Source organism: Callospermophilus lateralis, chromosome 10, assembly GCF_048772815.1.
Source record: "Callospermophilus lateralis isolate mCalLat2 chromosome 10, mCalLat2.hap1, whole genome shotgun sequence".
Classification (NCBI taxonomy): Eukaryota; Metazoa; Chordata; class Mammalia; order Rodentia; family Sciuridae; genus Callospermophilus; species Callospermophilus lateralis.
In genome coordinates, this window is record NC_135314.1 from 3602713 (window position 1) to 3668132 (window position 65420).

Sequence of the window (65420 nt, forward strand, 5' to 3'; positions counted from 1 at the left end):
GGTCACCCTCCTGGGATCTGAGCAGCCTACTCCACTAGTCCCGACCCTACACCCTCTACTTCAGGGTGTGGGTCATGGGCTTCTAGGGACTTTCAAGGACTTGTACTTAGACACGGTCTTGCCGGTGGGAAACAATCCTTGAAATCCCTCTTCTACAGTGCATCGTTCACACACGTGCTCACGCACGCGCGCACACTTGCACGCATAGGGGACAATCCAGGACGCCCCACGGTAGCCTCTGGGTCCGCTGATTAATCACAGAGTCCACTGTAGCCAGCTGGGCCTGTCTGGGTGGAGGGAGGCGCGCGCAGCGGGGTCACCTCGCCGCCGCGGCTGGGGGAGTCGCTGGAGGGGCGGGGACGCGCGCGCGTGGCGGGGCCCCTGCGGGGTGGGGCCGCTGGGGCGCGGGCCCGCGGGGCCTTTAAGGGGGCGTAGGGACGGCCCCTGCCCGCGCCGGTCCCGCCCCCGGCCCGCCTCCGGCCCGGCCTCCTCCCGCCACTGCCGGGCCGCGGGCGGGACGCCCGGGGCGGTGCGCTGGGAGGAAGCCCGCCCGGCCGCGGCCCGGGAACTTCCCAGACGCGAGTCGGGCGCACCGGCCGCCGGGTCTGCTCCGCGTTCCCTTTTCCCAGGTGTGCGGGCTGGGGGCGCAATCCCGGGCCGTGGCCGCCGGGCGCCAGCCCGGCATTGCCTTCCTGCTCGCCCCGCCCGGCTTCGGGCCTCCGGGCTCCCCGCCTAGCCCAGCTCCGGCCCGCCGCGCCCCCTCCAGCCCCCGGCCGGCCGCCAGCGGATGTCCTGAGCTCGCCGCCCGCGGGCTCTGCGTCCCGGCCCGGGGGCTGCTCGGGGAAGTTGGGCGAGGCGGGCCGGGTATGCGCCATCACCATGGCCCGGCTGGGCTGGTGGCTCGGTGAGGTCCAGTGGTTCGTGTTGGTGTCGCTCTTCGTCGCGGCCCTGGTCACGGTGGGCCTGTACCTGACGCAGTGGGCGCTGGCCAGGGCGCGACCCCCGCCGCGGCGGCGGGCGGAGCCCGAAGCAGAGCAGCGCCCTGAGTCGGACGCGCTTCTTTCTTGGATCCTGACGCTGAACAGCTGGAGGAGCCAGTGGCAGACAGCCTGGGTGATCGCCCTGAACCAGGAGGCCAAAAAGAGAGGGGTGAGTGTCCAGGAGAGCCAGTTGGGGTCGGGGGACAGCGGTTGACTGGTGCAGGCGGTGAGGGGAGAGCCCTCCTTCCTGGAGGCGTTGCCACAGCCTCTGGCTGACCCTAAGTGAGCCTTCCCCACCCCCAGCCTGGCAGACCTCCGGGAAAGTTAGGAGAAGGGCCAGGAGAATCGAGGACCCTCGGTGGAGGGTCCATTAAATACCCCAAACCCCAGGAGCGCTGGGCCTGGGCTGTGCAGGGATAGAGGCTGCTGGAGGAACGCACCAGAGGGCCCGTCCCTTTCCAGCTGAACCTCCCTGTCTGGATTCCCTGGTGGATTCCAGCGTCCCATGGGACATGCACTGATCTTGCACCTGATAAAGGAGTATCTGTGATCTAAATGTGCTTCCCTGTCTAATTGCACTGAACTCCACCTAGAATTTCTTTGTTTTTTAAAAGGCTTTCATTTCTGGGTATATGAAACTAGTGTTTAGTTTGGGCCAGGTGTTATACTGGGGGCTTCAGGTACACACATCATCTCCAAGTCAGCACACACCTAGGGCACAGGTGCCCTCACCATTTTACAGGTGTGGAAACTGAGGCCGGGAGAGGATCAGGTCATGCACCCTGTGGTGGCACAGGCAGGACATGAACCGAGTTTATTCCGAGCTCAGGCTGTGGGCTTGCTACTTAACTGCCACCTCACACTCCTGTTGTTGTTTCTTTCTTGTTAATTATTTGGTGACTTATTTTACTTTTAAGACATCTTAGTTTGCTGACACTCTGGGGCATGGCGTCAGCTATTTGGAGGCCTTCCCCAGCTGGCGAGGCCCCTGGGGTGGGGAAGCACTTCTGGCAGACCTGGCTGCTTCTTGCCTTCAGGGGTGTGTGCCTCTGCTCGTGCAACCTCATTGTGCACACAGTGGCCGCTGGCCTTGGAAAAAGGGAATGCTGGTTTCTGGACCATCAACCTTCAAGATGCTCCACAACCACCCTGAGCCTAGTGTCTGTGTCATGTCTTGGCACATGTGGCCATGGAATTACAAAGCAAAAAGGGTCAGAGCATAAATTAGCCTGAACCCAACAACTCAAGAGACTTTGTTCTGAATGCTTGAATAAAATAACCTACCTTTTGGATGATAAATAAAAGGTTCACAGGTCAGTTGACAGAGGTCTGTCTTGGTGACTAGCATTGGTGCCCCAGCTGTCCAGAACTGGACATCTACCTGCTTCAGCCCACGAGACCTGTGTCCTCACGCCTGGAAGTAAACATGGGTCACAGAACTTTGACTGACCCGGTCACAGGCCTCTTCTGGTGCTGAGTCCTCCTCAGGTTGGTGGCCTGGGCCTGTGCACATCATGTTCCTGTTCTCTGGAGCACAGGGGTTGTTGGGTGAGTGATCTGTAGGATCCAGACCCTGGGACTCCTGGCGGAGTTTCAGGCCCAGAGCCAGTGGCCCTGCCTTCTGCAAGTTGGGGATGTTTGCTTTATTTCCTGTCATTTCTTGATTGGCTTCCAGAAATATGCTCCCTTAGGTGCAAAGCTTCCAGGTTGCCCTGTGCTATCGTGTCAACAGAGACAGGAGGAAGTCCCTGACTGGCCTTGGTCTTGGGTTGGTCAAACAAGTCTGAGACTCCCCAGGGAAGGACTTGAGGGGGTTGGATGAAAACCTTTCACCTGAATCACCGGAGTCTTCCTGTGGGAGCCGGGCGTTGTGTTCAGGGAGGAAGGAGGTGGGGCTGTTGGCGTTTCTCTGTTCTCTCTGCTGTTGGCCACACACTGCAGCCTTACCCACCAGCAATCATGCACTTACTGGGTTTGAGCTCAAAGCAGCCCAGAGTCTCCTGTAGCATTTTGCATGGACCAATCTGTAGTGTCACTGCCTGAGCCGGTGCCTGGGAGTGTGGCTTGATTTGAATTCAAATACAGGGTTTATAGGCAGATAGGATCCTAGCAACTGTCTCCCTGCTACTGATGTGTCACCCTCCCAATGTCCTGGGCATACTGTTGTGACAGTAATGACAGTGTGGGCGAGCAGGTGCTGGTGTCAGTGCTGATGGGTGCCCTGACCCCAATGGCCGTGCCTGCAGGAGTTCCCTCCCCCACCTGGACTCCCACTAATCCCCGATTAGGGCTGGCACTCCCAGCCTGCTGGCCAGAGGGCCACAGCTTAGCTCCCCCTCCCAGTCCTGCTATCACTCTGTCCTAGCCAGGGGAGAGACCAACTCTTGGTCTGTCACTTGCAGGATGGGGAGATGCTGGTAATAACTTGGTGATATCCAGCGTGTTCCGTGAACAGTAGAATTTTCTATTCAAGGGCAACAGTAACCCTCCCATTCCAGGTTTCACCCCAGCTTTGTATCTCAAGATGGAAAGGAACCAAGCTTTTCTGGTTGAGCCTCTTTCTTCCTCCTGTGGAATCTATGCCGACCTTGTTAGCTGGAGGGAGCCGCCGAGGGCCGCCTGGAGCCTGGGCTGGCCTCTCCACTGTATTTTCCACTGCAGTCATGTTCCCCCGTGGGAACCAAATTCAACTTGAGACCCTAATGTTTTCTTTGAATGAGGTCCAGTAAGAAGGGCTAAAGGGTATGGTTGTTTAATGTCTCATCCTGAAACATGGGGCCAGTGTCTCCTGGGATCCAAGGATTGAGCAATGGCTTGTGGAGTCTGCTTTGTGTTCTTATGACCAGTGGCCAAAGTAGGGCAGGTGCCCTGTATCAGAGGGGACCCCAGATTTTGACCCTTATTCCAGAAGTAGTTGTCATTATATGTGGTAGAGAGTTGGACACACAGGAGAGGAAACGACCCCTGGTTCGCCAGCTCGTCATTGTTGTGTGTGGACACAGGAGAGTCACCCAGAGAACTTAGAAATACCTACAACAGTGCACTCCATGCCCGGCCCCCGTGAACCCTGGCATCGCTGTGTCCAGCCTCCCTGGCTCTGGAAGACAGCCTGCTTGTCACAGGTGGCCCCATGGTGTCTGCTAGAGCTTCCTCCTGTAGGCGGATGCTCCTGGGTCCAGGTGTCAGTGGCAGCACAGTCCCAGAGCAAGAGTCGTGTTCTGCTGCTGGTGCCGTGGGCCTGCCTCGTTGTACTGCCTGTCCTTAACTGGCAGTGCCCTGGATCAGGACAGACCCGAAGCTCGTGGCTTCTTTAGTCCTTCAGCTCAGGATTTCTTCAGAGAAATGCTCCGAATGAAGACGAACAAGAAGATGGGTGGTTTGCGGTCTCTGTGAGAAACAGATGCTGTGTGAACTCAGAACATGCTATGAATAGTGCTCATGTCCATGTGAGCTTCTGAAGCTTAGTAAACAAAGTGGCCACAGCCCGCAGAGCCTTCCCATCACACAATGACCTTCCAGTTGTGCTTACAAAAACCCAAACTCCTTGACCAACAATGGCGGCCACAGTGCGGAAGTCCTTTGGGAAGAGGGTGCTGGCCACTCAGGGTGAGGGCCCTGGGCCTGCCCTTCCCTCAGCCAATAGCCGACTGTGCCCTCCCCCGTGACTCCTGCCCCACCCTCCTCCCTGGCTCAGACGTCCAGGTTCTTCCCTGTGCAGACCTTCCAGCAGGCGTTCCATAATTCCTCGGAATGCTCATCTCCTTCCCTCACTGGCCTTTTCTAAATCTTTCAGATCTCAGCTCAGAGGTGCTGGAATCCGATTCTGCAAAGATGCCACCCCATCCCCGTCTGGGCAACCTGTGACTGCCCCCTGGTTGTACCTGGTGGCACTTGTGCCCTCTTCAGCTCCCTGCATGGTGAGCTGGGGTAGAGACGGGTCTGTCCTGGCAGAGCTGGGCCTGGTGCCCTGCTCAACTCTGGCTCTGAGCAGACCCTCGTCAGCAGTGGGCTGAACGGCAAGCGTGGCAGAGGGGAGACACAGTGGCCATGCACACCGTGCACGTCTGGACATGGGCCTCTGGCTTGGGAGCTGGCCAGCCCCGTCAGAATATGCTGTTTAATGGACTTTGTTTTCCACTTCTGAAGAATCAACATTAAAGGAAGCTGCGGTGACTTTGCAGATCATGGGGGCCAGGAACAGGCGCCAGTTCTGTGGCTCTACATGTCCTCACCCATTTTCCCAACAAGGCAGGAGGCCAGGAGAGCAGGCGTAGTGCCAGCGACAACCCAGTCCAGCCAAAGCTGACTTGCACTGCCATGGGCAGAGCCCACCACTGGCTACCTGGAGGACCTGTGTGGCAGTGCTGGGCTGGGCCACCAATTCTGAGCTGCAGCTCTGCATGCAGCAGCTGGTTGATCCTGGGCAAGCCCTGACCTCTCTGTGCATCATCCTTACAAGGGAATGATTTATTCAGAAAACAGTCCACTCTGTAGAGATGAGGTGGGCTCTGGGAGGCACTTAGCAAAATGCCTGATATGTAATGAGCTGATGAAGGTGGACTGCTGTTTTGTAAAGCCTCCTTTTTTTAGTCTTTATTTTTAAATGCTTTTAGATTTGCAGAAAAGTTGAAAAAAAATTATTCAGAGAGAGTCCATCTATTCCTTCCCCAGCCTTCCATAATAGCAACACAATGTTCCCAGCCAAGAATTAAGTTTGGTACAAAGTTGCCGTAGTTTGTAACAGAGAAGTTAACATTGTAGTAGTACCACAAGTTAGCCTCCTCAATGAACTTACGTAACAGCACCCAAGTGAACATCCCCAGCATGTCTAATACCTGGAACTGAAAACTGTATTTGAATTTCACAGATTTTCTTTCCTCTTACTGTTCCAAGGTCCCTCAGGCCCAAGTGACATTCAGTTGCTGCTCCTGAATCTCCTGCAGCCTGTAAGGGTGCTTCCGGCTTTCCCTGTTTTTCTCGACCTTGGTGACACTGAAGGACATGGATCATTACTTTGCTGAACATGCCTCCCTTGGTCTGGTGTTTTCCCATATGCACCAGGGTCACCCAGACTCAGAACAGTGTCCCCCTTAGTCACTGTATCAGGGGGCCCTGATGCTGGTGTGACCTGTCACTGGGAATATCAGACTGGGTCTCTCTGGTTAGGTGGCTTCTGGCAGGGTTCTCCTCCAGCAGCTGATGACGCCTCTGTCTCCCCTGTGTTGACACTTCTTGGGGAGATACTTTGAGACTATACGAATCCCACTGCTCCTCCCACGTCTCCCCTCTGGGTTTAGCCTCGCTCGGTGCACCTTCTCTGCCACAGATGCTTAGCTGGAGTTCACCTAGGGAGATTTTCTGCTTCCCTCTTTCCTCCTGCCCTTGCGACTGGCCCAGAACCACAGGGGAGCCCTGCCTTTCCCTCTGCACTGAGCTGGCTCTGCACATCACTTGTGGTGTTTATCTGTCCTGCAGGTTGTGACCCAATACTGGGCTATGGGTGGTGCCACTGAAATCGCTCTCGTCTGGGCTGTTGGGAGTTTCTTGCGCTCCTATGTTCTTCCTTCCCCATTTCCTCGCTTTGTGGTTCCACAGGGTTTTTTCTTTTCTGAAGGCTCCCCTTGTGTTGTCCTCTCCTCGGGTCCTGGACCCACGCCCTTCTTCAGCGCCTCGAGGTCCCATTTGTTGGATAGTGTTTAGAATCTACGTTCTGGCGTTGGGTGTGCTGGCCACTGTGTGGCTCCCACTGCTTCCAGACCTTTCCAGTGGGCAGAGCGGGGCACAGCACGGGTGTGCCACACACATGCACACACGTCACATTCTTGTGTCTTTCTACCTGTATTTCTTCCAAGCCTGAATGTATACTGATCCATTGGCCTCAGTTCCTCTTTCCTTCTCCTTTTCTCATCTTTAATTCCTTCCCCAGAAATAAGGCACCTGTGCTTACAGCCTCTGACGTGTTTTCCTACTTACCCCGGTGCACACATGAGGCAGTCTCTGAATTGCTACCCCACATCCAGATTTTTTAAAAATCCACCTTTACCCCATGGTGTGGGATGCCACTTTTTCCATTTACAGGTAAATATGCCTTATTTGACATGCTTGGGACCAGAAGTATTTTGGATTTTGGATATTTTCAGATTTTGAAACATTTGCATAAACATGCGGTATCTTGGGGATGGGACCTAAGTCTTCAAAGTTGCTATCTTGGGGATGGGTCCTGAGTCTTCAAAGTTCATTTGTTTCATGTACACCTTATATACATAGAGGACTAAAGGTAACTTATACAGCATTTTGAATAATTTCTTGCAACAAAGTTTCATGGAATGGAATTTTCTACCTGTGGCATCAGGTCAGCATTAAATGTTTCAAATTTTGGAGAGTTTCAGATTTGGGGACTTTAGGATGAGGAAGGCTGTGCCTGTACTAAGTTTCCACATGCACTTGGCCTACGCTGGGGTTCTCTTCCAGTCTCCTGGTCCATTTGTTTGCTCTCTGTCCCAGAAGTATGGTTTTAATTCAGGGGTTCTGCGGTGTGTTTTAATGTCTGTGGGGTGAGGGGAAAGCCCTGCTCATCTCCCTCAGTGTTTCCCTGGCTGCTCTTGGGTGCGTCTTATCCCATGGGGATGTGAAGCCCTCCTTCAGTGCAGGCAGAGTGGAGGAGTGTGCAGAGGACGCATCTCCACCTGGGCGGGACAGCAGAGGGGTGCAGGCTGACTCTGCTCCTGCCCTGCCGTGGGTAGGCCGACTAGAAAAGAAAAGGCAAAGGCAATCTCCCTGTCCTGAGTGTAGGTTAATAATTTATTTCCTTTGTGAGAATGTCACTTGATATCAAGTTTCCCAGAAAAATCTCAAGGTTTTAACCCCTGAAGGTACCACAGGTAGAAGGGCACTACCTGCCCTGTGTGCCAGATCCTGAGTCTGCACTGGGCAGTGGGTGGGGCTATGTCTTCAGACTGCTGCAGAAGGTGCACTGTATTGCTTGCTGAGTCCAGCAGCTGGACGTCTCCTGCTAACTGCCCTGGCCAGCATGGGCCTCTGGGCCAGGTGCTGCTCGCTCAGCCGGGCAGGGAGCTCACAGAGCAGTTTCATGATCAAGTTCATGGTGCCCCTGGCCAGCAGCTGCCACCCAAACAAGCCCCAGCCAACAGAGCAGCCTAAAAGCATGATTTCATCCTTCTTGAGAAGTAGATTTAATTATCCCCTGGCGATTTTGGGGGGTGAGGTAGATGTGGAACAGGGTGAGGTTAGAAATTAAATTGAATGTAAATTGAAATGATCTGTGCCTGTAGGTTTGTTCTTGATCACTGGGAATTCTTAAGAAATAACAACAGGCTCACTTCGTGCTGGCTTATCTGCACTGCACTTGCCCGGGTGGCTTGGACTCGCCCTTGGCTGAGCCTCGCAGCTGGAGCTGATTCAGCGTGATGGAGTCTCTGAAGTGGATGCAGGAGGAAGCTGTGGGCTGGGCTCTTTAACCTCCCAGTCTGGACTTAGTTAAGTGCGATGTGCTTTCTGCAGCATGTCAGAAAGAGTTAAAGAAGACTCGTTCCCTGTCCTACTGCTGGCATGCAAGGCCTCTCAAGAGCCCGTTTTTAAAGGGACAAGACTTGGTTGGCTATCCGAGTCGTGAACTACTCCTAGGTAAAGCATCAATCTTGTTGCTTTGCGATCATATTAATTTAATTGTACAACTCTCATTTGGGGCATTTTGTATTGCAAAAACCAAAGTGGACGTGAGCTCACTTAAGTAAGCTCTGGACGAGTTTACTGCGAGGATATGGGAAAACGCATGGAGCCAAAGGCAGAGTGGAATTGTGAGGCCAGAGGGACAGGAGCCTGGCAGCTCTGGAGGGCTGTGAAGCAGGGACTGAGGACAGCCACTGGGCTGGCTCCTTCTAGTGCAGAGGTCTTGTGTGCCCTCCCTGATTCCACAGGGAGATTGGCCCTGGTATGCCTCCCACCCGGATGCCCAGCAGTGGGAAAGGAGCATGGGATGGCACCTGTGCAGCAGGATCTGTGACTCTCTCAGCCTGTGGCCAGGCCAGCGGCCTGTCAAGCCTGCGGGGCGCTCAAGGAGCCCTGTGGAGCCTGTGGTCCTTCCCTTCCACCACGAGCCTTCGCATCCACAGACCTGTGCTGTCTCCATTGCACCAGCCTCTGGTGTGTTCTGTGTGTTCTGTGCTGTCCTTCCCTCCCCAGAATCCTGCCTGCAGAGGGCTGAGTGCTGCGCCGCGGCAGACCCGTGGGGTGCGAGCCACTGAACCATCGCTGTTATGTCTGGGTGTATTTCCCTAAATTTGTAGAACTTCACAGCAAACATAATTTCTAAGAGGCCAGGCCCTCCTGCACGTGCTCCTCCTCACGCTGCTTCTGTCTTGCAGGGCCCTCTGCAGCTCTCCTTCCAGCAGGACGCGCGGCCACAGCTCCAGGAGCTGGCCGTCGGAGAAGTCTCCAGCATGGTCCAGTCGGCCCAGGAGAAGGTGAGCTGGGTGCAGTCACTGCCGGCCTTTCCCTACAGGAGGAGGGAAAGTGAAAGTGGGGGCCGGGAGGGTGCACATTTTGTTTGAGAATCATTGAAAATGCAGAACTCCTGTGCTGGGCGGAGGCTGGGCAGAGGCTGCGGTCTGGGCCATCCGTGAATGAACGGATAAGCACATGTGGTCTGTCTGTTTAAGGGAATATGTTTTAGCCTTAAAAGGGAAGGACTTACTGACAGGCTGTGGATGAACCCTGGAAATAGGAGTACAAGAAGCCACACGATATGTGGCAGTGAATCCCACCATTATGTGTGATCATAAACACCAATAAAAAAGCAAACAACAAAATGTATTTATTGAAAAAATAAGCCAAACACAAAAGGCCACGCGTTGTATGATTCTGTCTGTGCGAAATGTCCAGAATAGATGAATCCACTGAGACAGAAAGGGAGGTGCTGGGGGCTGGGGGGGGTCCTCCGGTGGGGAGTGACCACCAGAAGGTGCAGGGCTTCTTGTTGGGGTGATGATGCTCTCGGAGTGGTGGCAGTGGTAGCTGCTCCGCTGCGGGCACATTGGAAGCCATGCACCCTGCGGCTTAGACAGGTAGGTTGTGTTTTATCTCAATAAAGCCAATATACATACTTACTACAGTGATTAAACCGATCAGATAACACAGATTCCAAGAACGCCTCTGGAAGAAGTCCTGGAAACTTTCTGTTAACTATAGGACATAGCCTGTGTCTGTTCTATTATCACTACGATTATTAATTATACCAGTGTATATATATTTCTTACCCCTGGGCTCAGAATTATTCCCCCCAGAGGGAGAAAGGTGGTGTCCCCATTGCTACTGTTGCAGATTCTGGTGTCACTGCACCTAGACAGGAGGGCCTAGTCTCACTCTGGGAGGGCAGGGAATCGCTCTGTGCTTCTCACCGTGACCCTCACCTGCATTTCCCGTCTGTGTGCAGAGAGAATGTGCCTTATTCTTCCTCTTATTATTATTAGTTAACATGACAGTAGAATGTATTTTGGCAGAATATACATACATAAAGTGTGACTTATTAGTTCCCATCTTGCTGTGCGTGATGTGGAGCTACCCTGGTGGGTATACAATATGGGGAGGGGAAAATAGAAACAGGTGGACTAGACAAAGGGAAACAGAGGGAAGGGGAGGGGGATAGCAAAGACAGTAGAATCGATTGGTCATAACTTTCCTAGCCTCGTATTTGTATGGGAGCGAGTTGTGTTTTTAAGTGATTAACTAGCGCACAGTCCCCCCTCTGTCCCTGTCCTTGCTGCCCAGCCATGCCTGTTCCTCTGAGGCCGGCTGCTCTTCTCCTCGGCCTTGGTCTGTGCCTTGCCTGTGTGTGCTCTTCAGATGCTGAGGAATGTCTTTGGATGTGTCTGCATTTTGCTGTCTTGTTACACACATGAGCCACTTAGCAGTAGGAAAGAAGGGACCCCTGGGTAACCCCAGGTGGAGGAGAGCACTGCTGGCCTCGAACCCCACCTGCCATGTCCCCATCACAGTGGAGGATTGTTCACTTCATGTCTATCAGTTTATATGCCCCAAGCTTGTTCTTTAGGTAACACTGTAGTTCTGCGGCTCATCCAGCTGATTTATGTAGCTCTGGTTTGGCTTCAACTACAGCTTAGGGTTCTGGTGACTTCAGCTTGCTTACCTACTGTAGGCTGTCTTCCCTGCCATGCGCACAAGTAAGGGATGCTATAGTGAGTGCTCCTGTTTACTCCCGGCTCAAGGTGCCCCAGGACTGTGCATAGCCCTGCTGGGCCAGGGTGAGTGTGCTGAAGCTTGACCAAACACTCCTGAATTGATGGCAAGGTGCAGTCCCAGCTCCCTCCACTCCAACCATGTAGAGAGTTCTCTTTCCTGCAGATTTGCCAATACTGAAGTCATGCAGCTATGAATCCTCTCAATGAGTGTTGGAAGTTTCTGGAACATGGAGGAGAAAGCCCATGGCAGTAATGCAGGATGCGGAGGCTGGCATAGCCCATAGGGCTAGCAGGGACCTGACAGCAGATGGCCCCGGGTCCATTTTATAGAGGGGGAAGCTGAGACCAAGGAGCTGGGGCCCTGACCAAGAAGCAGCCTCTCTGTGTGGCAGGTGCCCACTGAATAGCTGTAGTGAGGCGGTTTCTATTTGGTAAGAGAGGAACAGCATGCAGGGTTGGCCTGGGGGGTGGAGGAGGACAGAGGTGTGAACATCTCCATACACTGGTTTTAAAGGTCTTCATATTGCCAGAAAAACAGCCTTAGAGAGTGATACACTGTGTTCCTTTTAACACAGCCGCAGACATGTACATGCAAATTTAAAGCTAAACACATGCAGTATTGATACACCTGTGTTCAGAAGAGTGTTATTCACAATAGCTAAAAGCAGAGGCAGCCCAAGTTGGATGAATGTGGATAAAATGTCGTGTGTGGACAATGAAATGTTCAACCTTGGAAAGGAAGGGCCTTCTGGCACATGCCACAGCACGGATGTGCTTCAAAGACATCACGCTGGCGAAGCCCGCCGGACATCCAGGGACCAATGCCGTGGTTTGGCTCAGAGTCCCAGGGTCAAGGGTGTAGAGACAGAGAAGGGAGGGCCCTGTGCTGGCTGGGCAGGGCCAGCAGGTTCCTGTCTGATAATGGGGACAGTTTCGGTTGGGGAAGATGGAAAGTTCTGGGGGTGGATGGTGAGGATGGTTGGGCAACCAGGTGACTGTATTTAACACAGTTGAACTGGGTACTTCGAAAAAGAGGGCACATTTTTGTTATATGTCATTTACCACATTAAAAAAAATCTAACATAGAAGTGCATACACTTTTTTTTCAAGGTTTAAAGCTTTCATATGAGCTTTTTCGAAAGTTGTTGACCTTTCCTTAACTGAGCTGTGGTTTACGGAGCCTGTCCAGTGGTGGAGATGGCCAGGCTTGGACAGGCATGCATAGGGTGCAGGCACCCGTGGGCTCTGGCATGTGTTGGTGTACATTTCTCATCTTTTTGTTTTATGCTTATTCATTTTTCCTACAATTTGCTGCATTTGTTCTGTTTTCTCGTGTTTTAAAGTTCTTCCCAGTCTTCTTAGCGAAGGCAGCTACATGCTCCTCCAACCCGGCCTGTTAAGCAGGGGCTGTGCTGTAAGGGGTGGGAGCAGGGCCCCGAGGACCTGGTCTGGTGCTGAGCTGTGTTCTCCTGCTGTCCTCTCCATAGCCCCCGTCTATAGACAGCCTTCCCATAGAGGTGGGGAAGAAGGGAATTAATCCGAATCGAGCACTTGGAACAGTGCGGAGCGTGGGAGTGCTCGGCCAATCCGGGTGTCTTCACCTACCCGCAGGATGTTACTCATGTGTTCGTTTCCTCCCCATTCCTAGAAGCACCTGGGAAACACTGTAAGCATTTTTCAGGGTCTTGATACCTTGCCAGGATTGCTGCCTTAGAGAGTGGATGGTTGAACTGTGTTTTAGATAATTAAGGAAATCGCACATGCTCACGGAAAGGTCAAAAGCAGCATCAAAGTGTGGGGACTTGGGCTCTCCCGCCCCTCCCCTGTGCTTGCTCACCCTTGTTCTGCCCCCGCCCAAAGCATGGCGCCATCCACAGGGTTCCTGGAAGCCCATCACCTGCCAGAGACACATGGAAAAGGCACATCCGTGAAAAATGGAAACATTATTTTAAAACGATTTTCTCCAAAGTTCTTGACTTAAGTTTTCTCAGCCAAATGAGGAAATGACCCTTGTTTGTCTCTTCATGGCTGTGGCCAGGCTGCCCTCCAAGGTGCAGTGGCCAGCCAGCCAGCTCGCCGACCCTCCCGTCCCCTGCCCACATTGGGTGTGGGAGGGGCCAGTCAGCTGGTCTCAGAGCCCCACAGAAAGGCCCGGCAGCCTGCAGCCTGCGCTCACCTGCCAGTGGTCTATGGATCTGCCCGGCTCCTGGGAGGGTGGGTTGGAAGCAGGATCCCTTTGGGGGCTTCGGTTCCTCCAGGCATCTTCTCCTTTCCTGGACAAGCTAGCCAAACATGATACTCCCATTTTTGGAAATTGAACAGCTTAGGACTTCTCTTGCAATGTGACCCAGGTGGGCATGACTCAGGAAGATGGTAAGATGCTGAGCCCTCTTTCTGATATTGTTCCGAGACTGGTGGTCTATCAGGCGAGCCTGCGGTGGGCAGCAGGGGGTGTCCTGCTGTTGTAGCATCTGAACTGCACCCATGGGCTCCAAGTTTACATGGAAGTCAGTGTTATCATGTCACACGTTTCCCCTGCCGTGCATGATTCTTGAGAAGGAAAAAAAGTGTTCAGAACTCAAGGACCACAAACAGAAGGTCTGAAAGAGCGCAGACTTCATTCCAAGGGCACTTGTTACTCCTGCCCTCTCCTCTGCCTCCCACCATAGCCAGAGCTCCTCTCACCCAGCCTTAGTGGGGCACTAGGGCTAGCATTGATCCAGGAGTCTGTGATGATATCTTTGATCGGTTGGATAAGAATGAGGACTGGCCGCCTGAGCTGCTGGTCCAGTGTAGCCCGGGCCTGACTGTGACTCTCAGAAGTCCCTACTAGCCTCAGAGACCAGTCCTGGCCCTGGACAGAGTTCTCCTGAAGTCCTTGAAGACCACAGTGTGTCAGAGTAATCCCCTTTGCAGATATCTGGCTCATCCCCCACAGAGTTGGGTCTGCCCGTCGTGGAGCAGGCCAGGCCTTCCCAGAGGACCTGTCACGAGGTGCAATTTAGGCCCTGCCTCACCTGTACTTTTGACTTCAAATGTGATTTTTTTTTTTCTCACACCAACCGATTCTCCAAACCTCTAGCACCACCTGGAAGTCCTGCAATGACGGGTATCCTGACTCACAGGTGGTAGGCTCAGGCCCTGGTCTCAAGTTCTGGGTTGCCAGCTGCACTTCTGACTGACCCACAGCAAACCTGGGGTTTCTGCACCCGCTCCGCTCCTCAGCTTGCCACCTGTTACAATGGCCCAGAGCTCACAGCTTGCTTTCTGCTCTCAGTTATGCTAAGTGCAGCAGAGGAGCATCCCGTCCCCTGGCTCCCCCCCAGCACCTCCATGTTCGCACCTTGGCCGCACTGTTAGATCATTTAGGTGACTTTACAGAGGCTTCCTAGCACTGGCATGATCAATCATGGTCACTTGGCCATCAACCTAAATCTCCAGCCCTCTCCCCTCCAGGATGTGGGGACCAGGCCTTTGTCTCTGTGTCCACCAGTTCTCACCCTGAAGTGGCCCGGGGGTCTCAGCTACCACTTGCTCATTAGCATACAGTAGACACTCTTATTACTCCTGAGATTCCAAAGGCTTCAAGCGCTTTAGGGGCTCTGTGCCAGGGCCCAGGGACAAAGATCGAGCCCTGTTTCACTGTAGCAGGTCCTACAAGGTTGTGGCGCCTTGCTCACAGGATGAGGCCTGTCCTCCTGTGTGCAGGCATGAGCCAAGGTAGGCCGCAGGAGGCCTCTAGCAGGAGACCTTCCTGGGCAGCCCACAGGAGGCCTGCTAGCAGGAGACCTTCCTGGTGGGGCAAGTCCACCCCGGGCAGGCTCTGTGCTTCTTCCCAGGGTGCTCACCTCTCGCTGCCTCTGCCTGTCTTAACACGTGCTGAGTGCATTTCTCCCAGATTTTAATTAAGCGCTTGCTCAAGAACAAGTTCCTCCCTACAGTCTCTTTCCTCACATCCTGGGAAAGACCTGCTCTAGAATGTTCCACCCAGAAGATGGAAGCCTCCATTTCCTTATCTCTAGTGGCCTAGAGCCACCTCTTCCTCCGCAGGGTGTGCCTCAGCCCTTGCCATGTGGGTTCGAAGCTTCCTGCTGGGTTCTGTGAGGAAGCCCACTGTGACGGTGACAGGGAACATGGCCCAGGGGGTGGAGGCTGTGCTGGTGTGGCTGCTCACCACAGTCGCTCTTCCTTAGAAGACCGGCGAGGGTGTCGGAATGCCCTGTGTTTGGGAAACTTGCCAGTACGAGTCGGGGTTGTGCCGTGACCCTCTCAGGAGGTTGCAGGTGCTGTTGCCTTTTTCCATGAGAAGCTTTAATTGTCTCTGTTTTGGTGCCATTTCTAAGTAAACAGAGGCTCCTAAGGGCACAAGGGTCAATTCAGGTTCAAGTTCTAAACCAAAGTTATAACCCATCCAGCCTGCAGAAAGGGCCAGGTGGAAAGCCAGGGGACACTGACGAGTCTGGCTTCAGGGGGTGCCCACTTCTGGCTCTGGGCCGCAGGGTCTGTGTCCACCTGTGTCCACCTCCTGGCAGGACTGTGCAGCTCAGAAGCCCGTGTGATGCAGCGCCCCGCCATCCTGCCGCATCTCTCCTTGTGCTGGCTTTGGGGTGAGCGGAGCCTGGGCGAGGCCTGGGAGCGCTCTACCCCGGGCTCACGGTGCTCCTTTACCAGAAGAGGAAACCTGCCTTCGCACACGGGGAAGCCGAGGCAGAGGGCAGTCACGTGGCCGAGGAACGAGCTGCCGAGTAGCAGAGGCTGGAGTTGGGCCTCCGGTGGCCTCCATGAGCTGCAGGCAGCATTTCCACTACTGTGGGTTCCCTTGCGCTGGCTCCCACACCTCATCCACCATGACAGAAAGGACCTCGCCAGCTTTGCTTATGTGAAACCCCGGCAATGAACAGACGGGTTCCAGTGCACGGAATTTCCCCCAGAATCCTGCCCACCTTGAAGGCTGGGGAAACCCAGGAGGTGCTGGGTGAGTGTGGCGTATTGTGTGGGCCCTGTGCTACTGAGCACCGTGTGTGAACCCGCCCGGTCTCCTGCTCGTCCATCTCTTGTGGGTTTGCCAGGGCAGCACAACTGGAATTGCCCCTGCTTGTCTCCCTGTGTGCAGACAGGAAGCTCAGTCAGCCCTGTCTCTGTTTTGCTTTGTGTGACGTGGAAAGTCCAGGCACTCCAGTAACCAGGCACTCATGCCCAGATGCCAAGAGGTGGTGGAATTATTTTGAACTGGGTCTTTCTAAAGGTAGGTGACTAGGTGCCTCTTGGGAAGCCTGCCCTGGAGCTGCAGCATAGATGCCACCCTGAGTGGGAGAATCACCTGCCCCCAGGCCACCTGCTCTCTGAGTGGCTGTGTATGGAACTCCAAGCCAAGTCAGCCCCTGGGACAGCTTGACTTTGGAGGAGACAGGGTGAGAGGACCCTTGTGGACACTGAGATTCAGTGTGCTTTGGGGGTCGATGTGACGAAGCAAACTGGCTCCAAACAGGAAGAACTAATTGCCAGCCAGCCCCCCACCATGAGTTCTCTCCTGCCCTTCCTTTTGAAGGAAATCTCCTTTCATATACAGTCGATGGGGGAGAGCAGATTTGTAAGCCGTGGATCGCCCGCGTTCAGCCATGGTGGGTGTCTCGATACCTCCCTGTAGCACAGCGCTGCCGAACAGCCTCCGTGCTCATTGAAAGTGTCCAACACAGGAGGGGAGGAGAGCAGTGCTGGAGCAAGTACCCTGTGTGGCCCGGGCCTGCCTGTCCACCCAGCACGCACCCGAGTCACCTGCCATCTTGGTCCCCGCACTTTTCATCTCCGCCTTCTGGGAAAGTTCCTTACAAAATACATCTTCAGCTGAACATTGCGACCTCGTGGGCAAACAGGGTTGACTTAGTAGGGTTCTGGGCTGGGGTTGTGGCTCAGGGGAAAAGTGCTCACCTAGCATGAGTGAGGCTCTGGGTTCAATCCTCAGCACTACATAAAAATAAAATAAAGGTTTTGTGTCCCCCTATAACTTAGTAGGGTTCTAATAATATTTAGTTCTAATGGACTTTATTTTTTAAATTGAGGAGCCTCTGTTCCAGAGTAGAATATTATTTTTTTAATCTAACTCATACTGTCTTTGAGAGTATTTACAGAGGTGAGACTAGATTCAGGGCTGCTTAGCAGCTATGAATGATTGGTGAGTCATTTTATTCGGGGATTCTTTCCTTGTATAGTATGATTCAAGTGAAAAATATTCAGCCGGGCATGGTGACACATACCTGTAATCCCTGGGGTTCTGGAGGCTGAGGCAGGAGGATGGCAAGTTGAGAGCCAACCTCAGCAATTTAGTAAGACCCTGAGCAACTCAGCAAGACCCTGTCTCAAATTAAAACAAAAGGGGCTAAGAATGTGGTTCAGAGTAAAGTGCCCCTGGGTTCAATCCCTGGTACCAAACAAACAAACAAAGATGAAAACTATTCAATAACATAAACCTTTAAGATGCACTGTGAGTGTGGCACTGGTAGTTTCTTTGGAGACAAAAGAAATTAAATTATCTCCAGTTCCCTAGAGTGTTCCAAGGGAAGGAGCTGAGGCCACTGTGAAGCTGAATTGAAAAGGAAAGTGAAAGAGAACGGTGGGATCTGGAGATGTGTGGAGCTTCTCCTTGGCAAACAATAGCAAAACCTGGGAGCATCTCAGCCTGGAGCTTTCTGGCTCCAGTCTAAACAAAGGAGGCCAGTTTCCAGATAAGAGCCCTTGGCACAGGTATGTGGCTCTCCGAGTTCAAGGTCTTGCTGCTGGAGAAAGATCAGAAAGGTGCATGAGAGCCTCTGCCGGCACAGGTCACTGGGGACCTGGAGCCAGTGGCCCTTCCTGTCTGACGGTGCTCCCGCCAGCTGCCCCCTTCCTGTCCTGGGGTGCAGCAGTCCTCCGCTGACCCAAGCCTCCCCTGCCGCCACTCAGGACCCTGGAGCCTCTCCACCTTGCTGCCCTCACCAGCGCAGCCTGCGCTTCCTACCCAAGTGGAGAGGTGTTCACTTAGAATACACAGGTCAGCCTCCTGTTGATTTCGAAGCCGTGTAAATAACTGAGAACTTCTTTGCTTGCTTTGGAAAAATAATCTCAAGGGTTAAGCAGGTCTACGGGTGACTGTTTCCGAAGAGCGTGTTCCCTGGAAGGCACGTCTCGGCTTTGTGGATCTCTGCCATGGGCAGGTGATTCACTGTCGCCACTGCAGATACCAGACATGACTTCTATTTAACTTTTTAAAAATCCAATGCTAATCTCAGACTCTTTCCAAGGGAGATACGTAAAACCCAAGGGAGGGCTTGAAAGCAGTTTTTAAATAGTGGCACATAATTGGGACTTCCTCAGGAGCCGACTGGAAGATTATAAAGCAATTCTCAGGATCGTTGCTGTGTCGGGGGAGGGAGCTGTGGGATCAAGATGTCTCTGTGCATAGGCATCGAAGCAGATGTCAGCCCTGGACACTCTGGCCCCCAGGAAGGCCAACCGTTGGAGGATCCACTGAACTTGCACGTGGCAATCCTGCCTTCCACAGTTCCCGGGCCCCTCTCCAACAGAGAAGGCGCACCCTGTTTGTACGGGTTGGGAGAATTTAATCCTCATTGTGGATAACACCTTAATACTCTTAAAAGAAGATTACTTATTTTTAAAACCTCCTTTCCATTTTGTTCTTGTCCATTTGAAAATGGGGCATTATTATTCTCAGGCCGCAGAGGTGGAGGCTGGTCCAGGAGAGGATTTGGCCCTAATGGCTGTCCCTCCCAGCAGCCCCTGGGGCAGCGTGGGAGCATTCTGTGTGGGCGTATCAAAATGTCACAGCAGGTTCAGTGGCTTCTTAATGAGCTTTCTAGCTGAATGCCAAGTGGAAGCCCAGAAATTTGGTCCGGCTGGCTGGTTTTATTTAGGGGGAGGGAAGCCATAGCCCCAGGGCTGAGGGAGGACGCTCTGGGGGCTGGGAAGAGAGTCCAGCCCCGCGAGTCCCGAGCTTTCCAGTTATGCCTTCTAGAAGTTTTAAAGTCCTTTTTTTGTTTTTTTTTTTGTTTTTGGTCTGGGGGTTGAACCCAGAAGCACTTTGTCACTGAGCTGAATCCCCAGTCCTTATTAAAACTTTTTGAATTTTTGAGACAGGTTCTCACGAAGCTGCTTAGGGCCTAGCTGAGTTGCCCAGGCTGGCCTGGCACTTGTGATCCTCCTGCCCCCGCCTACCAAGTTGTTGGGCTCACAGGCGTGTGCCACCGAGCCCGGCTACTGATGGGCCTAGTCCTTAGACACTTGCTTAGAGCTCTGTGTTTCCAGAAATGGGAGGGGGGGGTCTTCCTGCTGGCTGGACTGCATGTGTGCGTGCATCAAGGCACTGAGGAAATGTTTCCAGAGTAAGAGTCTGACTCGCTGAGTGCGGGAGGGCTCCCAAGAAGGCAGCGGAAGCACCACGTGCCCTTGCGTGTCCCGCTGTCTTGTGTTCATGCAGAAAGAGCCAGGTCCGTGGAGACCAAGCAGAGCCCGGTTTCCTCTATGTGATGAGCGGGTAGCTCACCTGCCATCAAAAATATGCGTCTCCAGAAAGGATTGTTTAGGGCTGACACATATTTAGTAAACAAGTGACGTTTCTATCCAACCGTTAGTTGTCCCAGGCCTTTGTGAAGACGTAACTGATCCCTGTGGTCGGTCTCTGGAGGATGTTACAAACACAGAGGGACACAAAGAGTCTGGCCTTTCTGCCCGGGCTGGTGGGAGGCAAGGATCTTCTGCTGGATCCATGGGACTCCTGCCTCTCGTCCTGGATGCTGGGAGCAGCCGTGCCAGGCTCCACATGGTGTGTGCGAGGGGCACTGAGGTGGACACAGCAGATGCAGGATGGTCGGGGGTGGGAAGCCAGGGGACAAGAGGGAAGAGGGGATGGCCCCGGCCTGAACTCTGGAGTAGCAGGCCCTGGCAAAATCATTATTTTGATAATCTCTCTACTTGGTATTTTAGATTCTGATAAATCCACCAGAGAATTAAAGAATTTTCTCTCCCTCCCCAAGCAAACGCTGTCCCCATGGTGGGGTCAGCCATTCCCATGGGAAGGTGAGATCCATTTTGCTTACCCTAAGCCTCCTGATGACTTGGCTTTGGCCAACACTGGCCACTGCTGGAGCCTCTTCGTCCATCCTGTTGGTTATCCAGTACCCATTGGGCCCTGCTGCCCTCAGCCCATGCAGTGGGCACTGGGCCTCATCGCCGGCCAGTGCTATGCCTGCGTGGCGTGCTGCCGGGGGGTCACTGAGGCCTCCTCTACCGCTCTGCTCCGTAGGGGACGGGAGACGATCCATCTCGGTCTGGCTGTGACGTCAACACCCTCTAACGTGCTTCCAGACACAGGAGGAGTTGAGTTTGGTTTACTCCCTTTTGTGGTTGCTTGTCTCTGTCCTTTAAATTTTTATTCTGTAAAATAAGTTCATTTTGTAACTATTTTGCTAAGGCTGTGTCACTTTGTAGTCATTTGGTATTTCGTATGTTCTTTCAATTATTTCTGCATCTTTGAAGAACCATATGTTAAGATTATTTAGATATAAACAATTTCTTGTGTTCCAGAAGAATTTTAAATTTTTCACTTAAATTTTACATCTGTAACATCATTTTAAGGCTCATTTCTAGTGAGAGAAGATGGCTAATGGCTTTTGCTCTTTACGAACATGGACATGTCTAGGGAGCTTAAAATCTGTCATCGTGGGAAAATACAACAAAGCAAAAAAGAAAACTTGTTATGTGTGTAAAGAAACAATTAGAGCCACCCATCAGGAAGCAAGAATTTGATATATTTTTTCTAGTTTTCAAATTACTACATATTAAGGAAGAGGTAGATCTGGATATTTATCCAAGTTTATGGAAGTTCTGCCCTCACTAAGGAAGGAAGTCTGGATTGCCGCATTCTGACATAAAGATGCCTGCGGTGCCACTTGCTCTCCTGTACAGTTCTTCCTGTCACCTGTCCCTCCTGCAGGTGGTGGCCTGTCACGTGATGAGCAAGACCCTTCAGTTCCTGGTCAGCGCAGCGCCCTCGGTGACGGCCTCAGGACACCAGCTGTATGATGTACAGCTCTCCCCGGTTCATCTGCAGGTGAGGCTGGGCAGATTCTGCAAGTCACAAGAAGACAGTTCTTGTAGACTCATCCCCTTCACTAAAGGCCCAAGACAGTCCCTGCCCATTAGGCCCATCTGGGGTGGGGTTGGGCACACGTCGCGCTCAGTGTGGCCTGAGTTACAGGGCTGTGACATCCATGTTCTTGTTGCTACTTGTATCATCTTAGACTGTAAGCTTCCATGTTGCACCATATGTATGGGACATAAAACACGCACACGCACACACATGCACACACATGCATGATGAATCCAGAGACTGCCCCTTTCAGGCCTCTATGCTGGTCAGGACTGTTGCTGACTGGTGGGACAAGGCTGGTGGCACCTGCGGGAAGTCAGGTGCTGGACCACAGGTGTCTACACAACTCAGAAAGACAGCCGGGCAGAGCTGGGGGAGGTGCTAGCTTAGGTTTTGAAAAAAGTCAACTTTAAAACAATCCATTATTGTTATAAGTTAAAAAAAATCAGCACTACCATTATTTTGTGATAACAGATTTGTAATAATAAGACCTATTTTACATGTAATTATAAACAGTGTATAATGCAGCACAGAGGGACGTGTTTCTAATGATGGTGACAAGAGGCCCAGTGCAGCTCTGGATGCCAGCACCAGGAAACTGCACGTCCCTCATTGTGCACGTACACAGGTTGCCGGGGTCTGGTGGAAAGAGCAGCCATCCGACACACTTGTTTATTCTTTCTTTCTTCCTTTCTTTCTAATAGCTGGAGCTCCACATGAAAGAAAAGAGAGAAGACATCCAGATTCGGTGGTCCTACATCCACGTGCCAGAAGTGACCATCAAGATCCAGCCCCGGGCACCAGGGGAGGTCAGTCCCTCCGTGTCTGTGACCCTCTGTGGTTGAGAAGACAGGCGTGATGAGACAGCCTGTGGAAAGCTGAGGCTCAGATCCACAGACACCCAACTGTTGGGCACTTGCTTCCCCGTCCCCGCTGCCCTCCCAGGCTGCCTGGACACCAAGACGGGGCACTGCGAGAGGCAGCTCAGAGGGCTCTGGTGCCACTGGAATCTCCTGGCTGCTTTTAAAATTCCTGATGCCCAGCCCCACCCCATTGTGGGCCTAGTGGGCAGGGACTGTCTTGGGCCTTCAGTGCCGTGGAAGGTACCAGCCCCCGTGGCCATGCAGCCGTGGGTCCCCGACACTCCCTGGCTGAGGTGCTCCTGTGCAGAGGCTGGCTGAAGCCTGCCTCCCCAGGGTGGGGCCTCTTTCTTCCCCTGTTTCCTCAAGGGAGCCTCTAGAACCTCAGGGTGAATTCCTTCCAGCTTCCCAGTCTCAGGGGTTGAAGAAGTGAACTTGGAAACGGGGCATGAGTAGGCCGCGAGGAGCCCCGTCTCCCTTCTCTTGCTGGAGAGGTGACACAGAGCCAAAGCTGGGGTTGTCGGGGACCTCCTTTCTGGTGGCTCAAGACACCACCTTGTCAGTTCCTCCAGTTCAGTGCCTGAGGCATCGGCACAGCCGAGAGGGGCAGGCTTAGTTTCCAGTAGATACTGAGCCTCTTGTCTTGATGGAGTGGCCGTGTTCTGCTGTCTGCTGGTAGACTTGAGTGCGTGGTCAGACGGCCCCTGTCACTGGCCCGTCTCTCACCCAGGCTGTCCCTCAATTCCCCTTCCTCCTCCCTCTCACTCCCAGGCCCTTTCTCGCACACAGGTGTGGCTTGTCAGGCCACACGGCTGCTTCCTCCCTCCCTGCATCCTCAGCACCCGCGTTCAGGAGTGCCCTCTGACCCTGGCTTCAGAGGGCGTCCTGCTGAGGATACCTTCCTCTGTCCAAAAATCATTTGAATTGCTTTTTTCCCTGGATGGTTGTGTTATCAGTTTGATGTTGGTTAATTCGTCTATGTTGGTATCTGTTGGTGGGTTTTCTCTCCATCTGTGTTGATTTACATGTGTTTTGAATACGTAAAATATCAGCCCGATTCACAAGTCAAAGCCATCGGGAAGGCGGGACTCCAAGGTCCCATGCTGCTCCTCCCTCCGCCCCTGGCCACCTCCTGCACGTGGTGATTTGGGTCATTGGCGTTTGTCACCTTCTTGTATTTCCTTTTCCCAATATCATCCTGTGCCCCTCTCTTGCCACTGGTAGCATGATGCCTGGGCCGTGGGTGTCTGTTCCCCGCCTCCAGCACCCCCTCTGCCAGGTGGAGGGTGTCTCCCAGAGCTGAGGCCAGCTAGAGAAGGATGGCCCTGGGGGCGGCTGGGCAAGGGAGGAGCTGGGTGGGGGCTGTCAAGGCAGCTGCTCTGGACCCTGGGGTGTGGTAACACCTGGCATCTGGGGCCCGGGGCCCGCCTCCCACCCGGGGCTGCCCACTCTGCGGGGTGAGGAGAAATGGGCAGGGCAGAAACGATAAGCAGATCCCCAAGGTGGGGTACACCCATCCGCGGGATGTCATCAGACTGGAAGGAATGGAGCTCTGGTGTGCTGCCACCTGGGTGGCCTTGAAAGCCATGCCAAGTGACAGCAGCCAGTCATGGGGCCACATATCCTAGGGTCCATCATGTGGAGCCCTGGGGCTGGGGGAGGGGCGCTGAGGGGGGGTGGGGGCACGGGTTTGCTCTGGGGGATGGTGATGGTGTTGGAACATGATGGGGGTGGTGGGCACATGACATTGTGAAGGTACTGAACAGCAATGAAATGTCCACTTTAAAATGGTTTGTTTTATGCCACACGAATTTCATCTCAATTTAAAGTAAGAAATAAGTTGTTAAGCTCTATTCATGAGGGGTTGATGGGTACATTCAAAGCCCAGATCACCACAGCCCAGACCTCCCTGGATTTGACTCCTGGTTCTGCTAATTTCAGGCTGTGTGACCCCACCATGTTTATTGACTTCCCTGTGCTCCAGTTTCCTCCCCTGTGAAATGGAGACAGTGATGCTCAGGGCGGTTGTGGGGAGTAAGCCAGTTAAGACATGCAGATGTGTGAGTGAGCCTGGCACATGGTGGGAGCCATAGTGTCGGCAATTTCCCTTCTTATTATTTCAGAGATCCTGGCAGAAAGTCAATTTTCAGTAAATGGTAGATTTTTTACCAAGCTCACTGTAAAAAGTCCTGGCAGAGGAGGGGACAGGCCAGCTGGTTGTCCTTGGGACCACACAGACCAGCTCCAGGCTGGCTGAAATCTCTTCCTGCCCCACAGCTGGGACACGTCCACCAGCCTGTAGCCCTGGTGAAGCTGGTCCGGAGCAGGCTGGCTGGGCTGGGGCTCTGCAGTGAGGGTTGGGAATGGAGGTGACCAAGGGTTCCAGCCACCACCAGCAGAGCCAGCACTAGGACAAGGTACAGAACCATGGCGGACACCTGCTCCGCGCAGCTGCTCTCCCCGAGACCTGGGAAGGTTGCAGGGACCCAGGCAGCCCCAGGGTGTGCTGTGGCTTCAGCAAACACCCATCCGGCCCTGGAGTCAGGGGTTAAAACAAAAGCCAATGTTTAAATAAGACTTTTTTGGGAAAAACTAAACCAAAAGCACCTTTAGGTTAGTTGGGGTTTTAAAAAATAGGTCCTGCTTGCTAAAAAGTTGATTGTGACATGCTTACGGAACAGTGCACAAGCCTCAAATGGAATTGGCCCCAAGGAAGTTCCCCAGGGCCACCATGTGCTGCCCAGCCCCTCAGGGTCAGCCAGGGCTTTCTGGGCTCGGCCCCTTTCCCCTGAGGTTCACCCACGCCTCCCATGTGGGCGCATTTTACTCATTGCTATGCTGTTCCATCCTGAGACTGCTACAGTCCCTGAGTCTATGTAGCCACCAATGGGCACTCTGTGGCTTAGTCCAGGCTGCTGTGACCGCTACTACAGGCCTGGAGACCTACAAACTGCAGAACTTCATCTTTAGAATGGAAGTCCCCAGCTGCCCCAGTGAGGGCCTGCTCCAGGTTGCAGAGAGCTGCCTTATGCTGTCCTCAGCGGGTGAAGGAGGGCGGGCGCTCTCTGGGGCCCTCCCATGAGGCACCGATCCTATCAGGAAAGTGCCACCTCCTGCTCTCCACCTCCCAATGGCCCAGTCCTATTCTGTCACCCTGGGGGGAGGGTCTCAGCATTGGGACTTCAGAGGGAGTCGGTCCACTCCACTTAGATGGCCTCCAGCTTGAGGTGCCCATGAAGAGTGATGCCAAGAACATTCTAGAACATATGAACGTATTCTGCTGGGTACTAATTATTGTAACCTCCTATGTCCTGCCATCTGGTAAACGGAAGTCCTCTGCTCGGTTCTTCATTCTTCTTGGTTCTTTTCATGTCCTTCAATACTTTGTAATTTTCAAAAGAAATGAAACTTACATAAGAAAGGAAAAAAAACGTGTGTGCGTAAGTTGAGGGGGCAACATGGGAAGGAAGGGTGCGCAGGAACATCGACATTCCTATGCTGCATGTCTGTCTGCATGTTTAGGAATCTGCTGTGAGAGGTGTGAATTACCTCTGAAACCAGTAAAATGACCCTGTCTCCAGGTGAGAGTGGGAATGCTTATCTATCTGTCCTGGGGTCCCAGCGCAGCCCCCACCTCTAGTCTGCTGTGAGCTGGCCTGCCAGATGCCCGGTTGTGAACTGACTCCATGACCATTCCTCTCCCTAGGGCCAGGTGGGTGAGACAGATACAATATCTGAAACCCTCAAGGATATTTTGAAGCACCTGGTGAGTTCCACTTCTCCGTCAGTGGTTCTGAGCACCAAGCCCACGGATATACAGGAAGCTCAGGTAAGTCCATTCATCGCAGGGTGCGGTGTTTCTGGGCGCTGTTGGGCATCTGGCTGCCGCTCCTGGGGAACGTGCATTTCTGTGCCTCTGCCTCCCTCTGTGGAGCCGAGCTCATGTGCGCACTGCCCGACGGCTATCCTGTGGCCTTGGGACGGAGCCTATTCGAAGTCTACTGCCCTGGCCTCCATCCTTCCAAGAATGAGTGTTTCACTCGGCTCTGGTCGCTGTGGCCAAAATACCTGGCGAGAACAGTTGGAGGAGGAAGTTTATTTGGGCTCATGATTTCAGAGGTTCAGGCCAAGGTCAGCCAGCTTCATGGCCCTGGGCCTGAGGTGAGGCAGAAGAGCCTCATGGTGAAGGGTGTGGAGAGGGAAGCTGCCCAGCTCTTGGCAGCCAGGAAGCAGAGAGAGAGAGAGAGAGAGAGAGAGAGAGAGAGGGAGGGCCCAGGAGCAGGTATAGTCTAAAGCCACACCCCCAGTGACCTAATTCCTCCAGCCACACCCCATCTGCCTACAGCTAGCACCCACGAGTCCATCCAAACTCTTAGTCATCAAATGGAGTCATCCACTGATGGGGCCACAGCTCTCACCATCCGTCTTTTCACCTCTAAGCATTGCTGGGTTGCCTAACACAAGAGCTCGTGGGGGGCATTACAAATCCAGACCCTGACCCTGAGGTTCCTGGGAAGCCAAATTGGTGATGAGAACTATACCCAGAAGCAAGCAGCGCAAAGTGCACTGGGCGGACTGAGACTGCTGGGCCTGGACCAGGGCCAGGCTGGTGACGCAGCCCACCAGCGGAGCCTCTGGGTGGTGCAGGATGGTGGAGGCCAGGCTCATCTGTCAGGCCTTCCCCAAGAGAGGGTGGGCCGTGCCTCCCAGAGGGTGAGCAGAGGCCAGCCACCCACCGTCAGTAGTTCCATCACAGTGGATTCCTGCAGATCACAGAGGACTGACTGGTGACCGAGGTTACCATCCAAATGGAGGAAGTTCACAAAATAGCAGCATGTTGTTAGAATTCATGGAGTCAGGAAATAAAAAGTTCAACACTATCATAAATTCAAAAATATTTTAAAATAAATGTGTAGTTTTCTCAGATAGGATAAGCACTGGTCATTGTCCTCCAGAGAGACAGGACCCATGGTAGATAAAGAGGATAGGTGTTGGCTCGCATGGTCACAGGGGCTGATGTGCCTGGGGTATAGTTCTAGTCCAAGTCCCAAGGGTCGAGCACCAAGAGCCAGCTCCAGTCCAAAGCTGGCAGGCTCGTGGACAGAAACCAGCAAGGTCTTGATGTTCCCACTGGAGTCCCTGAGCAGAAGAACACCCACGTCCCAGCTCAAGGTGGTCAGAAGGAGGAGTCTCTCTGATATGAGATCAAGTCAGGCCTCCAGCTGACTGGGTGGTGCCCATCCTCACTATGGAGGGCCGGTGTTCCACTCAGTCTGTTAATTCAGATATTGAATTTGAAGCCAGAAACACACCTAGAATGCTGTGTGACCAAATAGGACCCAGTGAAGTTGACACAAAATTGACCACCACACATGTACAGTTGAGAAAACACCTTGTCTCCATCCTGTCCCCACGCGTGGGCTGTTCTGTCATGCACCCGGGCTTTAAGGACTTTTGCCGTCACTTGGTGGCCTCACGTACCCTCAGCTCACGGTCGGGAGGACCTGGTCCAGAACAGCATCTTCTAGATGGTGTCCTGAAGGACGGTGGTGGCGCTGTGGATGTTGGCGCGCATCCCCCTAGGGGTGGTCTGCACCAGAGCCACGTCTGGATCTCTGCCAGCATGGCTCTCACTGAGCAAAAGGTCCTCCCCGGTCCCCTCGCACCCGCTTGGAGGCAGCAGCGAGTGAGTGCTGGCTGGCGGCTGGCGGCTGGTGTGGGAAGTGCTGGCTAGCAAGGGGCCCTCCAGACCTGGCGATGTGTGCTGCTGGACGCCCCTGATGCCTTTGAGGATGAGACGAGGGTGATCCTGTCCCCTTGCTTGTCCACGCCAGTCCATCTCAGATACTTCCCACACAGATGGCTGAAGCCATTCACGCCTGGCCAATGTCCCATCAGTGAGACGGCAGTGGACTCCTGCCACCTGGAGAGGACCATTTAAGGCACTGTCCTGGGCTGGACCATGGCCCCACAGTGCTGTGGTCTCCACCACAGCGAGACCCAGGATCCTCTCTGGCTGGACAGGCACTGGCTCTCTCTGGGACGGAGGAGGCCCAAGCAGGAGCGATGCTGTGGCTCACTGGTGCCCTGCGCCCCCAGGAGCAGGGAGCGTTGTTACAGGCTGAGTGGCCACCTCCTCATCCACATTCTCCCCATGGTTGATGCTCTTTGCTTTGCTTTTCCACAGAATCTACAGCGCGCTTCATCTCCTGCTCAGGAATCCTGTCCTCCCAAACCTCCAAGGGTTCATGAACTAAAACTGCTGGTGAAGAACATCCGAGTCTCGCTGCTCAATGATCCTGGTGCTTCAGGTGGGTGTGGTGCGGCAGGGTCTTGGGGGGCTGTAGCCTCTGCACCCGAGCCTGGTGGGCTCCAGGTGGCCTGGGACCCTGGTGGCACCCGGTTGTGTCTGCAGTGTTGCCCCCTGCCTTCTTTCAACATGAGCATCTGAAGGACACAGTTCTGATGAAGGGAGGTGGAAACAGGGTACAGTTGGCCAGGCACCACGACTCCTGGTGTCCTCCAGCCCTGTGGGGGACTGCAGTTAACAACAAAACCTGCACTCAGCTAGCAGGGCAGATTCTGAATGCTGGCGACTCCAAGAAGTGACCGGTGTTGGAGGCGATGGTCTGCCGGTTAATCTGAACTGGTCGTTGCACACTGCATACTTGTTTTGAAATGTCACACTCACCCCGTAAATGTGTGCGCACATTGTGTGTCAGTTAAGAGTTATGAGTTCTCTGTAAGGCATCTCCAAACTTAGGAGTCATCCTGAGTTTAAGTTTAGGCTTAAAACTGACTTCTTGGGGAAGCTGTTAGTCTCATCTGAAGTAGGACCATGTGGGCAGTCCTGCCTGCAGCCAGGATTGACAAAGGCTATGGGCTACTTGGGGTCAGTCTAGGGCTACTGACATCAAATACAGTTCAAAAAATTTTAACCCCAGTGAAATCCACTGCTTTGAGAGTGTAAATGGCAAATGAAAGCAAGAGTGGACTCTCACAGTGGGTGAGCTGAGGCCTCTCCCTTTAACTCAGGCCTTCCTGTACATGCAAACAGCGTCCTGATGCGGTTCCCCCAATCCCGCCTCTCTCCTCCCCACATCCTGCTGAAGGTGGGCCAAAATGTGCCGGTGGAGTGACCCTAGGGCCCAGGAGGCTTCGGTAACAGCCCCCTGCAGGCAGGTCTCCCTGAGGACAGGCTGCAGCAGGAGGAAGGGCTCAGGAGGGTCAGCATTTCAATTCCTCCTGGATCGGCCCCCATCTCTCTGCCCAATCATGTATGACCTACACTGACTGTCCTGGTCCCTGGCCTCGGTATGATCTCTCTTTCCTTCTTTTAGGGAGCGTTAGCCCCGTGTGCATTGCCCAGCTGAATGACCCTGTCCAGAGGTTCACCAGCACCCAAGCCAAGAACACTACTCACCTCACCTGGGAGGAGGAGTTCACCTTGTGAGTACGGCCGGCATCCCAGGGCAGTGTCCATAGCCAGGTCTGCCCAGACCGCCGGAGCCCAAAGTCCTTGTCCAGCACCGTTTATGCTGAAAAGCTAAATTAAGTTAGAAAATAAAGCCATTCTAAGCACATAAAGGTAGCTCTAAATCAAACTCAGGTTTCTTTTGAAAGGCAGCTCTCAGGATGAATTTTCTCCTTGTCCTCCTGTTGTGACAAGAGGGAGCTGTTGTGGAGCTCCCCCACGTCCCTTAGACACACAACCATCCTGAGCTGAAGGAGACTTCCCACTGATGCCAAAGTCTGATAGAACAGAAGGTGGAGGGTAGAGCACTCACAAATAAAGACCTAAGAAATAATGAAATATTATCAGGTAGAATCCAGCAGCACAATTAAAATAAAGCCACTTGAGTTCATACCAGGACTGTAAGGAATTTTACTAAATCTTAAATTGAAGGAGAAAATAAACTTATTACCTTTATATTTTTTAAGTATTTATTTTTTAGTGGTATTTGGACATTTTAAAATTTTATTTATTTATGTTTATGTGGTGGTGAAGATCGAACCCAGGGCCCTGCACGGATGAACAAACGCTCTATCACTGAGCTACAATCCTAGCCCCTATTCCTAATTTTAAAACATTTAATTAGAATAAAATTTATGGATTCTTCCTTAATAAGACTTTAAAAAATACTATGAATGGCAAATCTTAAGAGCAGCACCACTGACATCAGGAGAAGATCCCACTGTTTTGTTCTAGAAGAACTGGTCACTGCAGTTAAGTGGGAACAAGAAGAGACATGTGGAGACTGGGAAGGGAGGCAGACGGCTGGCCGCTTCTTGGAGCTGATCTTATTTCATTGCTGGACTAACCAAGGAAATCAGCCAACACTTGGAAATGATAATGGATGTAGGAAAGAAATAATTAATATTAGAAGATCCAATAGAAAGTGGCTCTTGAACTTGAGGACTGCAGTTCAAGGCCAGCCTGGAAAACTTAGAAAAAACTCTGTCTCAAAAAACAAAAAATTAATTAAAGGGACTTGGATGTAGCTCAGAGGTTGGGCATCCCTGGGTTCAATCCCCAGTGCCCCCTCCCAAAAAAAACACTTAAAATTGATAGAAATAATAATTCAGTTAAAAGCCTGGCTAAAAACAAGAAATCAATCTGCTTATACAACAAGTAGTTATAGAAAGTGGTGTAGGAAAGCATCCGCTGTATCTTTACAAAGTGCTGTTGTGAATTGTTAATGAAATAGGAATACCCACTTAGAAAATGGCAAAATTTCCTAACTGGAGATAAAATGCAAATAGAGATGGACATACACTTCTAAAAAAAAAATGTTGAGTCTCAGAAATACGTGAAGTCATGCAGACTTAAATAAAAGATTGTTTTTCACTTTGGAGTTTGGTAAAGAATGAGAGAATAGTAATGTCCAGTGGAGTAAATATTATGAACATCATCAAAAGGTATATTTTAAAAACATGTCTTAAATGTATTTACTTCTTGACAGTTGTAGTTTCCTTAAGGGAATAATTGCACTGTGTACAAAGATATATGTGTAAGGATATTTATCGCAGCTGATTTATAATTATAAAATATTAGAAACAGCCAATTCATTCTTTTTTTAAGATTTTTTTTAGTTATAGATGGACACAATATCTTTATTTATTTATTTATTTTCATGTGGTGCTGAGGATCGAACCCAGTGCCTCATACATGTGAAGCAAGCGATCTTCACTGAGCCCCAGCCACAGCCTCTCCATTCTTAATAGTTATTAAGGAGCTGGCCAAGTAAACTTTTCACAAGGCCAAATAGCATCACAATAGACACTTGTGAAAAATGCTGTTTCTCTGTAGTGATTGACATGGAAAGATGTCTGTGTAAGTGAAAGGAAATGTTCCAGAGGAGGAAGGAGGTATTTGGTGTCTTCAGATAATTGTTCAGCTTTCAACGAGGTAAACTCCAGCCACAGGTGGCTTATGTATTAAGTTAATTAAAAATTAAAGTTAAGCCTGGCTCCTTGGTTTGCACTGACCATGGCATCACCACCACCAAAGTGAGCTGTCCTGGGCAGCTCTGGAAGGCAGGTGGCCAAGCATTAAGAGTAGCCGTGTACAAAGGATGAGGCTGCAGGTGACCTTTCCTGTTCTGATTACACGTCTTCGCGGTTTCTTAACTATTGACAACTTTGTGTTCTTTTCTATCATTGAAAAAAAAATCACCATACCTTGAGAAGGCCACAGAGCGTTGCTTTCTGAAGGCCTCATGCTATTTTCCCTGTCTCAGTGAGCTGAACGCCAAGTCCAAGGAGTTACACCTGCAGATTGCAGAGGACGGGCGGTCCTCAGAAGGTGGGTGAGCAGGTGAACCGAGCCCCGCTGTCTGGGGAGGTCACCCAGGGCCTGGGCGGGGTGGGGTTAGCAAGGCCCAGCAGAGGAGGCTGGCCCTCTCCCCTGAGCCCTGGACTTTCCAAGGGCACATTGGGTTCCAACTCAGTTTCAATTATTGGCAAGCCACAGTTTTGGAAAATGTTCATCCGTTTCCTTCCTTCCTTCCTTCCTTCCTTCCTTCCTTCCTTCCTTCCTTCAATTCAGAACCTTTTATTCAACAATTCTTGGCTCAGAGAAGCAGTTCTGAACCCTCCTAGCCTCAACAAACTTCCTTTTTAATTTTTTTATTGGGTAAGGTATATAGAATATGAAATTTATCTACCATCTCCGCCACATTGCTTTCTTTCTGTGTGTGTGTGCTTCTGGGGATTGACCCAAAGGGTGCTCTCCCACCGAGCTACACTGCAGCCCTTTTTATTTTTTATTTTGAGATGAAGTTGCCCAGGCTGGCCTTGAGCTTGTGACCCTCCTGCCTCAGCCTCCTAGTCCTGGGGCATCATGGCCCTTTACCCCAACATTCTTTAGGATCTATTTCCTAAGAATAAGGATGTTCTCTTTATGTCCTCTGGGCAGTCGGCAGCTTCTGGATTCACACTGATCTGATCTCTCGTCCACTGTCCCTGTGCCAGAGTTGTCAGTGGGCTTCTGGCCAGTCATCTCCACACCTGTTGCGGGGGTTGCCTCTGACCTATCCCAGAGCCTCCTGGCTGGAACACCCCTGCCGCCTGTCTTTGGTGACCCTGACACTTGACAGGATTTTGAAATGGGGCCCTTTCCAGCTAACGGGATCAGCTTGTGTGGAGTGTCAGCCCTCATGGCCTGACAGACGTCAGCAGTGCTCCTCCTTGTCCTTCCCTAGGTCTGCTGGCCAGGACCACTATCCCTCTGGACCTGTTCAAGAAGCAGCCTTCTGGGCTGCAGAGTTTCACGCTGATCGGAGGGCCCACCCTCAGCAGCTCGGCGCTGGGCTCGGTCACTGCAGAGGTATGGTGACCTTCTTGTCCACAACCACATTTGGGCCTGACCTCCTGTTCTAGGGGCTTCCTGTTGCTGCCAGAGGCTCCCTCTGCCTCCAGTGCCCCACGAGGCTCATGCAAAAGATATGGATTCACAGCATGTGTGTCTAGATTTGGAGGGACCCGGCCCGTGGTGCTGGGGTTGTGTTGTCCAATATGTGAAATAATGTATCAGGACAGCCTCTTGGGGCCCAACCCTAAGGGCCTTTTAAAATCTTTGGTTCTCCGGCTTTTAATTCCACTGTTGTTTTGTGCAGGGTTAGCTGTGTTTGAGCTCAGCTGTCAGGGTTCTCTGCTGGCTCTGGGGAAATCCAGGTCAACTGAAAAGATTAAGTGACATTAAGTAAAAAGAGTCTAGTGGGTATTTCCGAGGAAGCAGTGTTCCTTTGCTAGTTAATCGGCCCTCATGCTAAGAGTTGGCCTGCGGTGTCCACGGGTTCCTCATCTGCAGATTCCACTGATTGTGGATTGAAACCCCTGGGGAACCCACATCTACTGAGCACGCACAGGCCTTTTTTCTTGTCATTGTTCCCTGAACAACAGGTCTAGTAACTACTCACACTGCATTTCCACTGAAGGAGGGTTATAGGTCACCAAGGGATCACTCAGAGCACCTGGGAGTATAAGTAGGTTATACGCAGTACTGCACCATTTCATAGAAGACTGAGCGGCTGAGGATTTGGGCATTCTGGGGGGTCCTGGAACCAAACCCCATGGGTACTGTGGGATAGGTGTGCTACAAAACAAATAACCAGCCTTCTCTGCAGTTTTCTTACATAGAACCCAGTGAATTGAAATCCTGGCAAACCCCTTCCCCTGTTGCTGCTGCAAAGATAGAAAAGGACCGCACAGTGATGCCCTGTGGGACCGTGGTCACTACTGTCACTGCCGTGAAGACCAAGCCTCGCTACGATGTGGGGAGGGCATCCCCACTGAGCTCTGGTGAGACACTGGAGTACAGTCCCTCGCTGGCCTTGCGAAGGCAGAGGGCTCTGGGCTGCTGCCCTGGGCTAGTAAGGTGACCTTGAGCCAAGAGGGGGGCAGCTGGTAAGACTTGAGCTTGCTTTTGCATTGGACACTTACCTTTCTGTTCTATCAAAGAAATGTCTGGTAGGTGACACAAGGTTCCACCCTGTGGTCTGCTCCAAAGCCCAAGTCCACTGGGAATTATAAACAGTTGCCCTCCGAGGCCACCCCACCCAGGTTAATCAAGGACCGCATCACATTCACACAGGAGAGCACGCCATCCAGAAAGTTCAAAGCAGGTGGTCGGCATTGAATTTCTTAAGTTAAACGTCTTGCCTGAGAAGGCTTGGCGTGCCTTTCCTATTCCCATCTGGCTGGATTCTGGACCCGTCCCCACGGCCACTACCTCGGAGACTCCTGCACAAGTGCGACGGATCAATACTTGTTTATCCGTGTCTCGATCCGAGTAAACAAAACCCGTGATAATGCGTTATCACCCAGAACAGACCACTTGCTCCATTGAGGGATGTGAGCACAAAGGGAAACTCTGGCTTCGTTAAAACATTTCTGAGATTTTACCGAAGTCTGAGCTCCCAGCACCACTTTGTCCTGGGTTTGGCTGAGGTCGCTGCGAGGGTGCCCTTTCCCTCCATTCTGCACTTGGCCTGCCCTGGATAACAGCCTCTCCCCCAGCAGAGTCTCCGGTGAAGACGCCCGTTAAGGTGAAGGTCATCGAGAAGGACATCTCCATCCAGGCCATCTCGTGCCATGGCGCGCCCGTCAGCAAGACGTTCTCTTCTTCAGACACAGGTGAGCAGGCGGCGCCTCCCTCCTGGCCCTCCAGCTGCTCACAGGCCTCTCCTTGCCTAGAGGTCACGGTTTCTTTTCTGAGTTGTTTTTTTTTTTTTTTTTTCCTAATGATAAGTAGATACTGAGGATGGGGAAATCACAGGAAGACCAGAGTCACACCAAGTCCCTGCTAGGGTTGAGGGAACACTTTAACAGAATCAATCCAAAAACCAAAGGAGGCCTTTCTGAACATAATTTTTCCTGCTCTTCAGTACATTGGTGACGTTGATGCTGTTGGAGAAGCAGAACTGTGGGGACAGCAGCACCCAGGGCTGGAGTGTGTCCCGCTGTCTGCCGAAGCCTGCTGGCTGGGAGTGGTTCCCAGCCCGCTGCGCACATCTCAGGTTTTGATGGTTGTTCTCGGGCAACGGGCGTCTTTGAAAAGATGTGTGTCTCTAGATCACAGCACCATCTGAATTTAGGACTGGACTTTCTCCTTGGCCCTCCTGTGGCCTCCCATCAGAGAAAGGGCAGGTGGGCGCTTCTCTCGCTCACCCTCCTTTCTCTTTCTGGCCTACTGAATCAGAGGTGGGGCAAGGCCCGCCAGGAGCAGAAGGTCTCGCGCAACCTCCCCTGCCTGGGAGGTTTGCAACTGCCCTTCCCTTGCAGGCCCCCATGCCTCTATGGTTCCTGCCCTTCTGGGCCACCTGCAGTGTCCAGGACATAGCCCAGGCCCCTCTTTTGGCCACCACTTCTGATGCCCTTCCTCAGGGCCCCGCCCCAGTGCACTCCAGTACTCATGCATCTGGTCAGATGTCCTCAGACTACCCCTGGCAGTGGGGCCACCCCAGGTCACTGTCCACTGGGCAACCAGGGACAACTGTGGCTTTCTGGGCTGCACCTGCATGATGACCAGCTCCAAGGACTGCTCCCTCCAGCGCACAGGGCAGAGCTGTCCTGGGGCAGCTGTCCTGACTCCCTTTTCTTGGTGGCTTTTCCTTGGTGACAAGGAGGTCTCTGCAGATCCTTTCTCTTGACCCTTCTCTGTGAGCCAGAGGCTAAGGACAAAACTGTTCCTCTACCCACACACTGTAGCACCAAGTGTGTGGCAAAGCCAGGCAGTTCCCCTTCTTTGCAGACACCAGCCACGTGCCCTGCAGTGTGGCTCAATTCTGGCGCTGGCCTTGGGAGTTAGCTCAGACCCACAGGTTAAAGGCTCAGCCCCAAGACTATCGCCTCCCTGTGTCTATGCCAGCCACACTCTGACCCTACCTATCGGGTCTCCCAGCCCGTGACCCTCCGTTACCAGTTTGGAGTCACAACTCACAGCACGCAGGGAGATACGTCCCTAGATTTACCAGGCTGTGCTAAGGGGTACAGATGCCCAACCAGGGAGCAGGACCCAGGACCAGGACAACAAGGGTCCTGGGCTGGAGCTTCTGTCTGTGGAGCCCGGGATGTGCTCCCTCCTGGCATTTAGTGGTGCTAGACCAGAAGCCCTCTGAGCCTGTCGTTTGGGGGTTTGTGGGGGCTCCACTCTACTGGCTCGGAGGAGTGCATGACTGGTCATTGATGTCGAACCAACTAGGTCCCGCCTCTCCCCTGAGGTAAGGGGAGCCTCGTTAGCATAAACTGGATGCAGTTAAAAGAGGATCATTATGAATAACCAAAGGCCCACTCCTTCCTGAGACACCCCAAGCTCTGGGCTGGGGACCGAGGTATCACAGGGCCTGGGCCAGCAGTCCCCACCCACTCCCTTTGGAAACTAACCTCTCTGGCCCTCAGGCCATGGCTGAGGCTGCCGTAGGAAAAGCTCCTTTTAACATCTCCGCCAATCTTAACGTTTCCTCAGCAGAATAGTGTAGGTTATAACCTTGTGCCTTGCGTCAGAGACCGTCCCCGTCATCTCTCACCCAGCTATCCAACATTTTCCCCGTTTGTCAAATGGAGGCTCAGAAAAAAAAAAAAAACAGAGTTGGCCTCATGGGGTCTGGGAGTGAGCAGATGAGGTCCGTGTGCACGGCTCTTCCAAGAGCTCCTGTGGGTGGGGAGCACCGTGGAGCCGGTGGCCGTGCTGGTTAGTGTGGCCCTTCCTGAGCCCTGCCTCTCAAGGTTCAGTCTCCCGGAAGGTAGAGATGCTCTGTCTGCCTGATGCTCTCCTCACTTTTCAACCCTACTTGCTGAAGGTCATCCAAAGCCGCGTGGAGGGGCTGTTTTAGAGAGATGGCTTGCAAAGCCTCCAGAGTTTACGCCCTGGTCCTGTATCAGAGATGTTTGCCAGTCATTTCTGTCACCCCCCGAAGTTCCCCGGAGCATTTGGTTTTGCTCGTGAGCTCAGCGCTACCTTCCCTGCTGCAGAACTGCTGGTGTTGAATGGCTCCGATCCGGTGGCTGAGGTTGCCATCCGGCAGCTCAGTGAGTCTTCAAAGCTGAAACTCAAGTCACCACGAAAGAAGAGCACTATCATCATTTCAGGGATCTCCAAGGTATGGTCAGGGCCACGGGGGTGTGGGGGGATGTGTGTCCATCAGGGACCTCAGCTTCCACCCTTGAAGGGTCAGTCCAGGCACAAGACAGTGTTGGGAAGCCCCCTTGGCAGGTGTGAGACTTCCCTCTCCCAGCAGGGGGATGCAGGGCGGTGAGGTTGCTTGTGCTGCTTATTTCTGCCCAGCGATGCCTTGAGTGTTGACCGGCTGGTGACACATCCTTACTGGGAAGGAAGGCTCATGGATCACTCCCCTTGGTGCAGACCCCACCCTCGGCACCTCCCGGTTCCCGGAGAACTTGAACTTCTTCCACATTACACATTTCCAAAGCATTTTAATTTTCACAACAGATATTGATTTACTTTGTTATCTGAGAGAAATTAAGACTTTTGTAAAAAATACCCCAATCCCTACTCTTTCCCAAATCCTGCCCTGGGGTGTCCGTCAGGAGCAAGAGGGGGCGGGAATGTCTAGTGGCAGCTGTGTGGCCCAAGCTGCAGGGGGGCAGCTCCCCAGAGCTCAGGGCCTCAGGAGACCCTGACTCTGCTTTGACATTTCCAGTGAACTGCTGGTGGGAGGTGGGATGGTTGGAGACTCTGATTTGCAGGAGGATGAGGAAGTTTGAACAGGGCCCAGGGAGTGGGGTTGGACTCCTGAGGTAAAGGAGGGTGGGCTGGAGGGCAGAAGGTGAGTCACCACGTTTCCATTGTACCCAGAGTGTGAGTGACCTGGCCTCAGTCCCCAGGACACTGGCTCACAGGTGGCCCTGAGCATCACCCAGGCAGGTACCATTTCTTTTGGGTTCCTGGGTGCATTTCCAGTAGTAGCCAACAGGTGGCCCCCTCCAGAGCACCAGGCCCAATGGTGGTTCTTTTCAGACCTGGGTAAATGAATGAACAAAACAAAGGCAAGACCCGAGATCATCTGGCCTGTGCTTTCTCTACAGCTTTATTTTAGAACCACAAACTTACAAATCTTAAAATTTAATATCTGCCATCCACTGTGGTTATAATTTTTATTGATTTCCAAAGTGTCCCATTGAGTCAGTAGGCACTTCTGCAAGCTAGTCCTGATGTTAGTAAAGTACACATGCCAGTTGGGTAAGTGCCACCCAGGTGAGGACAGCATGGCCGCCTCCACGGACCCTGCAGCCCTCCCTGCCCAGTCATTTTCTCACTGAGCCACTGCTCGACCCCCACCCTAGAGGAGTTTAGAGCCTGCGTTTATTTTACGTATTAATGCAGTTCTTATAAGGATACAGAGTGCCCTCCAGTGAAGTTCTGCTTGTGGGTAACATGAAAACACAGTAGGAACAAAGATTGAAAGACTAAATCTGAAACACCAAGCCCACTTCCTTTGTCCCCTTCTATACTATCTCACCTCCAGGCTCCCGTTGCTGGGCCTGTCTGCGGGGAGGGACCCACTGCATCCTGACTGCCCTCGGCTGTGAGTGCTAGGCCGCCCCTGGCTGCAGGCAGCCCTGCGCCTGGGTTGTGGAGGGGAGCAGCCCTGGCCGGACTCTTAGCAGCTCCCAGGCACAAGTGCCCTCTTAGGGGCCAGCCCGGCTGCCCCCGTTATAGGATCCCAGAGAGAACATTAGCGCTCGTGCCAGGCCCCCGACCTTCCACTATCCCCTGACATCCTGCCCTGCCCTGGCTGTGCCTTCACCCTCGGCCTGATGGTGCATTTCCCCCACAGACCTCACTCTCTCAGGACCACGAGGCTGCCCTGATGCAGGACTATGCATCCTCCATGGACAGCGCCCGCCAGGATGCCCCATCTGGCCCATGTCCGCCAGAGGCGGCCATGGCCTCTGCCCCACCAGTGGAAGATGAGCCAGCCCAGGTCCCAACTGCCCTAAAGCCCCAGGAGAAGGAACTGGACTCCTGGGACTTGGAGAAGGAGCCCCTGGCGGCAGCGTGGGGAGGCCCAGCCCCGCTGGAGCTTGATGGGGACGAGCTGTCTGAGAGCTCCCTGAGCATCTCAGAGCCTGGCACTGCCAAGAAGCCTAAAGGTACCTGCTCCCAAGCCCTGGGCCCCCTGCTTGGTGGCTTCAGTCTCGCACTGGTGTCCACCCTACTTGGGTTCTTGCCATCAGCCTCCCTTCCCTCTGTCCTCTGAGCTCCATCCCAGCCCATCCCTCCCCTGTGCGAAATGCTCGTGCCCACTGAGAGCCTGCGGGCAGGCTGGGGACCTTTGGGTGAGTGGCTGGGCCAGCTCTGCATTTGGGGGCAGTTTATGTTCATGCCTAGAGCTCCCCTTCCCCTGTCTGGGATGGATCCACCTGGGAGCAGGGTTGCCCCTGCTCTGAAAGTCACCAGGAGCCAAGTCCAAGGTGGGGCCAGAGACAGCAAAGCCTGCCCGTGGGATTGGCGCTCACCTCATCTGCCCCCAGACTCCCCCTCAAACTAAAACGAAACCCAACCTCAGCCTCAGGCCTGAACCCGACAGGGCCTACAGGAGGAAAGAAGCAATGTGACCCCTTTCTTAGAATAGCCCATTGCTTTCTCTCAGCACTAAACTCTCGCTGTGGAGCCACACCTGCTTCTCAGGTGTGTATAGTTTGGCCTGGGCCACGGCATCCCAGTCACCTGTGGGAACACTCATGGGGCTCAGAGACCTCAGATGCACCCAGCCTCGGTGTCCTCCGTAGCGGGGACCGGGCCCACTGCATGTGCCCCTCTCCTGAGCAACTCCATTCAGGTGCAGGCTGAGCCTCTGGAGGAGCCGGGATAGGTGGGGCTGAGGGCAGAGTGTGGGTGCTGGGGCTCCAGCAGGCTTCTCAGTACTCCCAAGAACGCACACCGTGCACCCTGGAATTCTTGGTCATTCTAGGGGGTCGGGAAACCTGGGGCTCTTCTGCTGCACCTTGTCCCACCCTTTACTCCCACGGCCACAGGCACCTGGTTCTCCTATGGGGACTTTTGCCCTAAAGAATAAGGGCAATGTCTGGAGGCAGTTTGGGGATCACAGTAAGGACCGGGGTTCCATTGGCATCTTGTGGGTAGAGGTGACAGGTGCTACTGAACACCCTACAGGGCACAGGGCAGTCCTCACTGAGGGACGTCCCACTGTGCTGAGGGTGAGAGCCTTCGAGGGCCTGGGGACATTCCGCCTCCCCCTACTTTGATGGTCCACTTCCTCTTGCTGTCTTGGAACCCAGGTCGCCCCTCCCTGTATGTTCCCAGAAGGCTGATGAGGCTCTTGCTGTCCGTCCAGAGGCCAGTCCTCCTCCTTGTCCCTTGCTCCCTGCCCTCTGGTTTCCCACAGTCTCCCACGTCTCCACCCTCACTGTGCCCTGCCTTCCCGCCTCCCCTTCCCTGGCCAGGTGGATACCTTCTGGGAATCTAGGTGTCGGGCAGGTCGGATGGGGGCTTGGGCTGCCTCCCACCCATGCTTCATCTGCCCCAGGCTCTGGGCATTTGGTTGGGGATCTGTCGAGGACACTTCAGCTAAGTAGCACATTTCACTCTGGGGGCACTGAGGCATTGACCCCAGGCTGGTTTTTATTTTAAAGGAGATATTTGGATGAATTGAAAAACAATATATTTTTTTCCCCATTCCAGTGTTTTCCAAGAGATTTGCGTTAGCATCTCTGGGATGTTATTAGACTATGTTGTGATTGCCAAATCGTTCTCATTTTACACTGGAAAAAAAAATTCTGAAACATACAGGGGAATGATTCTGTGGAGTCTGTGCTCCTTTTAAACTCACTTTTCGTGGTTTACAGACCACCTGTATCCGCTGTGCAGCTGGAGTCTGTGGGAGACTCCTGGGGATGCTGTGTTTGGAATTCTTCTGGAATGGAGCTGGTTGGGAATATTTGCACACTGCAGTGGTGCTTCTAAAACAGGAGACTGGCTCCCAGGACTTAGTTTATTTATAATCTAAGAAAGTATAGACGGAGCTTCCTGACAGTGTGAATGGGTGGAGACCACCAACCCGTGGAACCAGTCACAGGGATGTCTTTCGGGAGATCTTGGGGGGCGTGGGGGTGGAAACCTTGCCCCTGTCCGCTCAGCGACCTCCAGCGGTCCTCTTCCTCGCGTTCTGATTTCGCTCTTGCGTGCTTTTCTTTTCACCTCTCCGCTCTCTGCCTCCGTGCCCTTCCCCTCACTTAAGAGGATCGCTCTGCCGACCAGAGTTAAGTGTCTGCACAGTAAGTCCTTTTTGTCTTCTATCTTTTTAATTACATGTTGCCTTGCTCTGAGAAAAGCACTGGGCCAGGGGAGGACCTCTGCGTCCTCTCCTGCCCGTCCTGCTTCCCCGACTTGCGCTCTGCCTGCAGGGACGCAGTGCCCAGGGAGCTGGGTGGACGCGGAGGGAGCCCAGGCTTCCCCTCCCGGGCGTTGGCTTCTGCCGCCCGCCTGTCCACCCGCCTGTCCAGCGTGTGTTTGAGAGCTGTTCCCAGCCGCAGACCACAGTTACGCAGGTTGCTTTTTTGGCTACTTTTTCCTACCTGTAGGACTTTAAGATGATTCCTCCATTAGCTACTTATATCTGTTAGACTCCAAAGAGACAAATAGAAATAAATTTTGGAAATATGTGAGACATTAGAGCTATAACTTAGAATAATTATTTTTGCTTCCTGTATGTGTATTTGTTTATACTTGAGCCTCCTTGTGATCTTTTTTTTCCCGAGAACCAGGGAAATACATTTTTTTTTCTGTCTCCTGTTTAAAAATCTCAATTATTTGCTTCAACTTTCAGATAACCTCCAAGTTGTACCTTTTTTGCTGTCATCTACATTTTGTTTTACTAATTGTTTTAATTGCACAAAGGCATGGCATGGTGTGTGATTTGGAGCATGCTCGGTGTGTGTGATCAAGCCAGGGCAGTTAGTGTTTCCATCTCTTTGAACAGCTTTGAGGATGTTGGATGAGCTCACGGCTGTACATACTTAGGGGATTTGTCGGGATGTGTCGTATGTCTGGTCAAATCCGGGTGGTGGATGTCCCTACCTTCTCATCGTGGCTAGTGTCGGGAGCCTTCAAGCTCCCAAACGTGATGGTTCTTGTGGATGACAGCCAGACGGTCCCTCTGCACCTGCCACAGCCTCCCCTGCTCCCTCCTGCTCTCCACCCTCTGGAAATCACCATCTGCTTCCCAGATTGCACCCTCAGTCCCTTGGAGGCTATGGTTGGGGGTGAGGGCTCAGCCTTGCTCCCACGGCCTGGGGTACAGGTGAGGTGGCCTGGAATGCAGCAGTCAGGTGTCCTGAAATCACAGTGGCCACAGCTACCCCTGCCCTGGAGTGAGGGTGGACTGGGGGTGCGGTGGGAACTTCCCTGTCCAGAAAGGGTAGCAGATTGTGTGGCTCAGAGTAGGTGGGGCCTGCCAAACCATGAGCTATAGTATCAGTTTCCCAGGGAAACAAACCAATAGGTTCTGTAGTTTAAGGAACTGCCTCACACAATGGTGGGTCCTGCAAATCTGAAATATGCACGGCAGGTGGCAGGCTGGCGGTGGGACTCCAGTGTTGAGACAAAATTTCTTCTCTAGATAAACCTCCTGTGTTCCCACTTAAACTCTTCAGCTGATTGGCTCAGGCCCACCCACATTATCCAGGGTAATTTCCTCAATGTCAGGAGTGTTCGCTTCATGTGTAAAATACCTCCTGAGTAACACCTAGACTTGTGTTTGGTTGAATCACTGGGCACTGTGGCCAAATTGACACAGAACACTGGCCATCGTGGTCATTAGTCGAGAAGCAGCAGGCAGACTCCAGGTAGCGTTACTTCCCAGCAGCCAGGCTAGGGCACTCATCCCTCTGGGCCACCCTCACATTCACCAATGGAGTGGCCGTGTCCCTGGCCACCCAGCAAGCCTGTGGCCATAGTTCTTCCAACATCCTTTGCCCCAAGGGTAATAGTGCATAGTAGCAGGTTTAAACAGACTTTGGCCATTGTTCAGAACGAGGGCCGAATGCCCTCTCTCCATGCTGGGTGCCCTTCATGGCTGACAGCCGAGCCTCTGGTCCACCATGCCTGGCATCACCCCACGCCCAGCGTCCCTCTCTGTTGGTGCAGTTGTTCCGGAATCCTGTCCAGGCCCATGACGGGTGGAGGGCCTGGGGGAGCTTCCGTCCGCCAGGCAGCTGTCTGGTGCTCCTCCCCAGGGGTCCGAACATGGCCTTGCTCCAGCTGCCACTCCTTGGCGCGGGTGCTCATCATCCATCCCTGATGTAGCAGCACAGGCCAGGCCCAGGGATGCAGGTTTTGTAGGCAGAGGGCCCTGGGCCTGTTAGCCAGCGAGTAGCTTCAGCCTGTCCTCCACGCCTGCGCTGTGAACCAGGGTCACCCTCCCTCCCTATGGGCCGTAGGTAGCCATCGTGGCACTGCAAGTCTTGGTGTGTCCCCTTGAGGACTATCTTCTCCGCTAGAAGCCCGTATTGTCCCCACAGAATCCGAGGGGTCAGGTTAGGGGAGCACGTGTGAGTCCTACAGTCCTCTGCAGAGAGTGTGCCACGAGGGCACATGTGACGCTGGACAGGGACATAACAGAAGGCAGAGCTGCTGCACAGGCCCCACCAGAGGCCCCTCCACACGGTGTGCAGTACCCACCACTAACACCCATCAGTAGAAACTCCAGCCAGCAGCACGCGTAAGACAAGGACCTTGTGATCCAGTCTCACGTGCAGGTTGGTCCTGCCACTGCATTCAGCATCCAAGGCATGGTGGACCAGAGGCTCGGCTGTCAGCCATGAAGGGCACCCAGCATGGAGAGAAGGCATTCAGCCCTCATTCTGAACCTGCTACTATGCACAATTACCCTTGGGCAATGCAGCTGCCCTCAGCAGGTGGCCGCCCACCAGGAGGGGAGCACAGCCCCTTCACAGTACATTAAAGACCCTGTATCTGTCCCAGGTTCTGGCTTCCCTTGAACCCCTGGGAACCAGCGCTTGTCCCTTTAGAGCCAGGCACCTATGCCCTGCAGGCAGGCCACTGTGCCTTCTGTCCCCAGAGCCCTGTGTCTGCACAGCCCAGGGACAGAGGATGTGACACAGCAGAAGAGTAGCCAAAGGGAAGCAAAGGCCTTGCCTGAGCTGCCCCCTCTGGCCAATGCTGGCTGGTGGCCACGTCCCAGGGCTGAGACTGCTGCCCTGTGGCCACCACTCTTCTGCCCCTCTTCTACTTGGCCACCAGGGTTCCAGGGCCCAGCAGGAGGCTGTGCTGGGTGTCTGGACTCCGTCTCAGGCCAGATGCTCCCGGCCTCTCTGGCTGTGTTGGTGTTCTAGGCCAGGACAGAGTGTCACGCACTCAGGGGTTCAGACAACAGGGGTCTATGTCTCTCCGTCTGGAGGCCAGAAGTCCCAGAGTGAGGCATCAGCAGGGCTGGCTCCCCCTGAGGCCCAGGGGAGAGCCTGGGCCGACCTCTCCTGGCTACTGGGGTTTGCTGACACTCTTGGTCCTTCCTTGGCTTGTGGAAACACTGCCAGCCTCTGTGTCCCCCGCATCTTCACGTGTCTTCCCTCTGTGTTCATCTTTGTCCAGGTTTCTCTGTTTTGAGGATGCCAGGCATATTGGGTCAGTTCCACCTGATGACCTCACTTTAACTTGATTGCTTCTGTAAAGGTGCTTTCTCCAAAAAAGGGCTCCGTTTCCAAGGTCCTTGGAGTCAGAGTTCCATGTGAACTTTGGAAGGACACAGTTAAGGCCCTGCACACACCTCAAGCCCTGGCTCTAGCCCGCAGGCCAAATTTCAGTGCAGGGACAGTTAGGCAGTGGGTTTAGGACTGGCCCTCTCAGGACACACCCTCCCACAGGACCCAGGTTGACAGGTTGACACAGGATACAGACTGGTTTGTTCCCTTCCCCAGAATTCCATTGCCCCCCCCCACCGCTCAGACTCCCCTTCCCCGCCTCTATTCCAAATGTGGGGGCCCATGCATTCGTGCATTGCTTCGGGGACTTCCAGGTTAACCCAGAAACAGCCCCTGTAGGACAGAAGGACCTCCAGCCTGAGGTAACCTCAGGACGCAGAGCCCCCTGTAGCTGGGGTCCCCTGCCTAGGAGCCCACTGTGCCCAGCACATGCCGTTTGAAAACTCGGGGGACTCTGCTCACCAGACACACCCAGAGCTGTGTCCCGCTGGAGGACGTCATTGGCCGTCCTGATGCCCTCGAGGGTCTCTCACGACCGGTGGCATTTTCTGGGGATGCGTGTCCTACAGATCTGCTGCCCTCCCTGTGCTTCAGGGTCAGGAGCAGGCAGCTGGGGAGGTCCTACCTGATTCTTGTGTTCTTGCTTGAGAGCATTTCAGGCAAGTCACAGTCTTAGTAAAAAAGAATAGCAAAGTTTAGTGAAGGGATCAGAAAAGGGGACAAGGGGACACTCTCAAGGGAGAGAGTGGATCTCTCAGAGAGGATGGCGTGCCCCTCCTGCCCTGCAGTTTTGTTTTGGGTCCTGGGAAGTTTCCAGAGAGTCCCGCCCAGGTCCACCTCTCTGATAGCAGGATGACATCAGACTTCCAAGTCCCCACTGCACAAGGTAAAGGGCCAGGGCAGCTCGGAGTCACTTTGGTCCATGCTGACCACTTCTGATTGGAACCTGTTCTTACAGAGTTTATGGCTGGAGTCTTTATCTCCCCGAGTTCTGGAATCGGGTCTGTGTAAGGGTCACAGCAACCTCCCTTCCGCCCAGGGTAACCTGTGCCCTTCTTATGGGCATTTGGGGCCTGCATTTCTCCTGCAGATGACAGGTGGTTTGCTGAGGAATGCAGCAGAGACTACTGACTTAAGCCCAGCAGGGCTGTAGGTAAATTGCTTTTTAAAAGAAAGCATGTGTGGATCAACAGGGTGGGCCTGTTGACAGAACTGTCCCCCATGTTCCCACCACTCACATCTCTTCCCTAACACCTTCCTATTCTTTCCAGCATTCCTAAAACCCATGGGCTCCCAACTTCAGATACCTGTTAAAATATGCCACAGTGGTTCTTCAGAATAGTCGTATTCACAGAGCAGTGTTCTTGGGACGGCGTTTGCTGGCAGCTTTGATCAGGTTACATTCAGCCCACTCCTGGGGCACTCCAGCTTCTTTTCCAGGACAGGGAAGCTCAGCCCCAAAGCCAGCCCCAGAGTGGCTCCTTAGTCACTGCTAGTTGACACCAAGGTCTCCCTGGCCTCAGTGGCCCTCATGTGGGCCTGTGTCCATTCATAAGAGTGGACAGCCTGATCCTCTCCTTCCAGTAACCTGGTGGCTGCTGCCACACATCACAGTGACTGTGTCTATGACACAGTTGCAAGCTCCAAACTGAAGCTGAGTCTCCTCAACTCGGGATCAGGTTGGTCATCTTCTGGTCACTGACACCTCTGCAAGTGGTGATGAATTTCTCGGGCTGGCTTGAAATGCAGGACTTGCTGGGCCCTGCCTGCTAGGGGGCTCAACCGCATTATGGAAAGCAGCTGAGCTGCCGTCTGCACCTGACCTCAGGGAACCATTGCTGTGGACGCTACCATGGTATCTCCCACCTGAGACCCTGTGCAGGTACTCAAGCCATACAAACTGAGGGGCCTCTCTTTTTTCCCTATTTGCCATGCGTGGAAGAGAACTCAGGGCCTTGTGCATGCTGGGCAAGTGTTCTACCACTGAGCTACACCCCCACCCCCAAACTGAAGTTCTGTAGATTAAAAAGATCAACTAACAGTTTTCATATGGCTTAGTCACATAAGCTGCGTGTACAAATATATATATATATATATATATATATATATATATATATATATATATAAATACACATGTTTTATATTATAATCATACATGTTAAAACATATAAATGTATATATTATTTGTATATAGTTGTATATACACAGTTGGATCAGGAACTACATAAAAATTAGTAAAAAAAAAAAAAATCTTACCCCCAAAAGAACAAATATTTGAGTTTCCTGAGAAAGTAAGTACCACTGTTCTCAGGGTCCCTAATCTGGTCTTTTGAGGGTGACCATCCTTCCTGGGGTACACAGCACTGTGCTGCTCTTTACTCCTTCCTGGTGCTGGGGAGGGGCAGAGCGCCCTTGTGGCCAGGTGACAAGAATCTGCTGCATTTGGCTTGGCTGTGGATGCCTCCCCAGTGGTCCAGACGCATGGCCTCCACTGTCAGGTCCTCTTTTCCCTCCATCTTTTTTGGTTTTTTAGTTGGACCTTTATTTATATGTAGTGCTGAGAGTCTAACCTGGTGCCTCCCACGTGCCAGGCAAGCGCTGCTGCCCTGAGCCACAGCCTCTTTTCCTTCCCTCTGAAAGTGGCTGTGCCAGGGCCAGGTCCGTGCCTCCCAGCCAGCAGCAGGGGCTCTGTGGAGCAGGTGGGCCCTTCCTCAGAGGCGCCCAGCGTCTTCTCTCTCACTCTCGACTGGTCCTTGGGGTCTGCCGCAGCCCCTGATGGCCCTGTGCTTCCCTCTTACAGGAGGAGTTTTAAGGAGGGGTGCCAAGCTGTTTTTCCGCCGACGGCACCCACAGAAAGACCCCAGCATGAGCCAGTCACACAATGACCTCGTGTTCCTGCAGCAGCACGAGGGTGCCCGGAAGAAGGGGGCGACCCTCACTCGGCTGCTAAACAAGAAGCTGCTGTCCAAGCACCGGGGCAAGAGCGCCTTGAATGGGGCCCCCGTGGAGCCCTGCACGTAGGCCGCCTGCCTCTTTCCCTGAACCCCCGATGGTGCCCTCACCAGGACGGAGCAGGAGTGCCGGCCGCTGCCACATGCTCACTCCTCCAGCTTGGCTTTTCCGGCAATTTGGTCTTTTGAAGGGGAAGAACAATCTGTGTCTCCAGCCAGAGGCTTCCCCCAAAGAGAACTGACAAAGCCCAGTTTGCCACCAGGATCCTGGTGGGACCTGCAGCCCCCACCTAAGCATTGAGGTAACAATTAGGAGAGGAGCTCATTACAAGAGCAGCACCATGCTCAGAGGGTCCTGGGAGGGACCGCTGGGGATTTGATCTTACCCACGCAGCCCTCCAGCAGGGCGTGTTTGGGGCCCATGCCTGGGCCATGTCACGGGGAGGTGTGCCCTCTGGGCTGTCACTGTGAACAGAATGGATGGGTCACCTCTCCTAATTTGCTGCTTAAAGAGTACACCTGGCCCGGAGGGCAGGGCAGTGGAAGATGGGCAGAATTTTTGATGAAGAAATTATGATAGGGATTGATGAAATGCTTCGACAAATATAGGGAGGTCTTTGCCTTTGCTGTTAGCCATAGAACTTGAAACTTATGCAAACACTAAGTATGTCCTATGCATATTATACTGAACCTTTCCCCACGGCCACTCCGAGCCTACTTGCCAGCAGAAATAATGGAAGTGCTGATGTGGTTCTTCCATCTTCCTCTGCCACGTCAGAAGCTCCGAATGCCGGGGAGCAGTCCACGTGCAGATTTCCTCGCCGTCTGGTGCGCTTACTAGACAAGGGCGAGGCGAGCCTGACCCAGGAAGTTGGGAGCAATAAGTGACACCTCATAGAACATGGTAACCCCCATACGCGCGCGCATGCGCAGGTGCACGCGGACACGGTTTTTGCCAAATATTGTCTACAGCCAAAACAAAGTACTTGCAGGGCACTAGAAGAAATTATTTTGTATCTCAGGTGTCCGACACTTAGGAATGGGAATTGAATAACAAACAGCCAAACATGGAGATTGATTTGATGGGCTCTTCAGATTTTTGCTGTGAATGGTTCTCCTGGCCACATTTTGGGGTGTCCTTGTTTTGGTTCCAGTGGGAAGAATGATAAGCTTGGCACCTATTTTTAAAACCCCTGTGTACCTAGCAAACAGCTCCCCTCATCAGTACGCCTGTGACTTGGGTCATTCACAGGTTTCCACTCCAACTCTTGAAGGTGTAATGCCAGCAGACATGCTTGTTAAAGAGTGATTGTCCCTGAGGTGACACGTTTTGACCCTTTAATGAGACTGCTGTTCTTCCAGTGAGATGGAGAAGGCTGGCGTGACCCTGACCTCCAGCAGATGGGCAAGTGGATGTGCGCCTTCCCACGGCCCGTTAACCCTTCACAGTGTGTTTCAGGGGAATAGAACCATCCAGGAGCAAAGCCCTTGGTGAGAGTCAAAACTGAAGGACTTTTTTTCTTTCCTGTTTTTGAGGGAGAGATTCAAAAACTACACTGGGAATTTCACTTTCAAATGCACATTAAAGAATTCTTAGGTGTTCCGGTGATTATCAAGTGACTTTAAAATGACTTTTTTAACCATGCTTTTTAAAAAAAGATTGCATTTGAAGGTTAACCATTGTAAAGTTCCAAAGTATATAAACAGCAAGTTAGTCCCCAAAGTTAGTAATTGCCACTAACTTTGGGGGATGGGAGGGGCCACCTCAATGGTTTGTTTTAGTTGAAGTATTACTGTCCTTTGTCTTGCAATGGGCAGGACCTGTGACATCTGAGAATCCAATCTAAGAGGGTGTCATGTGTCTGAATCCCAGAATCCCATCAGAAATGTTTGTATAGGTTGGGCATCCCTTACCTGAAATTCTTAACGCCAAAATTGTTGCAGAGTGCTTTTGGATTTTGAACGTGTGAACAGACTTTACCAATCAAATATCCCTAATCTAGAAATCCAAAATCTGAAATGCCTGGAAATTCAAAACGCTTTGAGCTCCTCGATGCTTTAAAAGTTTCAGATTTAGGATTTTGGGGTTAGGGATGCTCAACCTATACAATATTAAAAAAAATTTTTTTTTTGGTCTGTTTGGTTTTGAAATTCAGGTAGGCTCAATTAAAAAAAAAATAGAAGAAATGCTTTCACCATCCCATTCCCAGGTACCCCCATGAACGTTCTGTTGCCGTTCAACACCCAGGTCTGGGGCTCGCTTCCTGGGGGTGCACCCTCGCCATCTCTGAGTGGCCTTTCTGAGTCATAGAGGAAACTGCTTCTGGGGTGCAGGGGGCATCCTGAGGAACAGGCTGTGCAATACTGTGAAATTCCCTCCCACGCTGTTTATCTTGGTCTGCTCTTTTTTTTTTTTTTTTTTTAAACAGTGTGAGTTATTTATGTTAAAGTGAATGTCTTAAAGGTGATTAAGATCCTACACTAAATGCTGACCACACTTACGTGTCAATCTCCTTTATTCCCAGTTGAGGATTTATTTTATTTTTTTTTGTCTTGATGGAATTTTTGCAGAGTGGCATTTTATAAGTACCACATGCTAACCGATTGTGCCACCCAGACTCCCAGAGTGGCATTTTAGAGGTGATTCCTCACGAACGCTCATGCCCATGTGGGTCTCCTGCCTTGGGCAGGTGCTCGTGTGGGTTTGAATGAGCAGCCCTGTCCTTCCTCTGCTTGAGGATGAGCCTGCGTCTGTTGTGGAGGAACGCAGTGGACCTGTGTGTGTGTGTGTGTGTGTGTGAACGTAGCAATAACAAAGTAGGGGTCTCTTTGTTTCAGCTGAAACCTGCTGTGACAAAGAGGATTAGACAGAGCACTTTATCAATCTAGTTTCAAATTTAAGTTCACAACCAGCCCCCGGTCCTCGCGGTGACTACTTGGCCAGGTGCTGCCAGCCAATGACAAATTTGGTGCCCGTCTGGACTTTTGCTTTGGTCTTACTGGCCACATCTACAGAGAGTTGCAATTTTTCTTGAGCAGAAAGGGAAAGATTAATTTACATTGCTGTCACCCAAAGTGGGTGTTTTCTGGGTAATAAACTTAAGGTTCTTGGCCTTGAACCCACAGACTACAAGTTGATGGACATTGGAAGTCAAAACATGTGTCTCTTTGAGACAGAAACAGGCCTGGGTACTGAGCCTCACGTCAGCCCCTCTCTCCATGGCCCCCAACTGACCCAGAAGTGATTACCAAAGCAACGCCTCACCCTGCACAACAAGCTCAGGTTATCTTTGGCTCACAGTCCCCTGCACTCCTGTCCCCCGTGCTGGAGGCACTGGACACTCGTCCACCCCCGGCTCACCCGGGTCAGCGATGCTCCATCACCCCTTGGCTGGCAGTCTGGTCTTCTCCCCCACACCACGTCAAGCTGCATTTTAAAAAGAGAAGAAAGTTCTCCCGGGTGGAAAGGTCTGGCGTGGTTCTGAGCACGGTGGCCGATGCCATGGCGATGACTGTATTTCTTGGAAGCACTTTAAAAACAGGTGCTGGTCTCGTGAGCCCGTGCCCTTGGCTCCGGGCAGTTTCCTCTAAAGATCGTGTGGCTAGGACATGAATGACCTTTGAAAGAAATAAATGTGCACATGCAACACCATACGCTCAGCTGTCTTTGTGTTTTGTGGAGCCCTGTGCTGTCTCAAGAGTCCCGGGACCACCTCCAAGGGTCTCTGAATTGCGGTCTTTCTCGATTCCTGCATGTGACTAACCACCAGGCCAGCTGACCCAAGAGAAGGCAGCCATTGCCCCGTGTCTTCTTCATCCTTAGTTCTTGGCAAAAGACTTTCTCTTTCTGGTAAGATTTTGAAGCCACTGAGCATTAGTCTAGGCTTTGGGCTAAAATAACTTACACAGAAAGCATTTCCAGTGCCCTTTTGGGCCATGGTACTCTGCAGGCCAGGGACCCTGGTGGAGCCTGGCACGTCGGGGCAGGGAAGCCCTGGGCTTGGGTACAGCTTCGGGAGCAAAGCAGGAGGATCAAGGCATCTCGAGGGCATGCCTCAGGTTGTTGTCACCTGCGGTGGCTACCACAGGCCCTACGTTGACCTGAAAAGATCCAAGGCACGTTGCCTCCTGGAGCTGAAGGCAGGACATGTTCGTCTGTCCTTGGACTCCTGCTTGCAATAGGTAGGTGCAGGGGGCAGGTGCCTTCTCAGCCATGGGTGCCAGGGTGTCTGCTTTCGTGGGGCTGGTGACGATTCTGTGGTGGGGCAACGGGGCCTGGCATGGTCGGAGACATGGCAACCCCACAGCTCCAGGCCTGAGGTGAGGCAGAACTTCCTGGCTGAGGGTGTGGTAGAGGAGGGCAGCTCAGGATAGGTAACTAGAGCAGGTCAGCAGGTAACAGGTAAGCAGAGCGAGACCTCCACTCACCAGGGACAAACTATAAACCCCAAAGTCACAATCCAGGGACCCACCTCCTTCAGCCACATTCTACCTTCCTCCAGTCCATTAGTAGGTCAATCCACTGACAAGGTCATACCTCTGACGATCTACTCATCTCACAGCTTGCACTGTCTCACACATGAGCTTCTGGGAGGCACTTCATATTTAAACCGTAACTTTCCATCCTTGGCCCCCAAAAGCTCATACCCACCTCACAATGCAAAATACACTTGGTCCACTTCCAGGAGTCCCTATAGTCTCAACAGTTCTACCACTGCCCCACAGTCCAAGTCCAATATCGTATCCAAGACTTAAGATAAATTCATGGATGTTGTCCCCGGTAAAGGTCAAAAGCAAGTCACATATACCCAATATGTAATGGCCCAGAGTAAACATTCCCATTCCACAAGGGACAAATAGGGACAAGACCAAAGCAAGACTGAAACTCTGGGGGGCAAGCAAGTCCTGTAGCTCTATGTCCAGCACCTGGGCACTTGGCAGGGAGATGGTCTCCCCGGGCTCTGGGCTGCGGCCCACACAGCCTCTCTGCTGCTTGTCTCTGCCCGTACCTGCCGCTTTCCTCAGTGCTGTCCTATGTTACTGGCACCTTTGGGGTCTCCACTGAGGCTTCTGGCTTCCTTCTCACCCCTTCACGTATTGGCCTCTCAGGGGCGTCCCACAGGGACTCTGACCCTGCTGCACTTTGCCAGGCCTCCAGGCCCTCCTTTGCAATCTTGGTGAGAGCCTTTGCGACCCCCAGACTCCGGCATCCTTCATTCCCGCAGCACCAGCACGATGTGATGGATTCCAAGGTCTGCCACCATCTTGAGCTACCAGGAGCTAAGCCTGCTGGGACCACGGATGCAGCATCTTCTGCATGCCTGGGTGGCCGAGCATGGTAAAAACAAACCCCAAAACTTACTAGCACCCCCCTCCCCCAAGCTGGATGCCCCTTTGGTCTCTTCTCAAAAAAATGTCTTCTTTTACACCCTGGAGAGGGAGAGGTGTGGTCTTACCAATTCCTGAGAAGCCCTCAAGCCATCTTTCCTATTATTTCTTTAGTGGTTCTAATTTCTTTAACAGCCACACATTCCTTAGCCCTAGTTTTGCTCACACTTTTCTGCCCGGAAGGTTTTCAAATCTTTCTGCTCTGCTTTCTGCTCCTGGTTATCATGGTAAGCTTGGCTAAAATCCACCAGCAACATTCATGCACTGTCTGAATGCTGCGCTACCTCTAAATTCCCTCCACAGACAAATCACTACATCCCCTTTAAATTCAGCCTCCCAGTCTCAGGACACGGGCAAGATGTAGATACCTTCTTTGTCAGAACGTGATATGAATGGCCTCCAGTCCAACTTCAACCGCATCCTCTCCTCTGAAACCTCAGTGCCACTGCGTTCAGGCCTTCTGAACTCACTGCAGTCACCCATCAAGCTCTGTTTACAACATCTACAGCTTCTCTAAACTTTTCAAACACCCCTCCCCCCCGATGCCACACAAACCAGCTCCAAAAGCTTCTGAGCCCCATGGTTGCATCAGTCACAGCAACGTCCCACTCCTCAGTACCAATTTCTGTTTTAGTTAGCTTTTTCATTGCTGTGACAAAAACAACACAGAGGACAGGTTTATTTTGGCTCATGATTTCGGAAGTTCAGTCTATGACCACCTGACTCTGCAGCTCTGGACCTAAGGTGAGGCGGGTCATCATGGCAGAAAAAGGCAGTTCAGGACCTGAAAACCAGGAAGCAGAGGGCTCTGCTCAACAGGGACAAAATAGCAACCCCCAAGGCACACCCCAGTGACAACCTTCTTCCAGCCACACCCTACCTGCCTATGGTTATCATCCAGTTAACCCTTATCAGCAGAGTCACACAATCTCTCATAATCTAATCATCTCACCTCTGATTGTCACACATGGGTTTTGGGGGGACACCTCATATCTAAACCACAAGGTCTTTGTTACTCTAAGTCCTTCACTCTTGCTATGACCTGCCACTTTCTGTCAGAACCTATTTAGTGTGCAGAGACCCAGAGAACTGGCCACCTGAGTGATAGCCGGAAGGGGTGCACAGGGGGGTGCTGTGGTGTATGTCAGCTATAGGTGTGCGGAGGGGGCTGGAGAGCATTTGGGCAAAGACCTGGATGAAGGGACGGCGGTGGGAAACCTGGGAGAAGGAAGGCTGCCAGGAGGCGGGGTCTGAGCAGGAAGAGGCCAGGGTGGACAGCTGAGTGGTTCTGGAAAGGTGAGGGGTGCTCTGGGTCGGCTTCCGTACTGCAACTGGGAAGCCACTGTAGATGTTGGGGCAGGGAGCCCCCTGAACATCTTTCCTCTCTGCTACATGACCTGGCACCCCATGGACTGCCCAGGAGCACCCAACACTTCCCTCTGAATGGCACTTAGTTATGACTAACCTTACACAGGTGCCCCTCTGCATAGTGCATCTCTGCAGGGTGAGCTACATGTGGAATTGGTGGGCCAAAGGCATCTGGAATCTCTACGGGTATGTACATTCACCTTCCCCCTAGCACAGGACGGCAGTGTTCCTCTAGAATCCCTCCAAAGTAATGCTATGAATCTTTTATTTTTTTGCTAATCCAATAAAAATCCCCTCACTGGAATCCTGTTTGTTCTCTTATTTCAGATACGAGAGTTAAATGTCTTCTCATGTGCCTAAGAGACACTGTATTCTCTTTTTGTGAGCGACTCCAAGGACCTCACATACACGGGAAAGGAGCTCTTTGTGGTCCCAGTTCAAATAAATCTCCCCAGTTCCTCCTCCTCCTCTCACGGGACGTCTTGGCAGGCCAGAATGGGAGACAGTGTGCCCCTCTGAACGGGGGACACCAGGACTAGATCAAGAGAGCCAAGTCCCTTCTATTTCCAGTGTTTTGTCATCACACACTTTTTATTTTAGATCAGGCCTCATGAATGCCGGCCAGGCCCTTTAGCACTGAGACACATCCCCAGTCCTTGTAACTTTGAGGCAGGGTGTCCTTGACTGGCGCAGGCCTGCCTGTGCCTGGCCTGTGCCTCTTGATCTGAGTCTGGGGATTACTAGCACAGGGTGCTGCACACACACTCCATGGCCGGGTGCTTCAACCGCCCAAGCTTTTCACTTGGCTGCTCCAAGGCAGCCGCTGGAGTGAAGCCCCTGGGAGGATTCCAACCCCTGGCGCTGCAGCTGCTAGGCCTGTGACTTCAAGAAGTCCTTATAAACCAAACAAAAAGCCAGCCCAGAATGCCAACACCGGCTAAACTCAGAAATTAGGACAATCTGGCAACCCCAGACCTGATCTGGAGAAAACTCGACCCCCTCCACGTCACCACCACCTTCCACCCTCGGAAACCACAGCACCTAGCAGCTGTAGGGAGAAAAGGGACCAGTAGGGCTGGACCTTGCTTGGCGGCAGAGTGCCCTCTGCCCCACGCTGGCGGCGTCCAAGCCTCCCGCTCCTGTCCTGCCCTTCCAGTCTGTCCTGAACACGGCCGGCCACCCACTCCTCCAGGTGCCCCGTCCATGCTGCCTGCTCCCCCAGCTCCTGGGTCCACGCTGTGAGTCACACGTTCCCCCAGCCCTCCATCCACACCGCCCCCCCACGCTCCCCCAACCCCTAAGCACGCTGCCCGCTCCACCGGTCCCGACGACGCCGCCCGCCACACGCTCCCCGACTCCTAGTCCACCCCCCCCACTCCGTTCCCCAACACCCCATCCATGCACTGCCGCCTGCTCTTCAACACCCCGTCCACCCCGACACCCCGTCCACCCGGTCCGCTCCGGCCCCTCCATGCACCCTCGCCGCTCCCCGACACCCCGTCCACTCACAGCCGCCCGCTCCCCGACACCCCGTCCACTCACCCTCGCCCGCTCCCCGACACCCCATCACTCACCGCCGCCCGCTCCCAGGGCATCCACGCACCCGTGCCCACTCCTTCACACCCCGTCTCCACGCAAACGGCTCCCCGACACGCCGTCGGCTCCCCGGCCCTCCACGCACCTCGCCCGCTCCCAGACACCCTGTCCACTCACCGCCACCCGCTCCCGGACACCTCGTCTGCTCCCCGGCCCTCCACGCACCTGGTCCGCTCCCAGACACTCGGTCTACTCACTGCCACCCGCTCCCCGACACCCCGTCTGCTCCCAGCCTTCCACGCACCTCGCCAGCTCCCCGACACCCCGTCCACTCACCGCCGCCCGCTCCCCGACACGACGTCCACTCCGCCCGCTCCCCGACACCCCTCCGCTCCCCGGCCCCTCCACGCACCCTCGCCCGCTCCCCGACATCCCGTCCGCTCCCCGGCCCTCCAGGCACCTCGCCCGCTCCCCGACACCCCGTCCACGCCGCCCGCTCCGCCCCGCCCCGCCCGCGCCCGGCCGCGCACTACAACTCCCACGATGCCGCGCCGCCGCCCCCCCGGCTTCCGGTGCTGCGCAGTTTCCGGAGCGGATCGCAACCCGGAGTCCGGATCCGATCCTGCTCTGCACATTCCAAAGGCAGGTAAAGCCCCGGGCCCGGCCCGCCGCCCGCCCCGGCGCGCGCCCCCCGCCCGGCCCGCGCCGCCCGCCCGCCGCCGCCCGGCGCCCACCCGCCCCGCTGCGCCCGCCCGCCCCGGTCCAGCCGCCATGCCGACTGTTCTTTGTTACATTCGCCGGCCGCGGGCGCCGTGGGCGATCGGAGTCAAAACCCGGCTGGATTTCCGGAGCCGCTCCGGGATCGCCCTGCGCGCCCGCCCGCCGCCGCCCGCCGGGTCCCGCCGCCGCGGGCGCTCCGGGCCGTCCGCGCCCGCCGCCCAGTACCGGGCCCGCGCCGCGCCCGCCGCCCACGGCCCGGCCCGCACCCTCCGCGCCGCCCGCCCGCCCGCGCCCACGCACGCGCCCCGCGCCCGCGGCCGCCCGCTCCCGCTGCGGGGCCGGCCCGGTGCCCACCGCCCTCCGCGCCGCCCTGGCGGGCCCGCTGCCCCCGCGCAGCCCAGTGTGGGCGCCAGGCCCCGGCCACGCAAAACGGCCCCCGCCGGCCCAGCGCGGGATTTCCGCGCCCTCCGCCCCGCGTGGCCTCCCTGACGTCGCTTCCCGCGTCCTCGGGCAGAGCCGGCAACACGGAGAGGCCCCGGGCCCCAGCCCCTAGTGGGAGTAGAAAAGCGGAGGGCTGGCGGTGGCCTCCCCAGGGCCCCTTGACCTTACTTGGGTGAACCCTTTGGTGCCAGGGGGAAGGGCGTGAAAGCGGCGACAGGTGCCCAGGGAAGAAGTGGACAAGTGGGGCGAGGGCCACGTGCGGCCTCCTGTGTTTTTGAGCACACAGACCTGATCACTACTCCCTGGAGGCCAGTGCCATGCACCAAGCCTGGGTGTAGCCCATGAGAGCTATTTTCACACATGCTCAGAAATTGCCACCCCTCTCCCCCGCCAAAGGTGGTTTAAAATGGCAGGAACCAGTGTGCCATCCAGAAGCAGGAGGACCAGTGCCTCCACTAGTGGTCCACCAGTGCCAGCATTTGCAGAAGCCACACCTAATGCGGAGTGTGGGGACCCTACTGGAGCCTGAGGCATTTTGAGGGTGAAGAGTGTGGGAGCACCTGGCTGCACAGACCTCCTGAGGGCACCGGACAGTTCTCCCCAGGTAGTGCTGGGGTGAACACTGGCCTGAGTGACACCCACGTACCCACCAAGCCTGGCCTTTTCCACCTCATTTTTATAGCTCCTCTCCACTTCTCTGGGTTTCCTTGAAGTCACAGCCTTACAGTGAATCCTTCAGAAATAGGACTGTTAGTCTGGATTTGAAAAGGGAAAAATACAAAATTTTCTCATTTCTTACATCTATGATTACTACTTTTGCAGCAAAGTTACCAAGAAAGAACATATAAATATGTTTAGTTTTGAAGACAGATGCAACAGTTATTTCTCCAGAAGACAAACTTTAGAAAGCAACCATAGTTGCAAGGCTAATAGCTTATCTTAGAATAATTATATTTGAAAAGGAACTCCGTCCACTGAGGATGTAGCTCTGATATTTTTTTCATTGTTATTGGTGCAGAAGGCCCCGAAAGAAAAATCATACTTTACAGACCTGAGGGAGATCCGGAACAGCTTCTGTGATCATGGGCAGTGACTTAAGTGCTTCCCAGGCTCAGTTTCTCGTTTGCAAAGCATAGCTCACTCTGGCTGGCTCACCGTGGTGTTCAGGTGCACGGATTAGGTGATTTGGCCAACTGTGCACTCAGTAAATCTCTACAGAAGGACACTTTCATGTGCCCCGCACTGAGTAAGAGAAAGCCTGGGGGACCCCAGTTCAGGCAGGTAGGGGAGGCAGTGTAGACAAGAAGCAATAGGAATCCTGGGTAAGACAGTGGTGGGGCATGAAGAAGAAAGGACAGGGGTGGGGCTGCCAGGCGGGCAGGATGGTGCACCCAGGGAGCTGGACCAGAAAGGTCACCTGAGGAGGGGCGTTTGAACGAGACCAGTGCTATGAGGCAGCCTCTTGGAGATCAGAAGGAATTCATCCCAGACACATGCCTGATAATTGCAAAGGTCTTGGGGTGGGAATAAGCTTTGGGCCTCAAGGATGGAGAGACCAGTGTGGTGAAGAGGAGGGGAGGCAGCAGGACCGCATTTTTATTCTGAGCACCACAGGTTCCCCTGGGGGCTTAAAGCAGGGCTGGAGCAGGGTCTGTGTTCTTAGATGACCTTATGGCTGCTGAGTGGGTGTGACAGGAATCCAGGCCCAATAGGACTTCATTCAAACAGGTGTCCACAGAGGGGAGCCAGGTGGGGACTGAGCTGTCCATGGGTGGGGCAGGGCCCTGCCCTGGTGAGATGGGTACAGTGGGCCTTGGCCTAGCGGCTCACTGAGGTGCAGAGTACTGCTGGGCCCTCAGGGGTGGGTGGTAAGGGGACCTCAGGGCCCCAGCAGCCAGGCAACCTTCAGCCGTCCCTGTGGGTGGGACCCCAGTTCAGGCAGATAGGGGAGGCAGTATAGACAAGAAGCAATAGGAATCATGGGTAAAACAGTGGTGAGGGCTGCCAGGTGGGCAGGGATGATGCACAGGGCTGGGTGCCATGGGCCTGTCCTCCAGGGACTCCTACTGAGGAAGGACCCCTCCTGTTACAGAGCAGGAGACTCATGGTGAGGGCTGGGGCATGGTCCCTTGGTCCAGCTATGTGGCGGGGACAGACCCTCAGTGGCTTGCAGGGTCCTGCAGGCTGACTGCAGCTATGTGCTTGGCACTGTTGGGGGCAGCCCAAGGCCCGTGTGCAGACCTTCCACTCCGTCTCACCTGTTCCCAGGCCACAGGTGCTCGTGTGCTGGGGAGGAGAGCTGCAGAGGGGAACATTTGTCCACCCGGGACTGATGGGAAGAACGCCCGTCCACCTGCTTGAGCACAGCTTGCTGTGAGGTCGTGATGTTTGTTTGGTGTTGCGGGCAACACAGCGATGGCCGGAAGCAGCCAGCCAGCCTGTGGTCCTGCAGAATCAAGGCCAGTGTCCTGACACACTGTGTGTTGCAGAAAGTTGCAGTGAGGCATCAGTAGAGGAGACTCAAGCACAGCATGTGGCACTGGGCTTGAGTTCTGCAGTGGTGGAAGCAGGAATGGATGGAGCAGAAATGTGGTCAGCTTCCTGTGGCCACAGAAGGGTTTGTTCACATGTGCTGTAGATAGCAGACCATCCCAGCATAGGTGCAGATATCAGTAGATTTACAAGAGTGACAACGGTTTTATTTTAGAAAGTCAAGTTATGTCCCTTGTAGCTCTGGAAACTTGGTGTGAACAGGGCAGGCTGTCAGCTGAATGCAGGAAAGAGCAAGACCCTGGTGGAGAGAGGTGAAGAGATTCCCACACATCGTAGTAGGCATCAGGCTGCCACAGAGAGAGGCCTGGGAAGGAGCAGGGGCTGTGCCAGGCACTGGCTTTGGTCAGAACTAGAGGGAGGGAGGACCAAGGAGCCGGCCTGGATTGTCCCACTGTGGAGGCTCCGGATGCTGGATGGAGGGGCGGCCAGTAAAGGGGCCGAGGAAGGAGCGTCCAGCCAGAGGGAAAGTGACCAGGAGACTGTAGCTCAAGAAGGATGTCCAGGGGGGCAGAGGCCTTCCTGCCGGGAGTCACTGGAGGAGGGACAGGCAGGGGCAGGGGTCTGGTGGAGCCAGAGGCAGCCCGCTCACATGCCAAAGGAGGGGTGAAGTGGGCCAGTCCTCTAGGAGGACTTCAGCAGTAGAAGGGACAGAGAAATGGAGATTCGCGTGGGGAAGGGACCTGCAGGCACACAGTGTGTGCTAGTGCTGGGCTCTGAGTGTCTTGGGTGCTGTAGGGAGAGGTGTGGGGTGTCATGTGGCAGTCGTAGCCAAGAGGGCTATGGGCAGGAGGGGCATTTGGGTTGGGCTTTAAGAACTGAATAGGAGTTTGACAGACGGAGGGCAGTTTCTGCCTTAGCCTGTTTTCTGCTGCTATCCCAGAATACGACCGACTAAGTAAATAATAAAGAAAGGAAATTAAACCTTAGCGCTCTAGAGGGCGGAAGCTCGAGATCCCAGTGCTGGCATCCGCTGAGGCCTCCATGAGGCCCCCTCCGTCCATGTGAAGATGGTAGGGTACACGCCTTTCTCTCCCTCTTGCAGGGTGAGAGTGTGTGAGGGAGAACCTGCTTTTGCAGTCTGTCAGGCGCTGCATCCTGGGTGCCCCGGGTCTGTGGGGTGGATGAGCTCCCGTGGCCCTGGGCTTCCCGTTGCCACAAACCCGAGTGGGGGTGGATTCTCAGAGGCCCTGCTCCTCTCTGCCTGGTGTGCGCTGTCTGTCCTGGCTCTGCTTGGCCTGTTGGTGGTGCAGCAGTCTGGGCTTCAGGTCACAGGTCACTTTGCCCAAGCATCGGAAACCTCCACCTCGGCCGAATGACACGGCTCAGGTGCAACAGCGCTGTCAGCCACTGACTTGCCCAGCTGGACCATTTGGGTTCTTGCTCCCACCACTCTGGGGAGGAAGGACACCTGCACCAGGGCCCTGCCTTTGAGAAGGGTGTGCACAGGTATTGTAACTCAGGTCTTTGCTCTTTGTAAGTGTAAATGTGTGAATTCGTAATTTTGTGGGTTTAATGGACTCATTAGTTATGCTGCTAGTGCCTTAGAGTGAACAAAACCTGCTACTCCAGCACTGTTGGGCAACAAGCCCGCTGCAGCCCCGCCGACCAGGCTGCTCAATGCAGACCTGGCGGGTTGGGTGCTGACCCAGGTGAGGGTCCACTCTGCCTCTGTCCATGTGGAGGTGGGCGCGCGCCTTTCTCTCCTCTTGGCCCAGAAATTCCTCTTAAAGAACCAGAAGTGAAAATGAGAATGCAGACGTCCTTTTGGGGGAAGCCAAGAGGTTCAGAAAGAGAACAGAGAAGAAATTCTAGAAGAAATAGTGACAGAAACCTCAGGGCTCGGGACAAAGTGTCAGGCGGAGAGGGCTGCCCCAAGGCTGCTTAGCATGACGCTGAGGCCGACCTTCGAGGGTACTGTGGTGGAGTGGCACCTGGGGCCTCTGCCAGCCGCAAAGAGATCAGACTGGTAGCTGTGAGGACATCCGGAAGATGGACCTCCAGGTCCCTGTCAGCCAGGGTAGCTCCAGGGAGAATGTCCCCAGATCCAGGGAGTGGATCCAGGAAAGGAGTGGATCTAGGAAGCTGCGGAGGATGTGGGAAGGCGGCCCTGCTGCCCCTGCTCCACAGCATCTGCAGGGCCTCTGCACACAGGCACAGCGTCCAGACCCACCCAGGCCCGCTGGCCGGCACAGGACGCAGGGCCCGCAGGAGACAGCTAAGCACACCCAGTACTGCGGCTTCCCTGTGCAGCAGAGTGTCATCGCACACGCACACAAGGCAGCAAGCAGAACTATGCACCAGAACCAAGCCAGCCCGAAACAAGCAGCGGACTTCAGAGGCGGGCTGGAGACGTGTGGCACACGTGTTGACGCCCCAGAGGTTTTCAGAGTCACGTGTGCCACACTCTGACTTACCAGACCTGGGGGGATGCCAGGTGAGCATGCAAGCTCGTGCGTTCCGTGAACAAACGCTGGCTAAGGGGCAGCAGCAGAGGCCACAGGACAGCCAGAGAGCAGGCTGGAGATCTGCCTGTGGGTCTGGGGGCCAGACAGGGATTGATATACTGGGACGACAGGGGACCAGGCATTGCCAGCCCCATTCAGTTGAGTGTCAAGTCACCAAGAACCATGGGGGCATGGACGCCTGAGAAGCAGTCTCGTCAAACTGGGGTCTGGCTGGTCACCACCTCCAGTGCTGTGAGGTCCTGACATCGTTATTGCCCCAGAAGCCTCCAGTTCCCCTCGGGGGCGACCTGCCTGCAGGACTCACTCTTCCTCTTGACCATATGGTAGCTACTGTTCCCTTGGTGTCCTCAGTCTTGAAGGGGGACAAGGTCAGTTAGGTCATCACTTAGGGTCAGTCCACCTGCAATGCCAGGTTTTAGATGGACCTCCGTAGTGGTGACCACGTCTGTGTGCAGAGCTGAGTGGGCTCCGTCCCGCAGTTTGATGTGGGAGGACAGATACAAAAGGAAGGCACCTTGGGCTGTGCGCTGGGTGTCTGCAGGCCTAGTGAGGAGTCCACACCTTGAGCAGATGCAGTGCTCAGTCCCTGACTGCGGCAGAGGCCCACTGTCTGGTGCCCGCTGTAGTCTAGGACATGTGCAACAGGACTCCAGAGTGCCCACTCTGCTCTCCTGGGCCACCATGGTGGCAGGGCCAGGTGGGGAAGCAGAGGCCAAGTAAGTGGTGTGTGGAGGTGTCTGTAGGCAGAGCAGCGCCCGACCTGCGGCCTGGGAACCTGTACCAGGCCTGCCACGCCCCCGGCAGCTGGTCTGCCCTCCAGGCGTGTGGCTCTGGCCGGGAAGGAAGGTGTGGCTCATACAGCTCCATCCTCTGACGCTGACGAGAAGGCCGGAGAAGAAAGGGTGAACCCCGGCTGAGAGCAGCGCAGGGCCGGGGCGGCCTAGAAGTGAACTCTGTGAAGTGTGGGGAACCCCTTCCTTTGGCGGGAAGAGGGCACTGTGTGCGGGGGATGAGTCAGGAAGAGGGCAGCTACAGAGTGGTCCGTGCCAGGATCACGAGTTCCAGCTTCGTTGGGAGAGGCAGCCAGGGACAGCTGGATTTCGCCCTGTGCCCGCAGTGCTGAAAGTGTGCTGTCTACACCTGGACTGCCACAGTGGTTAGGTCGACACGGGTGTGGCAGCGCTGGAGGAGGAGGGAGTATGGGGAGGAGGAGTCGGAAGACACTTTTGTGGCACTGATGGCCTAGAGTCTAAGCAGGGCCAAGGCACGCAGAGTGTCCAGTTAGCCTCTCGTGGTACAGAGGAGGAGACAGGCTGGGGGGGACCATGGCCAGCTCAGGTGCTTCACTTCTAGCATGCGGCGGTAGCAGGTGTGCCTGGGCTCTGGCCGCCAGTCCCCTTACAGCAGGACCCCAGAGCCCAGCTGTGGACTGTGGCTCCTCAGCTTGCCAGTCAGTGTGCCTGGGAAGTGCCCTCTGCCCAGGTATGTTCAGGGCTGTCGTCCTGAGCAGAGTCTCTCGGATATTGACCATGGCCTGCAGCTATGCAGCACCCTCGGGACTGGGGTCTGAAGTGGCCTCTCAGAATGGCCGCGGAAGTCCTCTCTGCTTACCTGCTGACCTATCTCCTCTTCCAGAACTGTGCTGCGCATGTTTTTGAAGATGGTTTGCTTGCTTCTTCCCTTAGTGATCCCTCCCTTTGTGTCTCTAGGCCCGTCACCACTGTGGCTGCCACGGAAGCTCCCGTGTGAGTAGTCACACAGGACATTTGCTTGAGGTCCACTCTTCCTGCCACACCAAGGGAGACCCTGGTGTCCTGGCCTGTCCTGGTGCAGCGCACTTTAGACCTGGGCTGTGGGGGTCTTCCCTGGGGGCCGTGGGAGCCCTTGCTGGCCCCACGGAGTCCCATCAAAGTTCTGGGTGGGGTCAGGGTTTACATTTCCAGGAAATTCCAGGCCACACTGGTCCTGCTGGCTCCTGGTTCGGGGTCCACACTGAGCACCGCTGGGGAGGCAGGATTGGTGCTCAGACGACAGATGCTCATGCTTTCCGTCTATTTTCCTCCCTTTTGTGTGCACCAGAGCATCCTGTGACCTCACTGTGGGGGTCCTGTGGGCCAGATGCGGGACTGGACTCCCCCTTCTCCATCGGCATGTGCAGGGCAGGGGAGGGTGCCATTTTCCTGAAGGCAGATGTGCTGTCCCTGCACGCTGCCTGGGGAAGCTGTGGTCTCTGTCTTGGGCTGCGAAGAGCTGTTCAGAGAGGCCACCCTTTGGGGACCAGGTTACTGAGAGTGTTGCCCCCAAAGCTGTTCGATGAGCGCCACGTGAGAAGCGCCCGCCCTCCTGCCGTCTTGGAACTTCTCCTCCAGCGACTCAGCCAGGTGTCCTCTCCCTGCAGCTCTGCGGGGCACATAGGGGGCGGGGCTGTCTGAGGTGCAGGTCAGAGGCAGCTGCTGCCCCAGAAAGAGGCGGCCAGCCGGCCTCGGTGGACTCCGCGAGAACGAGTCCCTGCTCTCTCTGCTCCAGTTCTCACATCAGCAGGCTCTGTGCCCTGCTGGGGTCTGACTGCAGCCCTGGGTGGCCCCCCGAGACCTGGTGTTCCCGTTACAGAAGCTCCTGACCAGGCAGAGCGGATGGGAGGGAGGGTTCCTGGGGCAGGGATGTGGGTCCTTAGGCCCAGTGCCACAGGAGCGGCCGTCAGAGCGGCCCCCAGCCCACCCCGCGCATCTGCCTCCTTGTCTGTCGATGTCCCCTAGAAGCTGTGTGTCAGAGGCGTGGTTCCAGCCAGGGTGCTCATGCTCACAGCTCAGCATCGGGGTGCGCATGTTCAGGGCCCGTGCAGTGATGGCAGGGGTACGCCGTGGCTGTCCCTGCTTCTTACAGGAGACCTGGCAGCCCACCTCCTCAGCCTGGTGTCCGTGTAGCTGACCCCTCTCATCATGGCGTTTTCTGCTCCGTCCATGACCACACGTGTGCTCAGTGAACCTGAATGTGCGTCTGGGCTGCGTGTTGCCTGCTTTTCAATCTCCCAGCTGCTGGGGCCGGTGGGCGGAGGGAGAGTGGGGTCAGCATCGGGAACCAGCATGCACACTTTCC

General features: G+C 54.1%; 1 protein-coding gene across 1 annotated transcript; it reads left to right on the top strand.

The window, feature by feature from the left end:
- The first annotated feature begins 796 nt into the window (after positions 1-796).
- Positions 797-51505, top strand: C2cd2 (C2 calcium dependent domain containing 2). Its single transcript, XM_076867586.2, has 14 exons — positions 797-1149; positions 9365-9463; positions 21183-21299; positions 22043-22147; positions 25905-26027; positions 28386-28509; positions 29539-29647; positions 31939-32003; positions 32902-33026; positions 33826-34000; positions 34721-34834; positions 37172-37299; positions 38998-39313; positions 47703-51505. The coding sequence occupies exons 1-14, from the start codon at positions 880-882 to the stop codon at positions 47921-47923; spliced, it is 2091 nt and encodes a 696-aa protein (XP_076723701.2). The 5' UTR covers positions 797-879; the 3' UTR covers positions 47924-51505.
- Positions 51506-65420: the final 13915 nt, after the last annotated feature.

Excerpts from the sequence above, each read along its gene's own strand:
- C2cd2 (XM_076867586.2), top strand. The coding sequence starts at position 880 with ATGGCCCGGCTGGGCTGGTGGCTCGGTGAGGTCCAGTGGTTCGTGTTG. Across the intron at positions 33,027-33,825 it reads TGGGCTCGGTCACTGCAGAG|TTTTCTTACATAGAACCCAG; the intron begins GTATGGTGACCT and ends CCTTCTCTGCAG. Across the intron at positions 34,001-34,720 it reads GGCATCCCCACTGAGCTCTG|AGTCTCCGGTGAAGACGCCC; the intron begins GTGAGACACTGG and ends CTCCCCCAGCAG.